Below are 72089 nucleotides of genomic sequence, written 5' to 3' on the forward strand. Positions count from 1 at the left end.
TTGCTAGTTCAGCTCCTGTTTTGCCTTTGGATAACTCCAGCATGTATCACATTTCAAAGTTCCCCATTTGATGCAAGTGTTTTTCTTCTTTTTGTGAATTCGTATGACACTTCTACTGTACAAGTCTTTGTTAGTAATTTGGGCACACTACTCAAGACCTCTCAAAATTACAGTATTCTTTGTCTTTGTCACCATTAAGGTAGCAAATGTGAAACTAAGAAAAAGACTGAAAATGCGACCACCACACTGTGCACACTGCGCTCTCAGCAAGAGGAGCCGAGGATAGTACAAACATTTACACAGGAACACGTCATGTACATATTACTAATGTGTAAAAGATGTGAAAATAATGTGAGTTGTATCTGAAGGAAATATTTTTCAAAACATTACTTCACTGACAACTGATCCACACCTGGATGTTGTGTTGAGAACTTCTGACTTAAAGACAACCTGACATGAATTACTTTGTGTATAATCTGGAAAAAATAAACTGTACAATTGTGTCATCTTTCATTATAAATATTTGACATCAAATATGTTACACCACCACCATGGCTTGGCATAAACATAGCACTACCAGAATGAGAAATATGGCTGGTGAATGTTAATCAAACGCCTTCATTTTTATAATATTTTCCCCCCTATTATTTCAAACTTCAAACATGTTAATGGAAATCAGTCTGTAGAATTATTGGTGCTTTCAGTCATGAGATATCAATAATAAACAATCCTCAAAACCAGTGCATGGGATAGACAGCACACTGACTACACTGCCAAAAGCTGTTAACTACATCATGGTCATCAGAGGCTTTAAATCTCAATGATGGCTCTAAAACAATTAAAAACTCTTTTAGTCTTTAAAAATGTTCCCTTTGGAGACTTTAATGGCACAAAGGATAGATCGCAGGTCCTAAAAATTATATACTGTGCTTTCTAAATAAACTTCAGGCACATTAAAGCAGCAAACTAATTAAATCATATCCTTTCATTGGGGTTAACCCACATCGAAGGGAACTGCTCTTAACTCAAGCCACTTGTGTGCCTTTTATTGGTCGTTCCCGGCAACCAAAAACATGTTCTCTCAAGCAATATCCATGCACTGTAGGATAAAAACTCTTTTGGACAGACTGATTTTTTGGGTTGAATTTCCTGAAACTATACAAACTAAATGTGTTCAACTATGCATTATCTTGCCCTAAGAATCAGAGTGTTTCCCAATGTTTAAATATAACTAGGCTAACAGGAATTATAAAAATGCAATATCTGTGTTTGTCCTAGTGGCTGACACTTTCAAAAGGCTAAATGTATGTGTTTTCTATATAATTTTCTAAAAATAATCAATTACATGGTGAAACTGGAATAACTGACTTCCCAGTCTTTTTTCCATTGTATTTCACTCTACCTGGCCCAACCTTTGTCTGATCACCTCACCTCACACCAGTTTTTACAGACAGTGCTCAGTCTTCCTCAAACAACTGTGTCGATTTGGAGGACCAACATGGAACAAAAATATCTTAATATTCAGCTGAACTACAGATAGTATGCATTATGTTATGACAGCTCTTCAATGGTGGTTTGTGCAACTATGAAAACTGTTTGTGTGTGTGTGTGTGTGTGTGTGTGTGTGTGTGTGTGTGTGTGTGTGTGTTAGTGTGTTGAGTCACTCCATCGCTCTATGGGACATTAAGCATCATGAAACATAAAGTTGGGTGTATGGGAGGGTAAAAGATGCAGTATAATACTGTGAGCTAAATTGGTCTTTCTAAAAACACTTGCGGGCAAACAACCATAGTGTGAAAATACACACTTTCTGTATGCATCCCCAAGCTTATCCCAGTACAAACATCAGGTCATTCCTTAAAGAAGGCCTATGTAAATTGCACATTGTAATACATCCATTACTATGATGTAATCCTAAAATCTGAAAAAGGTTTTAAAATGACCTGCATCTTTCTGATGTTTTACGTTTTTTTATGTTGTGTTTCCCCTCAGTAAATTCAAACTAAAACAGAAAAGTTACAAGCGGAGCCAATCAACAAAACCTGTTAAAGAACCACCAATGAAATTCATTGGTGCAATGGTGCATCAACTGTGCATGAACTTTCAGGCAAAACAGCAACAGACAGCCAGCAGGCTAATGTAGCTAATTGTAGTTGTAGTTATATGTTCATTTGTTTTATTTTGTTGAATAGATCCACTGTTCTTATGCAGCAATGGAGCATATGTCACAAGATAGCAGATAACCTGAAAATCAGGATACAAAGAAAGGTTACAAATACCACATGCAGTATTCACAAATGCATAAGATATACAGTACCTCAGACTGAAAATCACCAAATGATTAGTCTGCTTGAGCCTGCCTGTTGTATGCAAAAAAATATTGCAGCACTGGCATTGTTGTTTCTGTTTTCCTACAAGACAGTTGGTGGTACTGATAATGCTATCTGGCTGCTTTGTTATGAGTTAGCCATACATGCTAGCAACATCCATGATGAGAGTGGTCAGTTTCAATGAAAGGCCTGAAAAATAAACAAAACTCCCTCTTACATCTGACCTTGTAGCTGAGTGGGCTTACAGAAGCTTGGTCGGTGTCCTGTTCCCTGTTCTTACTTAAGCAGATTCCTAGCAAGTCACCCCTTGTATTCTCTGAAGTTTAACAACTCACACATCTTACCACAGTGGTAGTCACACCACTCAAACTTGCCACATAGGTGTAGCCCCAGGTACTTTACAGTGAAGCTTCTAGATCCTGTGGAACAGTGGAGCATTGGACCCCAGATGTCCACCATTAACACCCCTATCTCACTAATGTGGGACCGTGGCTGTTTTTGACTGGCCATGGTCCACCACCACGACCACCAACAACACCACACCACTGTGCCCCTCTTGCTCTCTCTCCCCAGTTCACCAGACCAACTTGTCCACACAACAATGACTCAGGGTTGGCTCTCATGACTGTGGTGGTCAGTGTGACAATAAGGAACTCTCTCTCTCTCTCTCTCTCTCTCTCTCTCTCTCTCTCTCTCTCTCTCTCTCTCTCTCTCTCTGCTTCAGCTGTAAGGCTTTGGTCCTGAAGGTTGTCCTGACAACATGACTCAGGGTTGGTTTGTTTTGAAGACCATGGTGGTCAGTGTGACATAGAACTGAAGTTAGGGGATTGGCTACATGCTCTGTCTGATCTTCTGTTTGTGTGTGTTTGTCACTGGAAGCAATGCTTCAGCTGTGAGATGTTGGGTCCTGACGTTGCTGTGCCTCCTTAGCCCAAGCCCAGTGCTGTCTGTGGAGGGAGAGAGACCTGCTCTAATCTGGGTGGCAGGAAACAAAGGGCTTCGTTAATGCAGAGACTTGCCGGGGCCTTTGATGTGTTGCCAAGCCATTCACTCCTCTCTCTCTCTCCCTCTCTCTCCCTGTCTCTCTCTCCCTGCCCCCTCTCCCCCCTCTCTCATATTCTCATTCGCTTTTTCACAGTCTTGCTTTCTTTCACACAGACATGCAAGCACGTTTATAAATAGCAGAATAGAGAAAAAATGCAATCGCTGTTTCCTTTACCTTCTAGCCAAACTGTGTTCACACGATTCTAAGGAAAGTTTGAAAGTATTTGTAAAAAGTATGTCATTTCCTCAATGGAAAATACTGTTTATCTGCGTTGTCTTTTGTGAGTGGAAACCATATTATACCTTTGTATAGCTGTGTGCAATATTGCTCAATTCTGTTACAATCTGCTACACTGCAGTTCACACCACACACAGAAGACACTCCTGGTCCCTTCTTCATAATCTACAATGTGTTTGTTTTTCATCTGAAACCTTTCTCTCACAAATCGGTTGGCTGGTTGGTTGTAGTTCTTAGTCTCTTGCAAATAAACATTTGCAGTGCTTTAGCACCGGGGTGACACTCGCACAGCTGCATATGATTAAAATGCCATTAAGCCTTCAAAGTCCCATCTGATTCGGTTTTAATTTCATTAGCAAAGGGTGCCTCCACCAACAGCCTTCAAAACTTATATTCCATTACAAGCACCTTCAAATTGAAACCTTATTGCATGTGAGGCCTTGTATGATTATCATCATGATTTGCTTATTAATCTACTGCCACGTAAACCCTACAACACTGATTTATTGAGCTTGAAAGATGAAAAGAAGAACATTGTGTGAACTGGATCTAAAACAATAATCTATGCATTTTATGACATAAAATACTGCCTCATTATTTAGACTTTTCATCCTTATGCTACGTGACCAAGTAGCTCTCTCGGTGTAACTCTGTGTGCGCTCCGTCTCTGCTCCGTCTGCTGGTGTCGGCCCTAAAGGATGAGCACACTGGGTCATTAATGCAAAATGAATGTGATGTGTAATACTCTTAAGCAACAAACACTGACTAACAAATCATAAATTATCCCCAAATAATCCCGATGGTAACGATGAGCAGCAACATCAAAGTTGGCATGAGCGATCACAGATGACATTTTTTTGGTCTGGGTTTTAGATTAGGAACTGTTAAAAAAAAAAAAAAAAAAAAAAAAACAACCGACTGGTCTTTTCGGGGACTCCATTGAGTCTGATGTTACTGTTATTAAAATGATGTGTTCACAGTGGTGCCTTTGTAGTGGCGAGCGTGCGGGCGGAGTTTTGAGTCCATGGATAACAGCGGCTTGTGGGATCAGTTTTTCCGCTGGTTAGGGAGTGATGTGGCGAGGAGAAGGATGTGGATTCTCATGATGGATCATTGTTTGGAGTATGTGCGTATCCATGTTAGAGAGAGCACAGCACGAGGGTTGCCTGTGTGCACCCCTGCGTTCTTATGTGTGGGGGTGAATGTTCTAGGTATAGTACCCTTGGATGATGAATATATAACTAATAAATATAACCGACCTGTAAAAATATCTTTCTGTAGGTGAAATGATGTCAAATCCACAGGCAAAGGACTGCATGCAATTAACACTCACCAAGGGTCTATTTTTAAAGCTATTCAGCCCCTTTGATACGGAATGGAAATATAATTTTATAGGATTAATAACATCACTAAATATATGTTATAGTGATATGACATGTTAAGTAATTCATCATGCCTATATATACACTACTCTAATCTGTGATCACAAAGACTATTTAGATATTCTCAAATGGTTTGAACAAGATTGCAGAGTACAAAACACAGTACTTGGAAGTAATAAGCAATGTTGTGGAACTGAATGTTTGATTATAAATATAACATGCAAAAATGTAAATGGTTTAATATTAAGATGTTTGGGGTATATTTATGGCATATCAATGATCCATATGTAATATATGAGAAGCTCTCATAAACAGTAGTCTAAACACATGTACATAAAATCCTTTTATACAGATGATGAGCCAGCTCACAGTCCACAGCATGGTCATTACTTATGGATTACATGTGTTGCTGAATTTGGTCATCTGTTGTTACAGCATTGTTAGAATGTAATAACTGTTGTAGTAGGATACTACAAGGTCAGACCAACAGACATGGAACAAACTCCAGAAAAAACACACCAGATCAGTTAAACAGCTGCCTGTAGCTGTCTTGCTTACTCAGTAACACATGCTTACAAAAATCCTGGTTGTTTTTCTTTCACATTATCAACACATTATATATTTTTTATAAAACAATATATGATTTTATGATGACAAAGAAAAATAGGCAAGAAACCTCACAACAACAACAAACATAAAATGCAAGAAAAGCACTGCAAGTATATCTGAAAATGAAAGAGAATAAAGGTAATTGTGCCAATCACTGTATCATTTATTAACTGGGGATATGTAGGATCCTGAGTATAAAGAACAAAATCTCCTAAACAGTAATTTAAAAGTACATTTTCCTTTCAGATAGCAGAACTTGTTCACCTCCTTTTTTTCTTTTGGAGATGATGTGATATGTGACATATATCATGGCAACACAGGAGGTGAGTCATCACATGCACGTAAGAAAAGCCACAATATGGCAGATGATAAGAAACTGGGTCATCACATTTGCTTGCATCACAACTTAATCATCAAATGTCATGTATAATGTTTGACACATAACATAGCATAACATAAAATAACATAACATAACATACCTTAACATAATAATAATACTTAAGTTATAGTTATGCTCGACATGACCTATAAATTCGATCCATCCGGTTGTTGTCGTTGTAAAGTTTTGAAAGGATTTCCTGACAACCACGACAGCTGCAGAGGTTACACGAGTTCTAATGAGCGGTATTTAGGATAAGTGGAGTGGCAGTGCTAAACTGGATATTTATGGGCGCTATGCATTACAGCAAGCAGCCTGATCAAGGGCAGAAATAATGTACATTGCTCAAGCCGAGAGCAAAAGACTGACCCCTAGAGGAGCAGCAGGGGAGCATTCAGAAGGAGGCTAAACATCTTATACCCAAATAAGATCATTTCACTGGGTGGGTCACTGTATGGTGCATATGTGTTCTGGACTCTCATATGGCACGGCATTGTATGATATCTTATATCTTAAACAATCCAAGTATTAATCATGTTTATAGCAATTTCATATGCGCGATAGCAATGAATGTCAGTATCAAATCTCCCAGTTTCTGCAGAAGAATGTGATTGATTTCCTGAGCTGAACAGATAAGACTTTATCTGTATTGTTTGATTATTTGTAATGCATCTTTTCAGTAGCCTCAGCTTGAAAGAGCAGCATTATGTGAAAATGTAGAGGCATTATGAGAGAATTCATGTTTTTATCTATCTTTTGCAAATTATTTTATTCCATCTGGGACTTATTATCATGTGAAACTTTTTTTGAAAGTTGAGTTGAAATAGATACCCAGAGAATTTATGGCAATGTATGACATTTTACTGGTTAGAACAATAATGTGTCACACAGACACACACACACACACACACACACACACACACACACACACACACACACACACACACACACACACACACACACACACACACACACAGTGCCCAGTGACTTCAGCCATATGAAATGTATTGATGCCAGATGAATTATGCCTCAGAGAAAGCCCAACTTCACATGCTGAGATCAGTGAAGTCTCTCATATTACTGTTTACTTGGTTCCAAAAAGGTGTATATTACTTTCTGAGATGTCTTTATTTCTATCTTTCTTTTCTTCCTTCCAACAATCCTTCTTTCCATCTTTTTTCTCTCTCTCTCTCTTTCTTTCTTTCTTTCTTTCTTTCTTTTGCAACACCGATAAGTACTTTCATATATTTCCAGTTGTTCCAGTTTATATCCCAGTCGAGATGCTTAGTAATCATGTAATAGACCTTTTTTTAAATAAATTATTTTAGTGTCCATATGTTAGTAGAAGAAGTTATTTGGGACCCCTCCATACATATTTAGATATTTATCTATAAATTATGTAACTGGGGAGTATGGTGACCAGACCCTATAATAAAAGTCCTAGGATCTGACACACATCTGTTAGTGAGATTGCTTAAATCCTGATGTATTCCCTTCAATATATAAAGAAGTTGATTCCAGAACACCTTTTTTATTGTGTTCTATTATGCGATCAGTATAGGAAAACTCATTTTAAGAGCAGAAAGAACTTGTGTGTGGCTGCATTTAAGATTTTTTTTTTGGTGTCAAAGAGTCTCTACCTAAAACTCTCTGATGGGAGGACTCTGCGGAACCTTTTTGAGCCCTTTGTGTGCTCAGTCGAAGAACTCCTGATACTCAGCAGTGGTACTTCTGGCGTAGTAGGTCTCTATGAGACCACCACACATTGCTATGGGAGCTTCTCTACAAATCATACAAAAATGCTGTATTGAAATGCTGGGTGGTGGCCCATCCGCAACCAATTTAACAGAACATACATACAAGCATTTCTTACTGTAGCTTCTCAAAAAAAATTTTCAAGGCTTATGTCCAAAAAGAACATTCCCTTCTGCAGTGAATTTGCACTTTAGACAATCTGATGTAGTAAAATTAAACTTTGTGCAATAGTTCAGTCTTTATAAATAGGACTCAATACAGAAACATATCGATTAGAACTTTCAAAGGTCTTTCAAAGTTTATTACAATGGAAGCAACAGTATAACCCTATGGTATAACAATTGTATGGAGGAATGTTAAATAATTAATTATGATTATGATCAATAGAACTCGCTAAATGTAGTCATTTACTATGTATGTATGCTTTGTGTTCAATTACTGCTCATCCAGAATCTGATTTTCAGCAGTTTCCAGTTCTTTGTAAGCCTATATTTTATTTCATTGCAAAGTTAAGTTTTGTTGTAGATATTGAGACAAGAGAGAAAGTGATGCTGTGGTAAGTAACATACACTATTTCAGTCAATTGATATTTTGGAGCAGAACTGCATTAGACATGTAGACAAGTGCTCAATAGCATGTACAGTAATTGTTGCCCCAAGATTGTGAGGGGTCTTGTTGAAGTTGACTTGATTGTTCAGATTATACTACAATGGTATAATTAAACTATTCCAAATAAAATCTTCACACTCCTTGAGATGCTGAAGCAAAAGCTGAGCTGACTCTCAGGGCTTAACATCCTGCTTTGATGGGCTGGGGTTGTTTTCAAACGCTGATACCTCTTATCCTTAAGTCTATAAGAGAGGCGCTCAACGGTGACAAAAAAGCGCAATGTTGATTTTTGAAGAAAGTTTGCCATTTTTAGCAGCAGTTCATGAAACTGAGATATGTTTTCCTTTTCATGACATCTGAAACACGTGTGGTGGGGTAGGGAACTCAAACCAGTTTGTTTCATCTTGAAGATGTTGAGCTGATCTATTAATGTGGTAGATGTATTACTGTATAGCAGGATGTGGAGCTGTGCTTGTTTTGCAGTTGTGTCTGTGCCTGCGCGCATATTTCTTTTTTTTTATGGCTTCTGCAAGATGTTTATTTTCAGCTCAGCTTCTGCGTGTGTTTGCCGCAAAATTAATATCATGCAAAAATTCAAAACTTAATCAAAGCAAATGTTGAAAACATCTAATGAATTTCTGAAATATGTCAAAAGCTGGGTTTCTGAGCAAACCCATTGTGTAACAAAAGAGCAATTTATTGGCTTGTGTTGTGCATGTGTTTGTATTTGTATTTGCGTATTTGATTGTGTTTGTGACTGTTTTTTTTGCGTATTTGACTGTGTTTGTAAATCCATGTGTGTGTGTGTGTGTGTGTGTGTGTGTGTGTGTGTGTGTGTGTCTAAGTGTGCTTGTCTACATTGGCTTGTATATCCTGACTGTGGGAAAAATGTATTTCAACTGACTACTTCTCACAATATATCATCCTGTTGTGGATCAATCATGGGAACAAACATTCTCCAAAGCCACATAATTCACAGCGTTGACACCATGAGAGTGTCTTACACAAACCAATCAGGCTGTCTTTAAGGGATAATATGATTACAGGCTTACTATTGCAATGTTGACCAGATGCCTACCGCACATGTTTCAAACGTGTGATTTTCCTTGATTTCTAAAACCAACACATGCACAAAAAAACAATTAATTTGCAGTGTTAAAGCTCTCATTGGCAATGCTGATAAGATGTTTCGGTCAGGTTTGGTGGCAATGGTGCCGTAATGTGAGAGTGGTGACATCACTGGGAATGTGAAATGTCTGGATGTGGTACCGATATTTCTGTCTCTTTGTGTTGTGTTTGTCACCATTGCTGCTCCACCGCCCATTCACACAAGGGAGATGTTTCTCATCAGAGAGCAGGGCAGAGGGAAAACCAAAGGGGAAAAAGGTCCAACAATGAAAACAGGAACAGTGTGGAGAGAGTAACAGTAAAGCTTCTTTAAAGCTGTTAAAGAACTACTGCATTGAGTATGCAAATTTAGTATGCAGTTTCCTACTTTTCTGATGCAACTATCAAACCGCATTTTAGAATTAAGAATGATATTTCTGTTGGGATACTGTGCATTTTTTATTTGCTTTTAGAGGAAATCTTTCTTGGTAAAATTCTAAAGATGTCTACACAGGTTTCTGAGAGAGAGCTCAGAAGTGGACCAACCGCAAGCAAGCAAGTCTTTGAGCCTGCACTGAGGGGAAAAAAAGCTCACACCGCTTTGTCAAAAAAAGAAAAAGAAAAAAAAAACAGGAGTCTGCCTTTTCCTCATTACATGGAAAATGCAAGTTTGTAGAATACACCAGCCTTGATGTCAGAGGCTCTCTTCCCTTATTTGATGTATCAAAAAGTATGGGGGCTGAGACACTCAAGCGGGTGCGGTGTGTGAGTGTGTCTGTGTGTGTGTGTGTGTGTGTGTGTGTGTGTGTGTGTGTGTGTGTGTGTGTGTGTGTGTGTGCGTGTGTGCGTGTGTGTTTGTGTGTGTGTGTGTGTGTGTGTGTTTGTGTGTGTGTGTGTGTGTGTATTTATGTGTGTGTGTATACTTGTGTGTCTGTGTGTGTGTGTGTGTGTGTGTGTGTGTGTTTGTGTGTGTGTGTGTGTGTGTGTGTGTGTGTGTGTGTGTGTGTGTCTGTGTGTCTACGTCACAGATGTGTACATGCCTGGCATGTTAGCTTCCTGCCAGCATCTCAGTTGAGCAACGGTGAGGTGCAAGCTGCAGGTCTGCGTGTACACTTTCCACTGTGTACAGCGGTACAAACAGGGCTGTTGAACCAAGGCTTTAGGTGCATGTCACTATCTTTCTGACATCCACTCACATCTAACACTCAACAGACAGACACATGGCTATACAATGCCAATGAAAAGATAATGAAAACAACAATAATCTGTCTCCTGCATGGAGAGCATGATAGTGACTGCTGAATACATACACAAATATCATGAATTACTGTGTAGTCTAAAGATTTTCACCTTATGCTCATAGACAATGGCAAAACTGTGAGGGGAATAACCTATACAAAAATATCACCAAAGGTGAACTTTCGCTTTGCCTTGACTGTCTGGTCCTGTCCTGTGGACAAGAGTCTGTGGTTTCCGAAGAACAAGAACCAAGATGTCGAAGCCCCTTTCAAATACTTTGAAGTTCAGCAACTCCGGGAGGAAATATGCCTTATTTGTTGACTCTGTGATCACATATTCTATACACATGTGGATAGGGAATGCAGCCAGCCGTTGGTTTTCTCATAAAGTACCCAGACAAGTAGCCCAAGACAGGGAAATGAGTCAAACAGTAATCAGCAATAAGTGGCTTCCGCGCCACTCACATTTGCTGAGGAAACCGAAACCTTTATTAATGGCCATTTACGAGGAAAGGAAGTACCTGTTAATTACTACTAAGAAATTGAGACATTGGAGACATCTTAGGCAACAGTTATTTGTGCTGTGATTACGACACATTTTACGCTTTCTTTAACCACAGTGCACCTCTACACAATGCAGAGCTGGCACTCCTGCGTTTGTGTTTCTGTATCAGCAGTAGTGATCTTTTCCCTCCTGAAGTCACTGAAGAAAGATGCTGTATACACAGAACCTTCAGCCCATAGAGTGCGATAAGATCTAAGACCCCCTCTCACAAAAATGAAACAAACCGTCAGTAAAGGACAGCCTCAGTCTGTATGAGGCTGACTTGAGAACCCTTTGACCACAGAAGTGGTTGACATTTATCCTACCTTCCGGTATTTGTCAAACGTCAAGTGCAGGAAACTTTTTTTTTTTTCAAATATTTCAACAACAGCGAGGTGTCAGTCTTGATGGAAACCTCACCTGTTTCTCTCACAAATAAAGAAACTATTTTTAAATGCAGTGACCTTTAACAGTGTTAAAGCACATTTGTGAAAATGTTTAAATATTTTTGTGTAATGTCTACATAATCTTACTTCACCATAGTCTGTTATTCATGTGTTTGTAGCACAACATTAGAGGAGAGATTTCACTGAAACATCAGGATCTAATTTCAAACTCACAACAATACAGAAATAAACACCTCAATAAACATTTGTAAATATTGTGTGTAGATAAAATATGGTAGTAATTTAATATCTGTAATTTTATACGACAAGCAAAATATTAAATATTGGATGGATTATTCACACAAACAAACACACATACATACATACAAACACACACACACACACACACACACACACACACACACACACACACACACACACACACACACACACACACACACACACACACACACACACACACACAGAGAGAGACTGAACAGCAGCAGCAGGCTCCAAGTCATTTACTCATGAGACCAAAAAGAATAAGTGGGTTTTTAGTCCTTGTTTGAATCTCGGTTGATGCATAAGATGACATAGTGTTTTACTTATCTGCATGTAGCAAACCATGCATCTGGCTCTAATTTTTGTGCTTACTTTGTAGACGTGGCTCCGGCTTCATTAGCATTTTGTGTTTTGTTTGTCTTCTTTGGGAACGTGATTGGCAGCTCATGATGGCTGTTTGAAGTATGTGCTGGTTGCCTTTGAAGCTTTGGAGGATCTATGACTTTATATGTGAATGCAACAGACTTGGAGAATGACACATTTGAATCGCTGAGAGGGATCCCAAAACAAATGTTCCTGAATATCTATTATGATTAGAATCAATTCAGTGGTATTAGAAATAATAGAGAGGAACAATATCTTTAAAATGCACTGACATCAGCTAAACAACATAGGTTTATTTATAGTCAATATTTATATACTGATAAAATAGAATCCCCCTTTCCTTCAAAACGACATGATAAAATGGATTAGAAAAAAATAAATCAAAGTAGAACATTAAGGAACAATCTAGACCCCGATGAGCATGCTGCGGAGGTAAGGTGCTATGTTTTGATGCATAAATGAAATATTTTCTGTAATTCTCATTTAATATGTGACACTTCATATGAATTTCAGTTGGACTAGGAACAATTTGGCCACATAATCATGCATAAAAAAAACATACAGAATTCTGCAATAATGTTTGTGGATTAGATGCACACAGACAGTATAATTAAATAATTAAAATGATCAAATCAGAAACAAAGCAGAATGAAACGTTGTTATCCATGAATTCAATGAATAATTCCTACTTGTGTAATTATCCTGTTTTGACAGACAAAAATAATGAGGTGTGATTTTTCGGCTCAGTTCTTGTTAGTATCAGAGGAACCACCATACTGCCACCTACTGGTAGCCTATGAGGATCAAAGGCATGTTTCACCTGCATTCCCTGCATTCACATTGCATTGGCATAAACCATAGCACGTCTCGCATCTTATCTAGGTAAGTAATCAATAGTTACATCCAAAGTGCTTCACAATAAAAGAAAAGACAGAGCCATAGTGCTTCACAATAAAAGAAAACACAGAGTTTAAGAGATGATTCCAATTTCCAACACTAACTGATACCTCCAGAGAAAAATAACCCCCAAACAAAACGTACCTCCAGACAGAGACTCCAGACAGTACACTTTCCCTGTCTCATTTTCTACAGGTGTATAGTGCAAGCATATCTGCGACAGGGCTAAAGCTTTAGGTCTTAGGGTTTCTGTAAAACACAGTTTCTAAGACCTGTTACAATATGCCCTTCAATTAGTCTTTTCAATCATCACCATCATGCACAGATCACATTCTTTCTTTGTTTTTGCCTCATTTCTTCTTGCCATTCTTTACATTGTAGAACAATACTGAAGGTCACTTGGAAAGGAATTAAAAGCAAACTAGTGCAAACAAAGATACATGTTTTAGATTCTTCAAGTTCCAAGTAAACACTTTTATGGAGTTAAACAGTTATATTAATATTTTTAGCTTGTGAAAAGTGTTCACATGTGTAAAAAATGTTTCGCAGTTGTGTAAAATAATTTGTACATGTGCAAAGGCATTTTGTACTTATATTGAAATATTTTGTGCATGTGTGAAAAACATTGTGCACACAAGACGTATTGCACATGTGTAAATATGTTTTATAGCTGTAGAAAACGTTTGTGCTTGTGTGAGAAAGTTTTGTACATGTTAATGTAATTTGCAAATGCAGCAAACATTCTCCCTTCCTGCTTTCCTGTGCAACACTGAAGTTACAAGCTTACAACACTGAAGATACAAGACTCAAGTTAGGGGTGTGAATGTTTCCCCTTTTTAACGGCCTTTCTGAAGAGCCAATCAGTACATAGTTTACTGACTCACCAGGCAGACAATCAGCGCAGTGCTCGCTGCCCATCAGCATCATGGTTGAAGCATTACCCAGGTCGAAGGAACACAGGAAGAAATGCCACCTATAATCAAGATCTTTTTACAAGCTCAAGATTTGAATAGCCCTGATTTAACTTCATAGGCATTCTGCTTTAATGGCAGCTTTGCACACTTTTGATACTCACTCCACTAGCTCAAGCAGACACCTGGAATGGTTCTCCAAAGGTCTCGGCGGAGTTCACATGTTGAGCACTTGTTGGTTGCTTTTCTTTCACTCCTGATAAAACATTGTAAAACATTTCATTTGACTGCCTCATGATGTGCAAAGCCATCATAAAGGTAATAAACTGTGCCTTTGAAGAATGTCAAATATGAAACTTTTATTTTCTGTTGAGTCATATTTGAAGTCTTTGGTATTGTTCTACAATAGGAAATCGAAGTGTGTCCAAACATTTAAACTTCGCCTAATACAGTAGATTATGATGTTATTAACTTCGATTCATACGTTCATATTTGAATAACAATTACCTGGTTGCTCATGCCATGCATGATACAATTATGTAATAGTTATTCTGCATTGTTTTAATAAAAACAATAAAGATATCCACAATAATTTCCTGCTGTCCTCTTAGCACCTGTGATGTATTTTACATTCAGTCAGTGTTATTTCTGACCTTGCCCTATATTTTAAAAATAGTGTATTGATGTTTAGATGTACAATGCTTTAATGTTCTGTGACTATATGTCACTCAACATGTAACAACTTACTTGGATATGTTGAAATAAGTATGATTAATGAATAAATTATTTCTTTGGTGTGGGCAAGTTCGTCAAGGACTGTTGTTGTCTGACTTGAATCCTTTGTCACCCTCCCACCTCTCCCACAGCTCTCTCTTGTGTCTTCTTGTTATCTGTCTAGAGAGCCTATGTTCTCTGAAGGTGAGAGTGTAAAAATATTACTTAATTTTGGCCCTGCTATTCAAAGAATCCATCATTACTGCCCTCTAATGGACATTTCCTTTAAAATGTTATTACATGTAATCTGTGGGAGCGCCCCACCTAGTGGCAATACTGATGACATAAAAATACAAACATGAACATAATAGCTGCAAACCTTTGATAAATTCATATCTAATTTAATATCAGTTGGAGTTGTGTTTTAAAGATGCAGACTGCAGGATTGTTTTTCTGTTTCCCCAAGAAACAGTTTTCATGAATTTCCACCGGAGATTAAATGACAAAAAAACATGGCAGACCCATATCTCTGTGTTTGAAAATTGATTTCTTTAGATGTTCATCTCAGGGTCATGTGTTTAGGATCCAGTCATGCTTTTATCAAAATTCTGTCTCAACTTTTCAGCGCAGTGAAAAAAGACTCCTAGTGTTAGATTACAGGACACAAAACTGCAGAGCTAGACCTTGCATAGTTGATATCTGATAACAAGGCACAAAAGATGTGTAGGACAGAAAATGTTATCAACTCTGCTTTGTTGGGTAGTTTATTCATTATCATTACATTCCATCATGTATTTGTCTTTCCCTTCAAGCTGAAGGGTGCGTGGTGTGGTGACAAACTGATCTTCTCATGTCTCAACCATCCTACATGCAAATGAGCATGGATCAAAATGTGAGCACTTACACTTATTGTTTGTTATTGTTACAATTATTAACATTATTATTTCTTCTCTATCCTGGGACCCCCTCTTATTTTCCTTATATGCTTCCCCTCAGCTCAATCTTCAGAAAATATAACATTTCCTACCACTGTTATGCCGACAACACCCAGTTTTATTTACCAGTTTCACCCAACTGTTCTAGCTATTTGTAATCTGGTCAATGTTGAATGGCTAGCAATTTCCTTGTGTTGAATGAGATCAAAACAGAGGTAATCATCAATGGTCCCTCTAGCTTAGCCACGCGGTAAACTCTTCTCTTGGTCCCCTTTCTGCTTATTTGCACATGTATGAGGTTAAAAATCGTGGTGTTTTTATGGACAGTTCTTTGAATTTCAACAAACAAGTGAGTAAGAGGCAGCTTTAAACATCTTAGAAATATTGCAAAAGTAGGGGAGACCGGGGCTGGTTGTCTCACGGGTTGGTTGTCACATTGCTTATTCCAGGCACACTAGGTGATGCTGTGGTAAAATTTTGATATCAAACTGTTACCCTTTGATAGTTTACTCATTTGCACTAGGAATTTTGCTGAGCAGACAGACAGCATTGAGGTGAGGAGACTATTTTAAAATTTTATGGGTCAGAGTAAATTTTCATGTTTGTGTTGTTTTTGTATTGAGAGCTTGTAGGATATTAGCATTTCAAAAACAAAACACTCATTAAAAAGCCAAAGGTAGTAGCTTTATTTTGAGTAATATTTTAGCTATCAAGTTAAAGCCATGTGTCAGCTAGGTTAACATCTTTGTCAAGAGGTCAGTTGGGGATGGTTGTCACATAGCTCGTGGGGTTGGTTGTCACATGTGTTTGTTGTCACTGTGACACAGTTGTCACTGTGTTTGCAACTTTGTTTGCAACTTACATGATAATAAGGAGGTTTTAGCACTGAAAATGATTTCATTTTATTTCTCAACACAGTAGACAATTCAAGTAACTGATCACCTCCTTTAATCCCATTGTTTAAATGTAAGGGGCATTGATGATAACTATCATAGGGGTGGTATTTATATTAAAACGTATTTGCAGTTTCTAGCTTAAAAAACTAAAAAGTTACACATCATTTTTTAAGATCCCATTTTATCACTGAAATCCCATTAAAACTCTATAGGGACAACCAACCCCATACCCTGTGACAACCAACCCCGTGATGTTGTGTCAGATTGTGTCAGAGTGTCTTTGATGGTTAATTGCTCCCTGTTACAATACATTCTAAAAGTAAAAATGATACACATTTAAAGCCAAGACCCCAAGCTTTCATTTCATGTAGGAATTACTGCTGAAAGAGTTTTTGAAGATGAGCAATTCATGCATGAGTAAAAATTGTGACAACCAACCCCGGTCTCCCCTAACGTCATTTTTAACCCCCAAAGACCTGGACACCATAATCCATGCTTTTATTACTTCTTGGCTAAATTACTGCAATGCACTTTATTTGGGACTGTCCCATTCAACACTCTCAAAATTACAAATGGTCCAAAATGCAGCTGGTAGGCTTTTAACTGGAATAAAGAAATGTCAACACATCACTCTAGTCCTTGCCCAGCTGCACTGCCAGTGAAATTGTGCAGTGTTGTAAGTTTATTTAAAAAATATATTATTTGTTTTTAAAGCTCTAAATGGTTTAGCCTCTCAGTACATTTCCGATCTGCTCTCACCTTACTCTGCCCCCTGGTCACTTAGGTCATCTTCACTAACTCTCTCTACCATTTTCACGCCTGAAATCCGAAGGTGACCATACTTTTTCTGTTGCTGCCTAGTCTCCTGTTGCACATCAGAGCTTGTCCCCCTAAATCAATACCCACAGTAGCTGACAGTCTATCACACCTCTCCCCTTTTGTTAAACCCTCTGCAAAAAGCCTTGGGGTTATCTTTGAGCCCGACTTGTGTTTTAAAAAGCAGATTAATGCTGTCATAAAAAATAGCTACTATCAGCTGAGAGTGATCACCCGGCTCAAGCCCTCGCTGTCCTTTAAAGATTTTGAAACAGTTATCCATGCATTTATTACATCTCGGCTGGATTACTGTAACGCACTTTACTTTGGCCTCCCCCAGAACCAGCTTGCCCGCCTGCAGTTGGTGCAGAATGCTGCTGCCCGGCTTTTAACAGGAACCAAGAGGCAGGAACACATCACCCCTGACCTCTCCTCTCTGCACTGGCTCCCTATTTGCTTTAGAATCAAGTTTAAAATGCTCCTTCTAGTTTTTAAGTCCCTCCATGGCCAGGCCCCTATATACATCTCAGACATGCTACAGCATTGCTCTGCATCCAGGCCCCTCAGGTCTACTGACAAAGATCTTCTCCATGTTGGCCGGTCCCGCCTGAAGCAAAAAGGGGATCGTGCTTTTGAAATTGCAGCTCCACACCTATGGAACGGTTTACCTCCCGATATCAGATCTGCTCCCACGACTGCTGCTTTTAAATCTAGACTTTAAACCTACCTATATATACAGTGGCCTTTGCCTCTTAGATCTTCATTTCTTTTATCTTGCTTTTATGGTACTTTATGTATACTATACTCACTTTATGTATCTTATTAATCAATGCTGTCAGTGTTGCAACTGTACACTGCGTGCAGATGTTTTTCTTTTTTGTCTATTGGAATGCCAGTGTTGCAACTGTACACTGCATGCTTTATTTATTTATCTATTTTTTCTAGCTAGTCACTGTACAGCACTTTGGTCAGTTTTGCACTGCTTTAAATGTGCTTTATAAATAAAAATTACTTACTTACTTACTATTGTTTCAAATTTAAAGACTCACCTTTTTCTCTTGCTTTTAGTTCAGTCTGAGGTTTTATTTGAAGTTTCATTTATTCTATTTCTTTTTACTTTTAACTTATTGTCTTTTATGCATTTTTTACCTTTGGATTTTATCCAACTGTTTTATTTCTTTCTTAACCTGATTTTGACTTTTACCTTAAATTATTTATTTCTAGGCCTTTATGTTTTTATTTTCCTATCCTACTTATTACTATTTTATTTATACCTTACATGTATCCACTCTGTTTTTGTTACATTGCTTCCTTTCCCTTGCTCTGGTCCCCCTGCTTTCAAATATTAACTCCTTGTTCCTCAAATGTTTGATCTATGTTATTATTGTCATGTCTAACCTCACACATTGTGAAGCACATTAGGTCAACTCTGTTGTTTTTAAATGTGCTATACAAATAGAACGACATGACTTGACTATTATTTTTTTATTTTTTTATTATTCTTTATATCTCCTGAAACTCAAACGATCTGAGACTGAACCACACCATGACAACCCTCAACAGTTTAAAAGACGTTTGCTCTTATAGTAGGCCTAGAGGATACCTGTTCGCAAATGCAAATGGGAATAATTTGTGATATTATGAAAAGAGCCTATTTGCATACTGCCCTACAAAGCCAAAAGGCAGTAACTGCATTTTTGGGATATTAAAGACTTCCTTTATCATGTGGATAAATATCTATACTCAATGTGACTGTTTTTTCGAAAAAATAGAGGGTTGTGTTCACAGTAACTCCCAAAACCATACTGCCCTACAAAGGCAAAAGGCAGTAACTGACCAGAGTGTCAAACTGAGAAAAATGACTTCAAAGTTTTTTGTTTTGTCTACACAAATGTATTATAGAGCAATACAAATCTGGTGACTTGTTGCCCTGATGAAGAAATGTGTGTATATAAAAAATATTGTGCTTAAAGTTGACCTTTAACCCTTATTTGTCAGATACTGTACTCTGCCTTTGTATTATGTACTAAAAATAAGGAGTCGTGCAAAGGCAAAAGGCATTAACTGGGGCATTGAGGAGACAAAGAAAGACATTGTAAAAAACATTGTCCTCTTATGCCCCCCAATAGAAAGGCTTTTTGGCTCTCACGTCTTGTGGAGGAGTGACAGCATAATTCAAATCAAGTTTATTGCATCCAAAACAATAGAAATTACATTGCTTATGTTATGCGCACCGTCATAAGAAACCTCAATTTTAAGAATGGGTCACTTGTTTTTATCTCCATACATGAATTTTAAAGCATCCATTTATTTGCTATCTTTGCGTTCTCTTTCAAATAAATTATTGTTTTTAATTATCAGAGATAGTTGTTGTATTTATTCATACTGTACACTCTTGTGTCATCTATCTGCAGTCACCCTGCTGGTTTTGCTGCACACAAAATTTAAGTTCTTTAATCTAAGTGTTGACTCCAACTGAATGCACTCCCAACATTGGATAGCAACAACTAAATGTCTAAGTAACTGTGTGTCATTTAAAACAAATGCCTTGATTTAGACTTTAATGAAGGTGTTCAGTTAATGATCTATATGATGGTAAGCAAATATTGATTATATGTCAGTTACTGCCTTTTGCCTTTGCACGACTCCTTATTTTTTAATACATAATACAAAGGCAGAGTACAGTATCTGACAAATAAGGGTCAAAGGTCAACTTTGAGCACAAGATTTTTTTTATTTCCTCATCAGGGCAACAAGTCACCAGATTTTCATTGCTCTACCTAATACATTTGTGTAGACCTGTGTTTTTCAACCACTGTGCCAGGGCACACTAGTGTGCCGTGAGAGATCATCAGGTGTGCCGCAGAAAATTACCCAAATGTCACTCACTGGTCCAGAAAAGCAACTGTTGCATCAAAGAATTTATAACCACATGCTCTCATTGATTGTATGATTGCACTATTTGTGGTATGCAGGCATTGTACAACGGGGGCCCCATATCCAGTATTCACAGAATCATCACATATCCAGTTCATAACAACAATTAAATTAGATATAGTCACCTACAAATGAAACAAAGGGCGCTTGTTTTATTGAGCAGGTCTTGCATAGAAGCCATAATAAGGCCATATCTGTGTATTATTTGAAATTTTAGGCTATGGTATGTTTATTTTTTCTTCACACAGGATGTTAGTGTGCCGTGGGACATTTTAAGTGTCAAAAGTGTGCCGTGGCACAAAAAAGGTCGAAAAACACTGGTGTAGACAAATCAAACAACTTTAAAGTCATTTTTCTCAGTTTGACACTCTGATCAGTTACTGCCTTTTGGCGTTGTAGGGCTGCATAGCACTTTATCTCTCCACTCCCACAGTGCACAGCCCATCACATGTAACCTTGCAACCTAGACAAGATAAGGCTACTTTATGGGAAATTTGGAGAGTTTTTTATTTTATTTTTTTTAAGCCTGGTGTAGTCAGTAATCTTATATATTGTGTTTTCTCGGATTTTGTCAATTTATCTGTTGTATCCTACGATTCAGGCAAATATGCCGACCCTGCTATGACGCTCTGTTCTCATTTCAGCAGATGGGCGTGACGTAGGGTGCGTTTCAAGCGCTTGCGTGACTGTGAGTATGTGACGCACCTCCTCCTACTCCTCCCTTTGTCCACTGTGCAGCAGAATCTTGTTCAGGAGAGCTTCATAAGGAGTTTACAATTCAGAGGTACGTTGAAATTTAATACAAAGAGTTGCGATGCTGTTCTCCTTTAAGACTTTTCTTTCTCCGTGTCAGCCGTGAATCGGTCAAACACTTAAATCTCGTGCTGTCACGCATGCATTCAGTTGCAGTTTGCCTAAGCAGCAAAAGATGCTGATGGACATGGTGCAGCACTGCAGTGAGATATCCTCGCTCCATCAGTTAGCCACACGAGTGAGGCCTGGTTTGTTAGCAAGCTAGCTAATGCCAAATGCTCACATTCAACGAGGACTCCATAGATGCAGCTGCATACATATATAAAATGTCACGACATTAAATTGTTTAAAAACAGAACAGCAGGGAAGCTTTATCGGTGAACTCTGGGAGTCATTTTAGTGTTGGTCACAATAGCTACATAGCTAGCAAGATAGCCCACAGTTATTTGCAAAACTTCAAATAAATGTTTCATCAATTCCAACGTAGCTAGCAACAACGGATTTGATTAATGTAGCTGAATATCAAGACAAAATTGTCACAAGTGTATTTGTTCGGAAATGGACAAGAACACCGGGTGCGAGATGCGAAAAGCCCCCTTATGTTTCCGCATTGGCTGTACATGCAGGTAGTCACGTCAGTCAGGTCAGGGACTATGCTAGCTAGATAGCTAGAATTCCTAGAACGTTAGCTGTCGAGCTAAAGCGAGCATTAGTTAACGTGATGTTGATGCAGCCACTCCCTAACAGTGATGATGGTGCCTGAGTCAGGCAATACATTCGTAAAAGCCAACACGTCAGTGTATTATATTGTATCTCTTTTGCGAACACATTTGTCTCACTCATCCTTTATTAGCAGTCACATTGACTGAAAAAAGGGAGCCTTCTAGTCACAAAACATAACCAACAAGTCCTTCTCGTCCGACTTGTTAAAGATCCTCCTCCGTACTTTTAGTGAAAGCACGCGGAATGTTTCTGTGTTGAAATAGGCCACACCTTTACAACCTTCATATATTCCGCTCCCTGTAATCCTTTGGTCAACAATGCCCTTGACTGTAGTGACATGTGAATAAGTCATGCTGTGATCCAAGATGGCAAAGCACCATCACCATTAAGCACTGTAATTCATTTACTTCCTAAACTTGCCTTTACTTAGGTCATAAAAATGAAAGTACCATCAGTACAAGGGCATTGATGACCTTGCATGTTCTATGCCATGTGACAATTTAATTCCAACCAGTCATTTTATGGCAAACCAAGGACATTATGTCTGATCATGTAGCCTATTCTCCATGTCACACAGGGCTTGGTCTCAATCTCCATGGGGGACCTTGTTAATTCCTGCCCCATTTAACCATGTGGTAGTGGTGTCTGCTAGTCCCTCACTATAGATTGTGCTAATGACTGTAGTGAAGACAATATATCTGGTAGCAGCCAGCCAGTGCAGTTGGAGGAAGACAGTGTAATTTGATCTTGAACAGCCATATATGGGAAACATTATAAAAACTTTGGCTTGTAAAATTGCTTTGAAACTTATTTCTGTCCATGTTTATATGCTCTTCATTTGAACAAACGTCATCATAAGGTCTTCATATCTCTCTTCACACCAACACTTGATAGTGTAGCTTCCCAGCGTTTTTGCTGCAGTCTTACCGACAACAGTTTGACTAATGACAATGTCCGATTCCCCATCACAGATCATGGCTGTACCCCCAACATACGTCGACCTTGGCAAACCAGCCAGGGATGTCTTCACCAAGGGTTATGGTAAGAATCAAACTGATTGATTACATTAATCTATTTCAAGACATTGCTGTTTGTTTACTATGATAACTTCTGATGAGCTGAAAATGTATTGGCATTAAATAGCATATCCCAGCTCTTTAGGATTTCCTGGGGCACGTTGACCCCAAAGGCCAAGCCTGAGCTGTGGGAATTCCAAATCAATAGTCAGTGAATGGAGCTGGACCGCTGTCATTGTCCTCAGCTCGTCCCTCAGTTGGGCTTTAAGCTTCCTGGGGGAGGGGTGTGTGTGTTCATGTAGTACTGTGTGTGTGTGTGTGTGTGTGTGTGTGTGTGTGTGTGTGTATTTGGATGATGTAATCTTGGTATTGGAATCTCTCCAGATTTGTGTGATTATTTGCTTAGTGTCTCTATTTCTAGTTCAGTTGTGGCAAAGTGGAATTCATACCTGTCGTTCTGATTATTATTTACTGATTGTTTGACAGTTGATTATTGACCGTTAGATTACACCTTAAATATTAAGCATGAATCTTGAAAACAGGTCAAATAATAATAATAATCAATGAATAGCTGTGAAAAGGGAGAAGCATGAACAACGTTTGAAGAGTTTTTAAAAGAGTTTTAAGTAGCAGTAAACTGTCAAATCTATGGTCTCAACTCATTACAATGTACTGTCCTAGGTTTTGGCCTGATCAAGCTGGACTTGAAAACAAAGTCAGAAAATGGATTAGTAAGTTAAGATTTCTGTTCTAAGATTTTTGGTTGTGAATCATGGTGGGAGGGATGGAGGGTGCTGCACAGATGTGACTGATGTTAAATAGGATTTACATTTCACAGATAAGTTGTTTCACTGCAGTGTACATTAAACTTCATCTCACCCTTGCTGTAAACCAGTTTTTGAATGGTAACCAATCACGGTTCGGTAACAACCTGATCAGCAATTATTAGTTTGATTTGATTGAGATGAATCAGCAATAGAGGTACAATTACTGTGTTGCTATCACTATATGTTAAGCACAGTTTTTAAGGTTTCCCCCAAAATGCAGAATGCACCTCCTAAAACAAATAAACTGAGAGCAGAATATGTAAATATAAAATGCCATTATACAACTACACAAAGTCTCTTAGAATCAAAGCAAATTTACTACCGTCACTACTAGTCAGCAGTTTTTGAAATAATAATGAAGATGCCCAGTATTGGGTGTATAGTGTAAAGACACCTGAAGACATTGACTAATGCCCAGTTTATCATTTTATCACTGTGCAGTAAGGATGCTGTGTCCTGTTCACTCCTCCACGCTTTACATTGCTGTAGTATTCTTACTGTAGTGCTCTGACTGACATGACTTGGCCATTTGCAGGAATTCACCAGCACAGGCTCTGCCAACACAGAGACCAGCAAAGTGGCGGGCACCCTGGAGACCAAGTACAAATGGTCGGAGCACGGTCTGACCTTCACCGAGAAGTGGAATACCGACAACACCCTGGGCACTGAGATCACACTGGAGGACCAGGTGAGGCGCCATCTTTGTTACGCTTTCAACTCTAGCTGCTTTGTGTCCTGTCTGCACGTCTGGGCAAAGAAAGAGCAAAGTTCCATGAATATATATATTTTTTCTTTGTCTTCTTAGCTGGCTAAAGGTCTGAAGTTGACATTTGATTCATCTTTCTCGCCAAACACTGGGTAAGTCAAGCAAAGTTTCTCTTGTAATACTATGGATGCACCCCTATGCAATGCCTTAACAAAAGATCCCACCTCATATGATTGAATCTTTCACAATAGGGCCGTGCAATTTATCAAACGAATCTACTAATGGTCAAGTATGACTTGGCAATGATTATGGAAACAACATAACCAAAATAAAATGATTAATCCGTTTTGCAACAATGCTTTCATTTTGTCTTGAGTTTTAAATCCAGCACATTTCTTTGCTTTACAATGCTATCTGTGGTATACATTATCTTTTTTTAATTGTTTCTTTTTCATTGTTTTTTAGTTGAATTAAATTGTATTCAGTTTAATTAGTTCAGTTTAATCTACTGTTAACATTTGCAAATGGCAGAAAATGGGCAATGTTTCCAATATCATTGAGTAATCGTGTTGTTAAATAGTTTTGATCTCAATATTGACTAAAATTATTATAATTATGATTTTTGCCATAATCGAGGAGCCCTACTTCATCAACATCTGTTTGATTCAGTTCGTCTAGATTTTAAATAACCTGGAACGTTTTAGGAACAGTGCCTATTTCAGTAAGTACACATATCATGGGTCTAAAATTCTCTGTCTGTATTTCAGCAAGAAGAGTGGAAAGATCAAGACTGGCTATAAACGAGAGCACATCAATCTGGGCTGTGATGTGGATTATGACATCAATGGCACCGCCGTCCATGGGGGTGCGGTCGTGGGGTACGAGGGATGGTTGGCCGGCTACCAGATGACCTTCGAAGCTGGCAAGAACAGGGTCACCCAGAGCAACTTTGCTGTCGGTTACAAGACTGATGAGTTCCAGCTGCACACCAATGTGTAAGTATACTCGCAGGCCTGTACTTTTGGCAGGTCTGTTGAACTATAGATAGTTGTTGAAAACATCTGAACGGTACAAATAAATGCCTCATTAGATTTTGGCTCCTGTAAGTGTGCCAATTTTCTAATGTCCTGTCCTGGAAAAGTATGGGGGTAAGGAGAGGAAAGGAAATGAATGAAGCCGGAATTCCAGTTAGGATGTTAATGCAAACAAGATGATTTCATTCAGGTCGCAATCAGTAAACAATTGTCTATCTATATCATAACCACTGACTAAACATATTAAATAAAAGGACTGATAAAGTCAAGTACTGATAAGATTGGCTGTCCTCCACACACTTGCACAACTGTTGCAGCAGTTCATTAAGAATAGAAGTACAGTACCCTCCAGAATTATTGGCACCTTTGGTAATGTTGGCTAAAAACAGGCATAATAAAAAATTATCTTTAATGATTCATTGTACTCTCACAATGAAAACAACAAGGAAAAATCCACCCTTGAAGGGAAGAAAATTTATTCAGAGAAAAAAGAAAATCTGATAAAGAAATAAAATATTTTTTAACGAAAACACGTTGCTCACAATTATTGGTGCCAATAATTCTGGAGGCTACTGTATATTTCAATAGAAGGAGTTGTTTTGATGGTGATGGAGACAAGCTACAATTAATGTTTGGTATCTTTAACATCCTTACAATGCTTCAAAGGTTCAGTATACCTGTACAAACAAAAATGAACGATCTTATTTGCAACAATGTATGTAATGAAATATTTGAGATTGTTGGTGAATATTTGAGTCTGCTAGTGAAGACTGCTAGTGCTACTACACTGTTTGTAGTGCTCAGGAGAGGTCATTAATGACAACGTAAACAGTGTCCTTTGCTGTCCGTCTGGGCGGTGTGTGATAGTAGTTATTTATGTCGTCATTTATTTCGGGGTGATGGGATTTGTCAAGGGCTTTGTTGGCGAGAAGAGAATAAGCTACTGTTGTTTATTCCTGCCCGTGTTGTATGGCTGCCCATTTCTTTTGCAAGATCAGTTAAGATGCCTTTAATGTCTTCAGCCTCCTTAATCTCTTGCAAATCCAACTTGCACATTACTTTTTATTCTACCAGGATGACTTTGCCCAGATATCCAGCACACATTGAGTTGAACAATGTAATTTCATACGGCCTAGGTGAACCGTCTGTTTCACTTGGAATTGTATCTTTTTTCCCTGACTCATTTTTTATCTCTTTCAGAAATGACGGCACTGAATTTGGTGGATCTATTTACCAGAAGGTGAATGATCAGCTCGAGACAGCCGTCAATCTGGCCTGGACTGCCGGAAATAGCAACACACGCTTTGGCATCGCCGCCAAGTATCAGATCGATTCCGACGCCTCATTCTCGGTATGAGCAGCACAGTGCCACCACTCTCACTGTCTGAGAAAGTCCTTTAACACAGCGGGCAAGTTTCCCATGCTTGGATTAAGCCTAGCCCTAGAGTAAACACCTTTATTTTTTAATGGCTCTTTCAGTCTTGGACTAGGCTTAATCAGTGTATGGAAAACAGGCCTAGAGTGACTGCCTGATGATGTTTTTTTTTTTATATATAGCATCACAATGCAATTCTTTTAACTTTAAAATAATGGCTTCTATCTCATTCTAATGCTACACTGACTTATGATACGGTGAAGGAAATCTGACTTTGCCCATGCGTGCCGGGAATGCTTGATATTGCACTATGTAACGTTTTTGATCGGGTAGGATCATTACCCTTATAGTCGGTTTTTGACTAACTGGGTATACAGTCTTAGCGCTCATTGGAGTTGAATGTTGACGCCAAGGGGCATATAAATGAATTCTTCTCTGATAAATGAATGTGCTCTGTTAAGAACTTGAGTTTGATTTGTATTCATTTGTTCTGAGAGTTAGGGTAAAAGATCACAATGAATGCTTCACAAGTTCTGAATTGTTTTTTTTTTTCTAGGCCAAAGTGAACAATTCTAGCCTTGTTGGTCTTGGATATACCCAAACTCTTAAGCCAGGTAAGAACGCTAAATGAGAAAGTAAACATGTAACTATGTAAGAGATCCTGCATGTGGTTATTTTTCATTATTCACTGTTGTGGGATTGTCAATCTGCTGCATTCTCTCTGCTACCTGCTAATGTATTATTTTTATTTAAATTTTTTTGCTGTAGGGATCAAGCTTACCCTGTCGGCTCTTTTGGATGGAAAGAACATCAACGCTGGCGGCCACAAGCTTGGTCTGGGTCTGGAGTTTGAGGCATAGAGAGCCATCTCAAAGCTCTGAATATTTCGTTGAATCTACCCTCACAACCTTGTGTTTCTCTTAGATGTGCTACGGATGAGTTGAGGTGTTACAATGTCAAATCATCCAACAGTTGATTCTTCACTGTTGGATTTCAGATGATAGGTTATACTGGACTTCAAGACCCAAGTTTATGAAAAGGGAAACATTGCATATTTAAGAACTTTGAAAGGTAGGCCTCACAAGAACATTTAAGTAAAGTAGTTATTGTAATGTTTCAGAATGAAAATGCATATTTCTTTTGCTATCATCAAACATTTAACTTATTGACCGTTAAGTACCAGAACAATCTGGGCAAATTATTTCAGTCAGATTTCAAACCACAATTTCAGCTTTTCTGGGAGAAAACATGTCCACAAGGTTGGACCGATATAGTTTGTCAAAGAGACACTGACCTTGGTTGAACAGCATTCCTTTACCACTGAAATATTCCTGGTATGGGAATATTTATATTGACAAACAAAACCTTCGAGATAGAAGGGAGCAGTCTGTTTACAGATCATACTGGATGGGTTAGTTGTCCTTCACTTATGCAGAAGCAGTAGGCCTATGAGGCACTGAACCTTGGTGTTTGTCAGTTAGTGTTTTGTCTCACTCGTCTTTGTGAATCGGATGTGAACTGATTTTCTTTTGTTATTCTTATACCATAATCATGTTACCGATATTCTTGTGTACTTTAACCTGCCTGTAACACTGAAGGCAAGACTCTCGCAACTCTCTTGTCCCTGAACAGTAAAGGAAGACACCTATGCTAAACACTAGTCAATCCCAAATGCCATTGGGCTGAAATGAATACATTTGAAATGAAAATTTAGTCTTCCAGTTTTGAAGTAGGATCAGAACACTTATGTACTTGACATTCTTGTTGCCCCCTAAAAGAAGTAAAGTATTTGAACCTAAACTCTGCTTAAGTCTCAGTAAATATTTATTTGTATGATAAGATAGAAAGTGATGTTCTTAGACTATTCTTAATGCGTATTTGAGAGTATATAGATAGTAAGATGCAGTTTATTAGCAATTTGTGAAGGTTAGGCAAACTTGGAAGTATGTTATGAATCCCTGATCTATGTGATTTCTTAGTTGGACCAGTGATTTCAAAGTTAATGCAAAGTCTACGCCCCTTGCGATGCTAGGATTGGAAACGTTTCCCAATTGTTAGAGGCCAGACTTCCTTTCACAAAGTGAAAGGAAGTAGTGAGTGGTTAAAGCAGGCTACAAAGTTTTCATATCCTTTCAAATTGACGACATTTTGTTAAGCTTTAGAGCTGACAACTTTTCAAAAAACCTTGGAGTGAGATTTGGTGGGGCCAACCAAAATTTTGCCGCATACACAGCTGTTTGTTTGGCTCATTCAGCATCATTACTGTACAGCAAAAAAATTATACCATTTCATACCATCAGTGGTTCTCAGTGTTGGGATGAGGGTCCTATAGTTAATTTAACATTAAGGTACCAAAGAGATCTACTAGGACCACTGAAATTCTAAAGAATGAGAACCACTAATTTCCATACATTGTAATCCTTACCAAACAAAATAAGTAGAAAAGTTTAAATGCATGAATCTGGTGCAGTTTCAAACACAATTCAGAGGTTAGACTTGCTTCTTTTTTTAAATCTTTCTATTTGTGCTGTAGCCTAAGCCATAGTTATGATTATACTGCAATAAGTTCCCTTCCCAACCACAAAGCATATTTGCTGAGTTTCACTTCATATGGTAAAAAAGTGTACATTGCAGCACTCCATGAAATTATGCAGAAGTGGTCAATGGTGTTGTTCAGCTAGTTAAGCTAAGATAATTATACATGCTATAACTTACTTTCTTCATATTATTGCATTAATGTCACTAGGAAGCATGCTAATAGAAATATATAATAATATCTGTAAGTGGGATTGTGACCATGATGGTGGGATACTCTGGCTAAGCAATTTACAAAAATGTATACTGACATAAATAGTTTACTATCAGAATACATCAGAATTTAGGCCCAAAGTTGGAGACCATTTTTAGTTAAGTTAACCTAATATTATAATAGTTCATACTAATAGTTTCGAATTTTTGTGAGAAATAAAATGGGGTCTTTGTGATTATGCTTAGCCTACCAGAGGAAAACAGGCAGGTATGCCACGTCATAACTTTTAGAGTAGACAGACACAAGTGTTCTTGTGTTTACCAGCGTTATGGCTCTAGAAGCTATGCGTGTAATTTATTAACATGGCCCACCCCCTATCCGCCTCCGAAAAGAAAACCTCACAGCAGTCGTGTTGCAGTGGAGTTTGCCCTCACACAACATTCGTTCCCTTCAAGATGGCCACTTCACGGAAGATGGGACGAAAATTAGTGCTTCTTGGAGTTTACATAGGGTTTATCATGCTACAATGTCATATCCTTACTTGTAGCTCTGTGCCCGTCGACAACACAGAAGGTATGCTCTTCTTTCAGGGATTTTATTAAACTGTCAGTCTCTTGCATATGGCCTGAAGCCTTAGCTAACGTCAACGTTAGCTAATATTAGCGGCTTGTTCCTTCTGGCGTAATTTAGGTTTAGAGTTGAGGACTTGTTCGGGTTGTATGACGGATGAAACTATCTACGTTAGAGAAGACTGCTTTTGTTAGTTTGCCCGTTTGTTACTGATAATGACCGAAATAAATGTAGCAACTGACCGGTTAGAATATAACGTTAGTAACGTTAACGTTATGGCTAAGATCATTGACAGTTGCTGTCGTCAGAACACACCGTAGAAGCTAACGTTAACCCTAACTTTAGTTTCGTAAACGTCTGTAATTGGATTTTGTATTTTTTGCCCGTGGTGGATTCATAATGTTGTAGCGCGAGCGTGGTACCTTCTGTATATACAACTTCTACATAACAGTCAAGCTGAGCATGTTATCAAGTGACCACAAACCTGCTACAAACCCACGGCAGCGTTTGCTAACTTGGCTAGCTAACGTTAGCTAGCAGCTATGAAGTTTATCATACCCCGGTCTGAGTAGCATGCCAGCAATGACTTCAACTATGCCAAATGTAGTTGTTGGAAATTCTGTCGTAATTATGTGGTCAAGCAACGTTGACATTAGGGTGTGTGTATATATAGCAACACTGCTCAAGTGTGATTAGATGGTGAGCCATTCAAGTTTGACAAGTTACTAGAGTTGGATGACCCCTGACAACGCGTTACTGTCAGAAGTAATTCACTCTTAACCGGGGGGACATTCCAGGATTGGGAAACAGATGTGCTCGCCAGCCGTAACTTTAAATTAGTTAACTGTTATTCAACCTAATAGTCTAATTACCTAGAACAGATTTCGCAAAATAAATTGAAGCACGACAAGGCTACGTTCATTTCATGGCCCTCTCGCACCGTTTTCATAGTAGCCTTAGACTACACTTTGTGGCAATCTTTGGCCTTGTCTGTCTGTAGTCTTGTCTGTAAGACTTTTCTTGTTCTTTGCTGTTTTGTAATTCATGTTAAATGATCCCTCTGAGACGAGGAAACTTTAACAGCATCTTACATACTTGTAAATACTCTTTAAATATATACTTTGGTAAATGCCATGCGAAATTCAAAAACTATAGTGCCACATTTAAATATGAGACTGGTCATCAAAACTTTGGAAGGAGGAAGGAAATAGCCCTAGTTCATTGCATCATGTGGATTTTCAGGATCATAATTCCCTTGTTGCACTTGCACCCCACCCTCACATTGGTTATGGTTATGGGATTTGGCAGAGGATTTTTGTCCAACGCGACCTACAAATAAAACAATACGATAGTTAAAATAACAGTGAACAGTTTCAAAAAGTTGGTAAGGAGAGTAGCAATAATAAACAATAATGTCAATGCAATCAATAGCCCAATGGAAATAAACAAAGAAAATAAACAAATAATATAATATACAAACCATAACTTATAAGAAACGCTTAATTAACTAAGTGCATGCTGAACAGATATGCCTTTAGAACCCCCATGGCTTGCTTTGTTGAAACTTTCACTCAGTATTGCTGGGAGTGGCTTTATGACTACAATTAGATTAGATTTTTTTTTTTTTAAATGGACATCAATGCATCTTTGGAAAGCCAGATATTTGGCTGATAGAAGGTCAACATGCTCTATGTTTTGACCGAAGGACGTCTGTCTATCATTATTACACTTTTATTCGTCCCGTGTTTCAATCGTCCAGGCTCTCCCCTACTCTTGAATGCCTTTAAGCTATCCACACTGTACGGGGAGGGGTTATGAAGGTAGATGTATATATCGTGGAAAGCCAATTGGGGCAAGCCTGGGGCAGATAATAAGGGACAAAAGAAATCTGGGGGTAACAAATAAGGATCGGAGCCTAAAATTGAAATTTTCTCCACATACCTCTCTCTCTCTCAAATTTAAATGTGCAGTGTGAGCGGCCATACTGGGCGAGATTGGTCGTAAATATGGCGGCGTTCTATATGGCGGCGTTCTATTTGATAGTGACGTAGGACGGTGGCCCCTATGAATAAAGTTGATAACAGCGAAGCCATGACGTAGCGTTGTCAAGGCAGCAATTTCACAATTTCTTTCTACACCTGCCAGGGAATCCGTGTTATGTGGCTAAGCTGCTGCCTAGCAGGTAAAACACGTTTAAATGGCTATAGCCTACATTTAAAACAATTTATTAACTAGAAATGATGCCATATGTCTACATTCAATGCTATTTAAGCCACTTCGAAAGTTTGTTTAGATCCAGTGATTCTGCCGTCATGGAAACGGAACGTCACACTTCGGTACTTCAGATCACAATTTTAGGGTTTCTCCAGCATCTAATAGCCACCTTACACCAAACAACTTTGACAAGATTTGGGAAAGATTCTTGAAAGATTGTAGTTTTTTAACTAATGCCCCCCATTCAAGCTTTACTCAAAAAACTCCAATCTTTGATGAATCTTTCCCAAATCTTGCCAAAGTTGTTTGGTGTAAGGAGGCCATTAGACAAAGAAAATCTAGTTATGTGTAACCTTAGGGCAGTGGTAGTGTAATGGTTAAGCAACTGGGCTAGCTTGCAGTAGCCTGTAGCCAGAAAATGTGTAGGTTCAATTCCCGGCTTCTACCGTTGTCCCTTGAGCAAGGCACTTAACCCTAAGTTGTTCTGGCGACGATGTAATGTAATGTTATTGACATATGTAAGGGGCCGTCTACACAACGCCGGTTTTTGTGAAACCGGTGAGGTTTTGTTATCGGTTACACCTTGCGTGTACACAACGCCGGCAGTTTAGGAGACTGTAACCGATAGTTTTTGAAATCGGCTAACTTTAGTCATGTAGACGCCTGTAGGTGCGAAGCCAGCAATTTTATGACGACAGCCCCACCTCTCAACTCAGCCACGGCACTTGACCTGACATGCTGCTTGTCAAAACAAACCAAACCATTTATTTATCATATTAAAATGTTTTTTTCTTTCCCCTGTCATGATTTATGTGCACAATGTAGCCTATCAGCCTTTTGTGGCTAAGTTCGAAGCACACGTTAGCCTAACTTAGTTAAACATTATCTTACTGCATGTTAATCTTTTCTCCAGTGGTGCTCAGACCTAATGCAATGCGTAGGCTAAGCATTTGAAATTTCACATAGCAGTCACATACCTTGAAAATGAACTTTATTATTTTAACAGTTGAATTGAAAACTGAATTGTCTGTAGTCTCCTTATTTCATGTGACTGCTTAACAAACTGTTTCTACAATGTTTTCTTCTATGCGATTCACGCAAATTAAACGTGAAGCCTCTGCTGAAACGTCTGGCATATGCACTACAGCACATTTGGCTGGTTACACCTCTGTGTGTGCACGCGATTTATTTCTTTACCGGTTTCGTTAAAGGTGTGAAAGCGGTAAGAGAAAATTCACCCGGCGGTTTCGTGTAGACGTACCCTAAGTCACTTTGGATTAAAAGTGTTTGCTAGATTAATAAATGTATCATAGCTCTTTGTTCAGTTTACTGACAGTCTGTCTTTTGTTTGTAGGCAGCAGATCTACCACTGCAAATGTGTCATCATCAAATCAGAGTGATGAGACAAAACAGAACGATTCCTCAAATGGCCAGTCGGGTGTAGTGTCTCCTCCTGAAAGTGCTAGCCAGGCCCAGTCACCTTCTGTTGGCTCGACCCCAGCAAAGCCAGAGTCAGACTCGACCCCAGCAAAGCCAGAGTCAGACTCGACCCCAGCAAAGCCAAAGAATGTGTCTTCAGAGACTCCAGATGCTACGCCTAAAGGGTCTAATGACAGTAGTGTTCCAGGCGCCCAGCCACAGTCCACAGCGCCTTCAGCCACCGACACCACAACCGTGAGTCCTGACAAAACCACCACCGCTACCAAAATTAACGGCAGTGCCACCAGCACTAAGGCTGCACCTCCATCCAAATCCTCTGCATCTCCCACCGTGCCCAACATCACTGACGTGAACGTCCCACCGAAGCGCACAAACATCCCACAGTCTAAAGCCACCAGCAGCCCACGACTGGAGGCGGCGGAGGATGAAGACGACGAGGAAGAGGACTACAAAGGGGAGTACGTAGATGACGCCACGCCGGACACCCGCGGCGGTGTAGAGGACAATGGAACGGATGAGGAAATTACTGTGGGGGATGATGATGACCAAGACAATGATATAACCAACCTGGACGCTGATGATGATGATGATGGTGATGAATACGATAAAATGATGCCAAAGCTACCAACCATCCCAAAGAAGTTTGGTGAGCAGGATGCCACCATTTACACAAACCCGGATGAGGACACGCATTTCTTTGTTCACCTGGTCATAATTGCCTTCTTGGTGGCCATTGTGTACATTACCTATCATAACAAGCGAAAGGTAAGCGCCTTCATAAAGACTACACCACATTTAGGTTGTGCACTGAATATGTTGAGTTATGTTAAAAATAAGATTCAGAGGTCAAAAGGGCAAAACTAACGATGGGAAAGTTTTAATCCTAGAGGATTTGCATAATAAGCTTTAGCTTTCTTACATTTAAGCAATAAGCCCCGAGAGGCCATAGGTTACTTAAAACAGCTAATGGGCTAATTATTCTTCCGCCAAAAAATATATTTCCTCAATCAGAATACAACGGCATTGAACGCGATACAGCCAATTATAAACAAGGACTGGAACTATCCGTTTTAGAATATGTTTTTTGTAAACATTGTACACTCCACAATCTGGTTTATTTGTCACATCAGAGTTCCATTTAAAAAGCACAGCGTGTGACTGCTGATGGTTGTTGTGTCGGGGTCTGATTATTGTACTTTTTTTTTATCTCTCTGGCCTCGATTAGATATTCCTGCTTGCCTCGAGCCGTCGCTGGAAGGACGGCCTGTGCTCTCGCGGTGGCGTCGAGTATCGGCGACTCGACCAGAACGTCAATGAAGCCATGCCCTCGCTGAAGATGACCAATGATTACATCTTTTAGAGCCTGTGGCCTTCAGAGGAGAAAGACACGTCAGGTTTAGAGAGTTTTGGTGGTAGGGTTTTTTTCTCTCTCCCTTTCTGTTTTCACTATTACAGTGGAGTCCCAGGGTTTCACATTGTTTGCTCGTCCACACGATCATTTTTTGGGGGTTTGTTTTTTCTTTTGGAGAAACTATCTCTTTCTGGCTCTTTTTGGAACATGTTTCATCCCTGCTGTCTTAAAGGTTTTATTGCACAATTGATTGTTTGGTGGGTAATTGGCCACCATGTGTGGCCATAATGTTGTAGATTATTAAAAAGATTAAGATTATTAAGATTATATTTTCACACAAGTGGAATGAGGCACAAAGAGTGCAGTCACTACTATACATGTGAAATGTAGACTCGGGATATCCCCCCTGAAGTTTGGAGCTGAGATGTTGCTTTGCTGTTAGAGACAGCACCAAATGCAATATTATTATTACTTATTATTATCATTTTTTTGTTGGGAGATGGGAAAAGAAATATCAAAGTAATATCACTTCACCAATAGGAAGTGTTTCTTTTTTTCTTTTGACGATTTAGCATCTCCACAATATCAGTGCATCAGGCCGTATCGGAGACTTGCTCATATTTTTGCGATGCGTTTTAACACCTGTCCCTTTTTTATATTTGAATTTGAGTTATGACTTCAGTGAAGTCTCTTGAAATGAGGATGTTGCGACTGTTTGCAGTTGTTGAGATGAAAGGTGTCTGTTTTCTTTGCGGTCTTGTGGGCTTTGATCCTTTCACATGAGTATTGTTGTCGTATGTGGCCATATTATTCTCAAAGAATGCTGTATTACTTCAGGAGAGATTGAATTTCGACTCACAACAGAAAGTGCAAAAGTAGGTAAGCAACTTCACAGGCCCTCTGCCACGTCACCACATTTCTGAGGGCCTACAATATCAATCCTATTGTCAATACCACATAGGTGGTATTTATACCTTTGTTGAGCATTAATGTGTACTAGTGTTGGTAAAATGTCGAAGAGAATGGTCCTGGAGTCATAAAATGGTGTAAAGAATGGTAAACATATTCTTAACCAATTTCTGTAACAGTAATCCGGTGTGGGAAAAATGACCACAACAGGCATGATTTGTTACTTTGTGCCTATGCTGAATTTAGCTGTAGGCTTTATTCACCCTTTTTTTTTAATTAAAGCACAACTGTAAATATATTTTGTTTGTCTTATTCACTGATGTTTTATAGACAAAATGGTGTACACTCTCCACTGAACGACCTGATTGATTGCGAAAGGGTTCACCTTATATTCCCTTTGGGATAAAGCTGGAAATGGAGACATGGGGAACTGAGAGTTCACACACCCATGGGCTCTGTTCGAAATGGTAAAAAATGTTGCCTTTTATAAGATCTCTAACGGGAGCGAGGCAGCAAGGGCTGTTCGAAACCATCATTCTTAAAAGATGCCTTCATTCCAAAGTCATAAGACGGCTCTCTATCACGGCAGTGAGGCAGCAAGGCAATGCCTTCGTTTCAAAACGGACCAATTGTTATAAATGCACTGTGTGTAATTATGCCCACTCAGTCATGCTGTAGAGCTGAATCTGAAAAAAATAATAATATATACATACATATACAGCAGTCTATGAGCTGAATGAGCTTCTTTTGAGCCTTGGGGCAAGACATGACAACACACTAGACAGGATTTTCTCAGCCCTAAAATGACATTAGACTCCTGAATAAGAAATAAGAAAGGGAAGACACTACAGCTATATCAGGTGGAAGGTGGAGCCCATGGCAAAGGCTGTAGTGCTCAAATAACACCCTTTCAACACCAACATGTTGCATTTATATTGCGCTTTATCAAGGTACCCAAAGCTCTTTACAGTGAAGGCGAAACCTCACTGACCATCACCAATGTGTAGCATCCACCAGGGTGGTGCACGGCAGCCATTTGTGTCAGACCACTCACCACACATGTAGAGAGTAAAGAAATGACTAAATGAGCCAATTATGAAACAATTTCAGATTCAAATGAGTCCTTTCCCTTCTAGGGGGGTAAATCTGTGAGTCTTCATGATGATTCGATACAATATCGATTTCTTAAGCCAATGATTAGATTATTTTCGATACTTCAGAATTCACGATACGATTCGATACGATTCAATACGCAATATTTTTACATGATATCTATGAAGTTTCAAATAAATCAACAAAAGTTCGGAATGTAGGAGCAGGTATCTAAAGCCTTCGTTATACAGCCTCATGTCTGCATATAAAAAAAATAAACCCACCCGCAGCTTAGGAGTAGGTAGTGCACTTACATCGGAGCCATAGACAGAAAAAGAAAGGTCAGAGCTGATGCTGAAAATAGATAGGCAAACAAACAGGCGGCAAAATAAACACATTCATTAATTAATTAATTAATACTCTTGCGGACGAATCGATGCATTGAATCGCCGGCTGCATAATCGATGCATCGATACGAATTGATTAATATTTACACCCCTTCTATGCTCCTTAAGCAATGTGTTAATTGGCTGGAATTGTTCATGTGTAGGTTTGGGGTTTGTTTCACATTTACAGAGCAAGTCTTCTTGGTAACACGTAAAGCAGCACTACCAAACAGCAACTTAATAAGGCTATTTTACAAGTGATAAGACCTGCTCAGAGTGCGGCAGAAGTGCCATTCGAAGTATTAAGAGTTTATGTGGCATCAAAATTATTTTGCAAATGTTATTTTAGGGTAAAAAAAGCTCTAGGGGGCCTTTAAATTCAGCATCCATAAACACACCCAAAGTACTTGGATAATGGCTCATAATGATTGGTGTAAATCTATAAGCATTCAGGAATAGTTACGACTGCACTTAAATTGTAATTTTGCAGTGTAAGCCCTTGTATTTTGAACCATCTCATGGTTCCAATGATGACACCAATGATGATATTGCAGAGGTAAAATAAGCTTTTTTATGCATTGTGATATTTCACATTGTATGGTTTAATACAATAACGTTGAAATAAGAGGCTTTGTCAGGTCTTCATAACCTTCTATTAATGTGTAATGCTTTATAGATCATATGAGATGCGATCTGGGAAAACCCTTCACATGGTGCGATTATACCAATTTATGATTCTGATACCATTCTAGCAACATCCAAGATTTTCAGAGGATGGTATCCAGGATTTGGCTAGGGTACAGTGTCCAGAATGTTGCCAGGATGGTATCAGAATCTTAAGTTGGTGAAATTTCAGCAGAGAGGGTTGAAATGGAGCCAAAAATCAAACATTTTTGAGTGCACCATGCAGGGTTTTCCTAGATCACATCACATATAGGCTCATAGAAAGTGTTACTGTTTTTTGAGTTTTTTCTAGCTCTTGCAGGATGTTAACATTTACACAAACCCGGATAAGGACATGTGTCCAATGCGGCCATTGTGTACACACGTAACAAGTGAAAACTAGGACGGGGATGGGGCCTAAGTTAGTGCCTTCACTAAAACGTTTAACAGACACGACACTCCCAGGGAGTGTACTGAATATTTGGAGTAATGTGAAAAGTAAGACTAAGATGTCATATTGGCATAACGAATCAGGTGAAAGTCATAGTTTGAGTATTTGCATATTTGGGTGTGGCTCAGTCCAAACCACAATGTTTGACGAAGCCAGGATTGTGTTCTTTTCTTTTCAAGCAAACAGATTCAAATTGGACAGCTAGGGAACCGTGTGAGGAGCAATATGCTGAATTAAACAAACATGTATTGGCTTTGGAGCACACATCAGGAGCCAAGGCTGAGGAGCATAACATTAGCTTTTTTCTTTCTTTTGTTTTCTGTGCATACACACTGAAAGGACAGCAATCGAGTTTATAAAACGCATGGGTACCTTGAAAGGTGCTACATAAAGTAAGTTATTATATAAGTTTTATTATTATGTTATCAGTATAATAGTTGGATTTGAAGTTTATTGGATTAGACTTGCAGAGTGCAACCTTTGGGGTGTACTAAAGAGTGAAAGTACTCCATGGATGCATTACACATTTTTTGCATGTTGTTGATTCTTTCCCTGCTATGTAAATAATAGCTTTCATAACATGCCGGCATTATAGATTTTTAGAGGAGACATTTTTGTCATTTTTATTTTTAGAGGTGGTATTTTACTTTTATTTTTCTTTGGACTAAACTTTTCAGGACTGTATAAATGTACAACTTGGAAAATTAATTTGTTTTAAGAATGTTCTTTACTTTATACATCCACTGGATGGCAGTGGAGCTATGCACAGCAGATGAGGGCATACAGAGACCACAGCAGTGTGGAAATAATGTGACAGAGGAGATAGCAGGACCCATGTACAGAGATGTAGAAGAGATGTAAAGGAGCGGCTCCACAAGTGAGACTATCATCACCATCAGACCAGGGCAGGTAAGACATAATAATTTACACAGACATTTAGCCGTACCTACAGATGTTCCCCAAAAGAATAATCCTCTGCTGCTCCCATACTGGAGTTATGATTCCTCCTTTTTGAAGAGTTAAGATAATTGCATTCCAGTAGGACAGTCTCTTAACGGCCTGAGGCCAGAAACTATTCCAGCGAGTGGTCAGCTTCTACAGATTTGACCAGTGTTGTTAGTGTTTAGTTTTCACACAGTGGTTGTTTTAACACTGATTCATAGAACAGTTGTATCAATGTCTAATGCTTTTTTGTGTGAATATGTATACTATGTCCTTAGAAAGCTGTGTATGAAGCCTGTAGGCTACAATGTGATGTGCCAACCATTATAAAAAACACTTTGTCAAGAGGAGGGGAAGAGGGAAGAGAACTTATGAAGATGTGGTTATTTTTATGATTTTATGGCGCTTAAGGAGACTTTGGTTTCTAACTTCTGCAGTCACCCACTTCTGGCAGCCTTTGAATTTGTTGCCAGCCTCATTTTCCTCATAAGCAGTTCTTACAAAATAGACTATGTTTGTTTTGTAGTGAGTTTTTGCCCTTTTTTAACCTCAACATGTCTTCTTCACATAATTAGCTTATGTTATGCTTTTCTATTAATTCCTCTCTCTGTCTCTCCTTCCTGATCACACTCCCACACACGTGTACATAATTGCTCTAGCTGTCCACTTGTCAAAGCTTCATCACATCTCTCTCAGTGCTTACCGTGGCGACCATGTTGGCACATTTACATTTCTGTTTTCAGCCACACCCTGCACCCCCACCCACCACGGCTGCACACGCGCGCACCACCATGAATCACAGAAGCTAATAGAATATTAGATTACTGGCGACGGCGTGAGGCTTGACCGGCGAGGGAATAAAACACGGAGCCATCTCTGCGGCGGCTCTACAGAGATAAGAACCAAATTAGGATTCAGCGCACCTCCTCACTCCGGCGCGGCTTGGCTAATGGAGCTCTTTAAAGAATCGCTGCTCGGCATTTGGGATGGAGTGCGAGGGCACGCCGTGCGTAAAATAAAGAACAATGTAGAAAGGGAGGGTCAGAGGTAACGTGCGGGAAAGTCCGGCAGAGGAAGAGAGAGAGAAAAAGAAAAAAGTAATACAATTCTTTGTGAGAGGCGCCTGCGATGTGTCACTGGGTGCCAAGCCTATGTGCATATTCAGCTGGAGAGAGGGCCCACGTAACCTAACCACGCGCTGCATGGAGTTTTAAAGCAGTATTTCTATGGCAGACTGTCACTCGCTGACCTTTCCATCCACATCCAATGTGACAACGAATACCATCGCCTGAGTAAGCAAAAAATCTGCTCATGTCAGGTCAAACACAATGGTCTCAAATTATTACCCCTATTAATATGATGTACGGCATGTGACAGCTTGGAAAGTCTGATATATTGGAGTAAGCTGAGCTCACAGGGATTTTAAAAATGTATTTCAAAGTAGTGTGCTCTGGGAAAGAACTGTTTTTTAAAGGGCACAATCACCTTGCCATGGACTAAGTACACTCCGGCGATTTGGTGACATTCTTTTATCCTTTCTCCCTTTGTGTAAAATCATTTAATTCACTGTCACCTATAAACTTGTGTATTTACATCACTAAAGTGGTAAACCATGTTGTTTGAATAATGAATTGATACATAACAAATCTTCGGCGTTGGAATTACATGCAGTTCAGAGAACGTCTCACGCAGTGTAGGCCTACATAATCACAGGGATGGTATGGTTTGCAGGCTTCAGAAAATAGATTTGTTTATGCCCTGAGCTGTATTTAAATATACAGTGCGTTACAGTGAACACAGTTGGGGCCTGCTTCCTAGACCGTTACCTGACCAGCTGTCAGTTCATCACCAAATATCTCTGCCGGTATGAGGAAAAGCCCTTTGTAAAATGACCATTTTAATCCCCATTTTGACCATGACAGTCTCCATTCAAGCGACAATGTCACATGCACAGCGAAGACAAGGCTTGCACTTAGGCGAAGGATGCAGTCATGTTGCAAATCATTATAATTTAGTCACACACCATGAGCAGCTATTGACAGTGCAAATGTACCAATCTACCAGTATCCTCAAATCTTCGTCCAACTCTGAGACATGTAACTATAGTAACTGACTGCAGGCACAAGTCCTCATCTGTTGCTGCTGTGTTTATTCTCCCTGTGCTTGGAGCAAATCCAGGGTTGTGCTGAGAGAGGCTGTGAAGATTTACAATGTACTACCAAATCCTTAAGCCCACTATTGTTCTGATTTTACTGAGTTTTTAATTTGTTTTTCTGAGGAAGGGGTGTGTGTGTGTCTGTGTGTGTTTGTCTGTGTCTGTGTGTGTGTGTGTGATCACATCACACTACATAGCCCAGTGAATACAGCTGTCAGTGTGCCCTTTGCCCATTGCCCTTTGAGGAGAAGGATAAACATATTTGTTTTCAAACAAGATCCTCTGTTCTCTGCATCAGCCAAATGTGGCTGGACTCTAGCCCACTGGAACAACACGAGTTTCCATTATCCCCTTGTGTGTGTGTGTGTGCCTCTTGAAGACCCCTCTCTGTGATGTCCTTACATTTAGTAGATTCATTAACTAATTGTCCAATCCATCCATCCATGAATCGGTTCTTCTGAAGAGATATTCCACAGCTGGTGGTACCCTGATTAAACTGAGCTTGATAGTAATTTAGAACTTCAGTAGCATGTTGGTCAGTGCTATATTAATTGCACTGGTCCTATTAAGTTAAAAGGTAGTGAGCACTATTAATATTTTTGCCCATTTTCTTGTTTGCTTCCTGATTTGATTTAGGTCCTGGAAGTTTAGCCTACATTAAAATTTGCTATCAAATTTTTTGATATTCTGCATGCCAATCTTTGGTCTTTAGATCAGTATCATCAGCCCTTGTTAAATTGTAATTATAACAATAAGTGCAATGTGATCAAATATCAGCATGTAACATAACTTACACTTTCAGAATTAATCCCAGTTCTAACCCTAATGTTATGTATTTAATCTGTAATGGAATGTCAGTATACAATTACTTTTGTAACACTATTATATACATGGTTGCATTGAACTCAATGAAGTTCCAATGTAATTATATTGTAACAAGGGCAATATGGCTGACACAGATACCCTCCTTTAGGAATATATTGCTGATGGTCCTTTATCACCTTCCTCCAAACAAACAGGAACACCACATTTGTCGGGATTTGACCTTACAAAGTACTGCAGGACTTTTGGGACGACAAGCCTACATGGGACAGCGCTATAATCTCAGCACTCCTGTTCCACTAATGTTTTTCTAAATGAGGTGCGTAGAAGATGGAGGCCCTGCTGGAGACCTGGGAATGGATGAGCAGTCGGAGGATGTCTCCTCTCCTCCGCAATTCCCAAACCGGGGCAGGAGCGTGCCGATTGGATGGTGTGTGGGGCGGGCGCTGCGCTGCGCTGTGCTGGGCTGGGCTGCCATCAGGAGAGGGCTCACCAGGGGGCAGTGTTTTGTCTTAGAGAGGGTGACAGGTCATAGCACGGAATCCTTTTTTGCATTGCCTTAAATAATGACTTCATTCAAGAGCCACAATGGAACCGTAGGGATGGAGGAAACAGATTTAGGTCAGTTGGGGAGACACAGGTGGAAGGGGTGACTGAATGGGTGGGTGGGCACGTTGTTTGGGGTGACGAATGTAATGTTAATTGCGGGCAGTGAAAAGACTATGTCTGTGGAGAGGGACAAAAAGGGATTTTTGAAACATCACACGTCGAGTCAAAATCAATTTTGATGAAGAAAAGAAACTCCAGTGTTGTGGTACAAAGCATTCCTTCTTGAAGACCAGAAGTGGATGTCTGTCCCCCTTAGTTGCTTTGAAGGCATCTGAGGAGAATTGAAATTAGTCTCACCAAGCTTCTCTGTCATGGTTCTTTTGTGCCAGTTTATTGATTGCACCTGAAAAATACATCAGTGCTCAGTACATGTTCTGATGCTTTACTAAACAAGTTGCACCAGACTAGAGAATAAAAAACAGGATGCATGCATACTGTACATTTGCAACAGGTTGCAACCACCTGGCACTGGAAGTCTCTTATTATGACCGCCGCGCAGCGAAGCGGCGGTCATATAGGTTTAGTCAGATTTTTTTTTTTTCTTTTTTTTTTTTTTTCTTTTTCGCATGTCCAAATTTCTGTCAATGATTCCCAGGACACTGAAAGACCGGGGTAGACGAAACTTGGTGGGCATGTAACCCCATATGGATAGCATGGAACCATCGTTTTTCGTTTTGATCTGTAGCCCCCCCGCTGGACTGCACCCCCCGAAAGGAGGGTAGGGCAGACACAGTTTTCTGTGAATATCTCGAGAACCGTAGGGCCTAGGAGGTCCACCTTTTTTTTGTATGTTGATCTCAAGGGGCCATGTCAACCCATCCCATTACCACTTATTTCATGTATAGCGCCACCTAGTTAAACACAAAAAAGTAAAAATGAGGTGTTTTCATCACAATATCTCTGGCTGACATGGTCAAAACTGCACGAAATTGAAAGTGTAGGATCATTATGACACCCTCCGAATGCATGCCAAGTTTTGTGTACTTTCGTTCATGGGGGGCCTTACAATAAAACAATTTATGTGTACATTTAGTGACGTACACCAACAAGGATTCCCGGGACACTGAAAGACCGGGGTACACAAAACTTGGTGGGCATGTACCTCCACATGGATAGCATGGAACTGTCATTTTTCGTTTTGATCTGTAGCCCCCCCGCTGGACTGGACCCCCCGAAAGGAGGGTAGGCCAGACACAGTTCTCTGTGAATATCTTGAGAACTGTAGGGCCTAGGATGACCATTTTTTCCGTATATTTGCCTCCAGGGGTCATGTTAGCCCAGTTCATGTGCACACATGTGCACAAACAGATACACACACACACAAACATTCACAGTAATCATGACACATACTCACACAGTAGACATATGTACGCTTCCATGCACAGGCACATACGCAGGCACGCACACACACACACACACACACTCACACACACACACACACACACACACATAACATAAACATAACACAAACAATCAAGAATTTCTCATAATTATGAACAGGCAAGATGGAGGTGGGGTTGTATAAAATGAATTTTACATGTGAAATCTATGAACTAATCATGTTTTGGTACTTGTTGTCTAGCAGATACCAGTGAGAATTGAGTGTGGATAATGCAATTTAGTGAGACAGTTAGAATCATATAGGCCTTTCAGCGTGATTTCTTTTTGTGGAAAAAATGTGCTGGACTGGGCGGCGGTCATATTTTGTACCGCTCTGCGGTACATCTAGTTCTGTCTGTTGAAGTTGATATCAAATACTGCACAGTTGTGTAATCCGCCTCTACTTTATGCATAGCCTGCAGTATATCAATCTTTAGAATTTTCAGTTTTGATGGAAGTGTTTCAGCTTTTTTTCCATTCATTATATTTTCATAGTTGTCATTGAAGACCAGAATCAGTTTTTATTTTTAGAGATAGTGAATGATGTTCTTCGTCCTTGTAGTGTTCAGAAATATGTTAAGATACATTTTACAATTAGATCGTTTTGAGAGAACACAAATGACTGAATGAACTACTGTTTGAAAAAAGCTGTTGAATGCACAATTACAATTCACTATCTGCAAAGCAAAGAGAAACCCTGCAGCCACTGGCTGAATGTTGCAGTTAAAGAACCAAGGTGAATCATGTTTCTGTGGCTATTGGAAAAGCAATAGCCATTAAAAATGATCACAATCAGTGCAATGACCTCCTATGTTTATGAGTTTAAATGGCTATTAAAGTAATTGGATAACATTTCACAATTCCTTTTCTTTTAAGAAACGAAGGACCTTTCCTCCTAATAACAACAGAAGACTATAGATAACTTTTTATAGCACGCCACTGCTTACCTCAACTTGGGCTAGCTGCCATGTCAATTTAAGCATATAACAGCCACTCACTGTCTACCAGAAGTAACAACGACACTTAGAATGATGCCATAAAACATGCTATTAGTTGGAGTGTTGATGGGATTGGTATATATATGTGTGTGATAGGAACCCCCCACACCCTCACCCCGCCCGTTCAGCTGATCTGCTGCTGAGTGTGGGCAGTACACCAGGACCTTTACTCTGCCCAATTGAAGTATAAATTAGGAACCAGCCAGAGAAAACATATTCGGTTACACTTTACTTGACAGTATTGACATAAGAGTGACATGACACTGTCATGAATGTGTCATAAACAAGTCATAAACGTTTATGACCTAACGCTTCTGTCATTAAGTGACATTCGGTTTTTGTCATAACAAGTTAGGTTTAGGGCTAGGATTAGGGTTAGAGGTTAGGATTAGGGTTAGGGTTCATGTGTCATGACAGTGTCATATGTTCATGACAGTGTCATGTCACTCTTTTGTCGATACTATCAAGTAAAGTGTTACCACATATTCAAATGTGTGTATGGCAGGGGCTTTCAAATGTGTCCCTGGGACCACCGCTTTGACTAAGAGGCAGCCTGAGGAGCACTTGTGTGGGGTGTGAGGTTACAAATCGTGATTTCCACAGTGAAACGACATTATTGAATGCATAGTCTGGGACCACCTGTAATGTCTTGATGGACCACTGGTTGAAAACCTGTGGCAAAGAGAACAAAAAGCTGTGACCACAGTGAAGTGAAATGTTCGCTGAGCATCTTTAGAAATGGCAGCTTATCATCTTGGCCACTCCCCACTGCCCTTTTCCAGAGAGCCATTTTCCTTGGCACAGAAACAAAACACACTCATATTCTGTATTCTGCGTTTGAGCTGCTCGAGGAGAAGCAGGAGGTGGCTCGAGACCCAGACGGATACTCAGACTGTCCTCCTACACAACGCCAGGGTACCAGCAGCTGTCGCTAAGCCTCTCTTCCAACTCACAGGTACGAAAACTGAATTCAAGCAGACCAGAGAGACAACACATAGACAATGGCAATGCTGCCCCCCCCCCCCTCAATACCCAGAAACACACAGTACACACACACACACACACACACATGCACACACAGCACAAGCTGTCCTTTATGGCCATTCCAGTGCTTTTATTTACCCAGTTACCAGTTGTCCTATAAGTGAAAGTAGGTTGCAAGTGAAGCATGGGCAGCACTACAGGTGTTGTGATGGTGGGAGACCATCTGCTGAAGGGATTGGGGCAGCGTGCCACGCAGACCTGTGCAGGAGGAGGAGACAGCAGGGTGACATATCCCGCTGATGTGTAAATGATAGGAAAATGAGAGCGCCATGGCGACAACAGAATAGCACCTTGGCACCCCAACCTGTCAGTACTTTGCCGACACACAGAGAGAGAGAGAGTGAAACAAAGAGAGAAAAAGATGGTAGGATAAAAGAGTGTGTGTGTGTGTGTGTGTGTGTGTGTGTGTGTGTGTGTCATGATCAGGGTGTTTTTTAATCCAAACACATCCAAACTCACAACTCACACATAACACATACACACCTATCAAAGACAAAAGAATGGACATTAATTCATGGGAGACTGTTGTGTATGAATGCACCTCAGAGCGAACGTTGAGTTTCTTGCAGAATTTCCCTGACACATAGGACAGTCTACAGTATATGACAAGAGTGATGGTCCTCCATGAGTGAGTGTGTATTCACACACGTGTGTGTGTGTGTGTGTGTGATGATGCAGCTCTAATGAGACAGCAGAGAAACCTCATTGCTCACGAAACAGCTGCTTCACGTCAGGCGTCGATGCCGAGATAAGAGCCGATGTCGGCATCATCCTCTCATCTCCTCCCTTCCTCCCTCTCTCCCCATCATCCCTACCCCAACGCTCCCACGACTTGCTCCTTACTCTCGTTATCTCCTAAGTGAGGTGAGATCCGACTGATTAAATCATAACTGCTGATGGCTGACAGCCGTGCGTCTGCCTCTCTCTTTCATGTGAGCTGAGGTTCCCGTCTGTGGCGCCGGTGACTTAAGAGTGGTGGCCCAGCGGATGCCCGATCTGAGATTGTGGTTCAGGGTTGCACCATTTAGTGCACGCTGATTCCATAATTATGACCGCCGCGCAGCGAAGCGGCGGTCATATAGGTTTAGTCAGATTTTTTTTTTTTTTTTTTTTTTTTGCATGTCCAAATTTCCGTCAAGAATTCCCGGGACACTGAAAGACCGGGGTACACAAAACTTGGTGGGCATGTAACCCCACATGGATAGCATGGAACCATTGTTTTTCGTTTTGATCTGCAGCCCCCCCGCTGGACTGGACCCCCCGAAAGGAGGGTAGGGCAGACACAGTTTTCTGTGAATATCTCGAGAACCGTAGGGTTTAGGAGGACCATTTTTTTTGTATGTTGATCTCAAGGGGCCATGTCAACCCATTCCATAACCACTCATTTCATGTATAGCGCCACCTAGTTAAACACAAAAAAGTAAAAATGAGGTGTTGTAATCGCAGGTATCTGTGACCTAACATAGTCAAAACTGCACGAAATTGGAAGTGTAGGATCATTATGGCACCCTCTAAATGCACACCAAGTTTCGTGGAATTCCGTTCATGGGGGGCCACACAATAAATTAATTTATGTTACTATACACCAACTGGCCTGTAGGTGGCCGGAGACAGTTTTCTGTGAATATCTCGAGAACCGTAGGTCCTAGGAGGTCCACCTTTTTTTGTATGTTGGTCTTAAGGGGGCATGTCAACCCATCCCATTACCAATTATTTCATGTATAGCGCCACCTAGTTAAAAATTAAAAAGCAAAAAATTAGGTGTTTTCATCACAATATCTCTGGCTGACATGGTCAAAACTGCACGAAATTGAAAGTGTAGGATCATTATGACACCTTCCGAATGCATGCCAAGTTTTGTGAACTTTCGTTCATGGGGGGCCTTACAATAAAATTATTTATGTGTACATTTAGTGACCGTACACCAACAAGGATTGCTGGGAAACTGAAAGACCGGGGTACACGAAACTTGGTGGGCATGTAACCCCACATAGATAGCATGGAAGTGTCGTTTTTTGTTTTGATCTGTAGCCCCCCCGCTGGACTGGACCCCCCGAAATGAGGGTAGGGCAGACACAGTTTTCTGTGAATATCTTGAGAACCGTAGGGCCTAGGATGACCAATTTTTTCTGTATGTTTGCCTCCAGGGGTCATGTTAACCCATTCCATGTGCATACATGTGCATAAACAGATACACACGCACACAGATACATTCACAGTAATCATACGCATGCACAAACACACATACGCAGACAAACACACAAGCACGCACACACACACACACACACCCACACACATAAACATAAACGTGTGCACGCACACAATTCAAGAATTTCTCAGAATTGAAATGAACAGGCAAGATGGGGGTGGGGTTGTATTAAATGAATTTTACATGTGAAATCTATGAACTAATCATGTTTTGGTACTTGTTGTCTAGCAGATACCAGTGAGAATTGAGTGTGCAGTTTAGTGAGACAGTTAGAATCATATAGGCCTTTCAGCGTGATTTATTTTTGTGGAAAAAATGTGCTGGACTGGGCGGCGGTCATATTTTGTACCGCTCTGCGGTACATCTAGTTTTAGATGTTTTTTGGGGCTTTGTACACACCCTGTATTCTAGGGACATGGAAAAGACAAGACAAAGACAAGACAAAGGTGCCACTGGATGCAGGGGAGCCTGTATGCAGTCTTAAAGGAGAAGTCCATGATTATATTTCCATAGACTTTTTGTCAAATTCAGCAAATTGTTCATCACGGTCCTCTAGGCGTCCATTTTGTATGCGTCCAGTATTTGCACAGTCTTAGCTCCTTAAATGGGAAACATGCATAATGGCCTGGACAATGCCAGCCAATCAACACGTTGCCTCAGGTACATGGATGACAGGGGTGCAATTTGACTTGCTATTGAGCTCGAATATATCAGCAAACTTCCACCAGAATCACAGACTGCACCTTTAAAGCCTCTCCTCGAGATCACAGTCATCCCTGCAAGCACAGATAATAGACCTCAGAAGGTTGCCTTCAAAAAAAGCTGCCATCGTTTCCCATATAAGGAGATCTGGGAATTTTCATCTGGGAAAATAACATGGGGATTTTGAATAATCAGACCTGTTAAATGCTTGAGGTGATGAAGTCTGAAATGCAGACATATTGCTCTACACACTTTTGTCATCTGACTTCGAGTAGGTTTTGTGATCTTTGGTACTGCAATCTTTGCTAGCTTTGTGATATTTTTGCTACATCGGAGCCAACTTGCAGTGCAACTTGCAATAAGTAGTTAGCTTCTGTTAGCTCCGATGGTTAGTACCCGGATGTCCTTATATATGGGCAAAGATGGTAGCTTTGGGGCTTTTTTGTAGGCGATTTTCAGAGGTTTATATTCCTCAATGCTCAGGCGTATAGATTTCCTGTCGCATTGTGTGAGACTGGGCTGTTTTCCGACGGCTCACCCTGTGACCATGTCTTTTGTAAATATGGCTTTCAGACAGAGCATCTCTCCCTTGCAGCCGTGGGGGGAAAGTGAGGGGAGTGGATATTTGTTGTCTTTGTGCTTGGATTCTTCACTCGTTGGGGAGGCTGGCTGAGAGGGTAGGAGGTCCACAGGAATGATTTCTCCATGCTGCTGAGTTGCATTTACCCATTAATCTCCATGGAGACAGCGGAGCCGTGTTCTGCCCCTCGCTGATATTTATGAACAGGTGATTTCTACGGCAGCAGCTGCTTCTGATCGCCCCATTCGGTCCACCGGCATATATGAATCTAAATGCAAATTATGAAATTGTGCTGTTGTGTTAAAGTATAATCAACACCAAACTCACACACACACACACACACACACACACAGTTGTACATGTAACCATTTCCGAAAGAGCGGAACCTTCCCTCCAGTTGTTCCCTGTGAACATTATCAGTGGGATTCAGATAAAGCGGAAAAGACAAAAATTTAAATCCTTGGCTCGAGCAAACTTTTGGAAAAGACATTCGGCTGGGAATCTGACACGAGATTAAATTAATCTTTAACGTGGTGAGACCACAGTATGATTTCAGTGTAAATAGCATTAAAAAAGTACTGCTGTTCGGCCTGGACCTGCATGTTCAGTACATAATTATAACCCCTGATGTTAGCCTATGTTCAATGCAGCCCAATGAAAATGTAAATGATCACCGAATGCCTTTCCAAGGACACCTGACTGATTTAATCAAGGACTTATCCAAACTAAAGCACATGTCTGGAACAGTGAGGGCAGAGCTAAAATGGCTGCCAGAATGTCAGAGACCACATTCAATCAAGAGTCTTTGCACAGGCTAACCTTCTCATTTACCCCTGACGAAATGCCTTTGACCACAAACTTGTGCAAAACCTTGAGCTGCGGAGTGCTGGGTTCCTGTGGGATAGAGGGGGTTCTGGCCACGTCCATCTGTTTGTTCCCCGTAGCCGTGGATACGCGGAGTCCTTTTCCTTCACTGCAGTTCAATGGCACACCTGTTCCAGGCTCAACCTGTAGTTTGAGACGGCTCCTTATTTATTTGTCTCCCTCAAAGTCATGGGGCTGCCAGCGCCAAAGTGTTCTGTGAAAAGCCCAAATGTCTTTGAATTATGTAGCAACTTAGTGCTTGACAAAAAGTGGAGGCACATACACGTGCCTGAACCACACACACACCCACACACACACACAAACACACACACACACACACACACACACACACACACACACACAATCTGTAACACACACTGAATCAGATGGGCTCTTGATGATAGCAGGTACATTCAACCGTCTCATTTAGGCACCAATTGGTGTCAAGTCAGATGGAATGTGAGAGAACCTGGGGTATTCCCACTCCTTCTGAAGGGACTTGACAGCGGCGACTGCTACATGAAAAGGCAATTGAAGGCAGGAGGAAATTACAGCACTTTGATAGCAGACAGGAAATATTGGGTCTCAGCACTTCAGCATTCCGTTTTTTTCTTCTTCTTTTTCCTTCTTTTTCTTTCTTTCTTTCTTTCTTTCTTTATTTCTCTCCCATCCCTCTGCAACACTGGTTCCTGTGGGATCCTTGATGTTCGCTCGTATGAAATATTGAGCGTACATGCATATTTCACCGCACCCCTGAAAACAAGAGAGAAGGGGGTAGAGATAATAAACACTGCTATGGCACTCTTTTTTTAATGGCTGAGAATTAATCTCTTCCCTTCCCCCTGACCTCTCGAGTGATTTAAATCTGACCAGCGCTAAACTGTATTGGTATAAAAGTGCATGGTTGGAGAAGGGATGCGGGGAAGGGGATGGGATTTGTGCCAGATCAGAAAGAGAGGGGTGGGGGAGGTAAGGGGTATTTCTGTCAGGCGTATCTGAGACTACTTTATAGCATCTCCAGCCGGACTTGGGCCTTTGCCATGCGCGTCTAAACACTTCTCAGTAAACCTGATGGTAAATTATTAAAAAAAAAAAAACTTTAAGTGAGACCAATTGAAGATTTAACCCAAATATGGGGTGAAAATGAAAGATAAAGGAACAGCTTACATGCAGCTTCTTGGAGGGTTGGCGTGAGACTGGAGTTTAACAAGCACATCTATATTCATAAAAAAAGCTTTAAAGATTTAAAGCTATGAATAATAAGTCAGTGAATTATAATGAGGGCCCCACTTGTCACACTTTTTAAAAAGGAAGCAACTGTGTGCTGCTGACCCTACCACAGAGAGTAACATGTTCTAACTAATTAAATTAATCATCCTTCTTTCCAGGATAGACATGGATCAACAGATACACAATGAATATTCAGTCTGCTCATCTGGGAAGAATCACCGCCAAAAGCTCCAGTTGTTTTGAGAGCGAGATAATTTTTGCAGCTCAGTGCACAGACTACACCTTTGAAACATGAGCACTAAGATAAACGTATCTAACATACTCTGTAAAGGCAAGAGGTTCTAGAAGCTTCTGTCCATGTGAATGGCATGAGGTTCTAGAAGCTTCTGCTCATGTGAATGACTCGAGTGTGCTGGCATTGTGGATATTGGCTCCTGTGAAGGTCAAGGGGGAGTCACGCTCTCAGTCTGCTGTGTTTTGGGCCAGACGATTGCTATTCAATGTCACTCACTCGTGGCCGCTCAGCAGGCTTGTCCTTAGCTGCGGTATGCGGTGGCTTTGCTGATCTTGCCCAAACGCACGGCCCTCAGTGACAGGGAGAGGCCCTGGTTAATGCTGACCATCACAATCGGACCTCAGCAGCGGTTGTATTTTTAACATTCCCTTTCCCCCAGCATCACATCCATTGACTTTTTAAGCTGACCTGCACAAGTGCCACATCTCAAGTCAAGTATTATTCCAATGTGGTGTACACACATCCATTTGCAATTTAATGTATACCACATAATTACACTACAGTGCTGTTATGTTGTAACTTTGTTAAGATGTGATTGAGAACCGGGGCCCCGTCCTTGTTTTTATGAATGTGCCGATGGCAGCCCTTAAAGGCCTGTCTTGATGCTGCCTCTGTTTACTGCGCTGTTGCACCGCGGGCCTCCCAGGGTGCCTGAGCCCGCGCAGGGCTGCTGTCTGCCACTTGGCCACCAATCATGAGGGGAAATAGCTCTGCAGCTCCGCAGTTGTGCTGGGATTGCGACAGTGTGACTGGGCCTCCTTGACAGATGCGTTTGTTTCCTGTTTCTCTTTGTTTCTCTCTCTCTCTCTCTCTGTCTCTCTCTCTCATGTGCATGTCCTCCAGGAAAGATTTGCTCAGCTTAGATCACAGGCTTGCTAAATAAAGTCCTGAAGGACCACCCGGTTGCAGCAGACATACTACCTAGCACGGTTTGTAGATGGGAGACATCTGTTTTGTTTTTGTTTTGTTTGAGTTCTCAGAACAATTACAATGCTCATATTGAATGAGGAACAACAGCACCTGAGTATTCAAAAGCAATGTATAACAAGTAATACAGACACAATCTGAAGCACTATATATTGCAAACATAATGGCAATAAAACTTCATGTCATGGGCATATTTCCACCTATGCATGCAATATCTTCCTCTAGAAGACAATATCTCACCCATTATTTCTTAAAACATATCATGACAATTTCCAATTGCAATAAATACATGCATTGTCTTGCCAAAGCTTCTCAGCAACATTACACTAGGTAATTCCATTTATTTAGGGGCAAGTTTCTACATGCACAAGGAATACAAAAGCTATAACAACCTTCCCCTAATAGAGGTGAAATGACTGATCCCAAAAGCACTGTGTTCTTTTGGTATTCATTGGTTTGCGAGCCCTCCCCCATACATCAAAGCATGTGTGCTCGATTGTCTGTGCAAAGTTTACGTGTAGGTGAGCTAAGTGCCATCACTGAGAGATACTGTACCCCCTTTCATGCTGACTTCCTGTCAAAGAAGGAAATGATGAAAGGAGTAAATGCTGGAGATGAATGTGCAATTGGGCTAAAAATACAGAACCTCCTGACAAACTAACACTTTCATCTTGCCATTGTTTCTTTTGGTCCGTGTGCAACACACTCATACTAACATGGGGTCTTAGGCAAGGATAAAGTGCTCTGTGATGATTGTGTCAACAAAAGATCACGCTAAAATGTTCCATATTAAATATCCAACCATAGAGCCATGTCAGTGAGAAGACATTTGTTGGAATATCAGCATAGTATATGACTTTGGTAGCCCACTAGCCTGACATTTAAATGGTGGTCAATTGACAGGCAAGTGTATAATACAATGAACAGATTTATAACTATTTCAAAGCCTTCCAATTATGGAGTGGTGATGCCTAGAATCCATAACAGCTCATCAAAACTCAGTATTCAGTAAAGCCAGGGTAATTGATATGTTCTCATCCTGAAGTAATTACAGGCATTCCTTTGTATCATCATCTCCCCAGACTCACCTCAGTCCAATGAGTCTGGTCCTGAGTGACTTTAAAGAATATCGTCATCATGTGACCATATTGTTTGTGACTCACACACCACAACAAGACATGGCGGGTCTCCACCCCCTCCAGAGAAGCCAGCGATGTTGCCAAAACATGCCAACACACGTGTGTACGGGAGCCGCACTACAGGAACCTAGTCGACTGTTCCAAATTAGTTGTGCATTTATTTGACATATGTCTGCTCCAACAGGAGGCGGGCACACAATGGCATGCAAATCCACTTCTCCCCAATCCTGCCTTGGCTGAATCAGTAAAGTGAGCAGGAGCCACAGGAGGAGATCCCCCTTCTCTAGGCACAGGGCTGAATATTCATCGTCGGCATTTGCATACAGCCTGCAGATGGTGGCAACAGATGCTCGTTATAGCAAGTGTCAATTTTCAAGAATTTGCTTTTGTGACAAAACAAATAAAGTGATACGGGCAATGGCACTGATCCACTCTCACGACAGCTCTGAAGGGCCCTTATAGACATGCAAACAGAGGAGAGACAGAGAGAGAGACAGAGAGAGAAAGAAAGAGATAGACAGATAGACAGAGAGAGAAAGAGAGACAGGATAGGGTGTAGATTCAAAGATAGTCATGAAAGCAGAGCCACGTATAAAAAGAATAATATACAGAATGAATTGAACAGGAGGGTCATTGAATTGAACAGGGGGGTATATGATATGAAAGACACTACTGAGATTAAATGAGCTGTATGTGATGGTGGGAGAGTCTGCTTGTGTTAAAGTGCAGCTATGGAAACAAATTGAAGGCTCTGCTTTTCATCCCCTAGACGACTGAGCCTCCAATCCAAGAAAGAGAACAATGAAGCCAGACACATTTAGAAGTTGCATTTTTAATTAAACACCATGTGTACCACCCCTGTGGTGGAAAGTCAGCTGATTTAATTAGTTTTTAATGTTTTTGTGCTGTTTATCTTCTGAGTGTGAGATTTTTTAGTCTCAGCTTTGAAGGTGTGAACGTTTCTTAATGTATCCCAATACAATATACAGAGGTCTAGTGAACAATGTGCATTTAGTTCTTTATAGGTCTTGAGAACAGGCTTTGCATTAGTGACATCACGATGAATGGATTTATCAAAAAACGAGAGAAAATATCAACTGATATAGGTTATGCACTGTATTGGGGGGTCTGACAGCCATAAATATATTGAAGCAATAAGCCCCGAGAGGCCGTAGGTTACGCTGATTCTACAACAGCTAAGGGGTGCTTAGGCACGACGTGCTAGCAGAGTGCCTAAACCCCCCCCCCCACCTTAGCTGTTGTAGAATCAGCATAACCTACGGACTCGAGTGGCTTATTGCTTTTCTGAAACTGTTACTATAAATACCTGGCAAAGTTTCATAAAGTAAAGGCAAAGCAACGAGAAATGTAACGATTTATTCAAAGATAATCATTCTTCCGCCAATAAATATCCTCTATCTGAATGGTTGCCAAGCAACGTCGAGACGCAGCTACTTTAACTTTTGTATCAAGTTATGGTAGCGCAGTAATATAGAACGGAATGCGGTCAAGGTGTATGTTTGTGCTGGATTTTACAACGGCATCGAACGCGATTCAGCCAATCACAATCAAGGACCAGAACTATCAGTTTTAGAAATATATTTTCTTTGAGAGGCATATAACCTTCCAGTGCTCGCTGCTGGAGTTATTGCATGCCCCCCCCCCCCCCATTCTCCCTAATGGGAATTTCTGATGCTGACCCCAATTGCCATTGTGTTATACCTTTAAAAGACACAGTATTGTTAATTTTTAGTAACAATTCTCTGAACCTTATGCAGTCTTTGCAACAGCGGTGCATTTACTGGGCGAGAGGCCGCAGGGTTATTAAAGGCAATTACTTGCACCAGGAGTGGGAGTGGTCACAGACAGACTCACTGCCCTTCAAACTCTCCCTCAGACAACCTCACAACACATCAACATTCACACACAGGCCCATCCAGACACTCAGTAGCTCTCTTTTTTTTATTTTTTTAAATATTTTTTGGGGCTTTTTATGCCTTTAATTGGATAGGACAGTGGAGATTGACAGGAAGTGAGTGGGAGAGAGAGTCAGGGTGGGATCCGGAAAGGACCACGGGGCGGGAATTGAACCCGGGTCGCCGGCGTACGGTGCAGGTGCCCCAGCCAGTTGCGCCACGGCTGGGGCCCTCAGTAGCTCTCTACCAGATCATTTCTAATGAGGAGACACAGCACTCAAAGAATCCGCCAAAGAAATACATGGGGTTAGTTCGTAACGCCAATATGGCTGTAATCTCTACACATACCCCTTCCTGTATGCCGCCCCATTCACTTGAATAGGAAAATAGCTTACCGATAACTGCCCAAAGTGCGTTGCAACCGGGGGGACTTGCCTAAAAGAACTATGTCTCTACCGTGCTTCCAGAGCTCTGGCCTGGTTGGACGTTTAGGAGCGCCTGATCCCATGTTATGGCCAAAATTGCGATGGACTGTTCAGGAACACAATGTTGTTCATTGCCAGGAGAGTCACCAATGCCCATGATTTATTTATTTTTTTTCCGTTTTTTGTAAATTGTTTTGTGAATTGTCTGTTTAGCTTTTTTTGTTAATATTTTATTATTATTTGTTATTTATGTAAAATAAGTGTGCTGGGATACAGTGCGCTGGCAAGTCACGCCGCTCCGTCCAGTACCTGGATTTTTATTTTGTACTTTTTATTTGTTTATTTGTCCATTTATCCCCAAGACATTCTTTCCTGATCAATGTTGAAGATGAGTACATCTAATCGTGGAGGTTTCATTTGGTGGCTTGCATCCTTATCATGTTTTCAGTCTATATAGATATGAGCCTGGAGCCTGGGTTGCAACACACACATTTATTGAGTTATGAAAAATCTCAATTCAGATTTGTCTGCGAGCCACATGCAGTCAACACAAGATCCCTATCTGGCTCAGCAGCCTTTCCAACCCCTCCACTATATTAGACTGGCTCCACATTAATATATTTTAATTATGTCACAGATTAGTGAACACAATCAATTCATGTCTGTGTTCACAGACGGAGCCAAGCACTCGCCTTTGGCGCTATAGATGCAATCCACCAGAGAAAACAAAGGAACTCTCTAGAAAGAAAACAAAAACTTTATTCTTTTTTTTGTTTTATATGTGATGAAGCAGATAGAATGTTTGCTTCAACAAATATGCTTTTGGAGATTAACACTATATCACATAATGTAGGAAGATTGTGTGAGCCCTGTCACTTGATATCTTTTGTTAAAAACCATGTGAAAACACATACCGTACAGACAATCAAGGCATGTTATTCAGTAGAGAATCACTCTCTTTGTTAGCATTCTAGAATTTATTACCACCTGAAACAATTTAATTTAAAAGTATGAATATCTCCAGTGATGTGTTAATTAGTTATATCTAACAAACAGGTATTTAATTAATACACTATACACCAGAGATTAGAAGACATGCTTGAACCATGTGAGAGATGTGACCAACTTTGATTCATTTACTTGCAACACACTGGAACTACAGTAACATAATGCTTTAGATGCCTATGAGAATGTGCAGTTTGTTATATTTATTTCACCACCTTCCCAGGCTGTTATGCATAGAAACAAAACAACACTACACTGTTAGTAAGCATGTAATTACTCAACTCAAGAGCCTGCCTCTTATTGAGGACATGATATCACTGTATGTGCCACCATAATTTGATTATGGTTGTCAGTAAAAGCAGAGGGAAGCCAGTATACTATTCTGCAGACAGCAGCCGTGGCCTACTGGTTAGCACTTCGGACTTGTAAGTGGAGGGTTGCCGGTTTGAAACCCCGACCAGTAGGCACGGCTGAAGTGCCCTTGAGCAAGGCACTTAACCCCTCACTGCTCCCCGAGCGCCGCTGTTGATGCAGGCAGCTCACTGCACCGGGATTAGTGTGTGCTTCACCTCAATGTGTGATCACTGTGTGCTGAGTGGTTTCACTGGTTTCACTAATTCACGGATAAATGCAGAGGCCAAATTTTCCTCACAGGATCAAAAGAGTATATATACTATACTATACTATACTATACTATACTATAGATCAACAGAGAAGCACTAAGGGAAAACCTCATACAACATCTGCTGAAACCACCAGCTCCACACTTCCTGGTGAAACAAATTTCAGCCTACATTTCCTCTCTGTGAGTATTGACAGGACATAATGTGGTGTATATTACTAAAGGCCTACACATATTCAGTGTTGGGAGTAACGGCGTTTAAGTATAACGGCGTTACTAACGGCGTTAATTTTTCAATAACGGAGTAATCTAATTAATTACTTTTTACAACGTTACAACGCCGTTAACGTTACTGGACGTTAAATGCGGTGCGTTACTTACTTTGCATTGATTGAATAAACTGTGTAATCCGAACGCACCCCTGGCTCACAGCTAGTGAGGAGGTGGGTTAATAACGACGTAAGCGATTAGGATTGGCTAAGGCAGAGTCATGTTTCATGATAGCCAATCAGAGCCAGTGTTTTTACACACTTGCCAGCACACGCGCCACACACACGCAACAGCTAAAGTAGAGATTCGATCAAAGATTGTTAAGGCGGAGCAAGATACTTCGTCGTAGTTCATGTCTATGGGCGCGAAATGGGGATCGAATCCTGTCTGCATAAAGAGGCGTGTTGATGACGTATTGATGAGCGTACGTTCAGACATTCTCTGGTACGTTGCAACCCGCCAACAGCAGCGGCATAAATAACCGGCGCACACCTGATATAAAGTCGATTTTCTCCAGACTGGAATGCTCAAAAATGCTAAAAATGTACCTGAAATGTTCACAAGGGTTTGAGGATCATGAAAACGTGCCCGAAATTCACATTCCTAACTCTATAGAACTAAGACCTTAGCATATGTGGTAAAATTCTGAGCTATGCCCATAGACTTCAATGGAGCAGTCGCTGCCTCTGCTCTGCATAAAGGGGGATTTTTGACCCCCCCTCGTGCGATCCAGGTTCCCGGAAGTGGCTCCTGATGAAGTATCTTGCTCCGCCTTAACAATCTTTGATTCGATGAAACAGCGGAGGTCAGGAGCAATCCGATGTCGATGTACAATTTCCCCTTGGGGATCAATAAAGTATCTATCTATCTATATCTATCTAATAAATATCGAAAGTTATGTAGCCTACAAACACCTGTCTGTTCTACTAATTTCAACTGGCTTTTCAAAACTGCTCAAAAAATCCAAATTGTTTGACATATAGCAACTTTTTTTTTAACAGTAACGCAAATAGTTACTTTCCCTGGTAACGAGTTACTCTTATCATAGAGTAATTCAGTTACTAACTCAGTTACTTTTTGGAAAAAGTAGTGAGTAACTATAACTAATTACTTTTTTAAAGTAACGTTCCCAACACTGCACATATTTGCCCATGTGTAGGCCATTATGTAACTGTTTCTAAAAGATCCACTTGGAATAGAAAAAAATATTCTCTTTACATGTTGGCAATTAAAGGAGAATTCCTGCAATTCTTCAAATAGATCTCTGTTTCTCGAGATCACCGAGTACTGTTGGTATGAAAACAAACAAACAAACAAAAACAACAATCGGTTCTACGTAGCTCGAGTTGCTGCAGCCAACAGCTACAGTTGCCAGGCAGCTACAGTGCTACACTCTGGGGCATGGACATTGGGGCTCATGGACAACAAAATGCTGCATTCAATGCTGTTCTTAATCTAAATGCAGTTTTCTTTCGAAAGTCCGCATTACTTCAAGCTTGTAACCTTTTCATGAGGAAAAGTACTTCCTCCCAATGAAGCCTCTGGAGGAAGCTGCCTAGAGAGAGAGGGGAGCGTGCTGTATAATTTGGTAGCACTCGAACACAAGCTATGCAGTGGTACAGTTCAAAGGAAAGAATCTAAAATTAATGATTAAGTTGAATCTATCCATTTCATAAAGTTCTATTAAAGTAGTGATGTGATAAAATAGTGATTTTTTTTGTGTGTGTTGTCTTTCCATTTAAAACATTCCTCTCAGTTGGAATGGGGCTGTTTAATTTATGAACAGAAATAATCGGTTCTCTCAGGGAGCCAAGGCAAGGCATTGTAGTAGCAATCAAAGGATGATGCAGAAGTCTAGAGACTGAACAATACTTTTTGGTAATCAGTAAAATGAAATGAAATCGTTCTGCTCTCTTTTTATTTGACATAATCATTTGAAAGGTCTTAAGATACGAGTGTTTAGCTAACAGATGGATATAGTCCAAATAAAGTAATGATTATAAGTCCTATTGTCTGGGCACTTCTCAACACTTCCATTAGTGTTAGTGTTAGAAAGTTTGAACTGTCTCTGCAAATGCATTTCAGTACGAATGTATTAAAAAAAACATCTCTGGTAAACCAACTGTGGTATTAACTTACATAACATCTCATAATTACTGCCCCACATAGCATATCCCATTGGGAGTATTCCCACACACAGTATTGGTGCAATATCAGAATAGCAGAACACGCAGCAGCACTAACATTGCCCAATTTCAACAACAATTAACAAGATGTTTACCCACCTGCAGTGTAGTTAGCTGCAGCTGGTGCCATGAAGAGAGCATAGATGTTTTAAAGTTGAAAAGGAAAAAGCTGACTAAAGTGACAGCATCTGCTTATTTGGGTATATGGCTCTGTGTAAACATATGGTCCCTGCACTATAGCTGACACATTTCAAAACAACAAACAAACAAACAAACAAACATACACACACAGCGCCCCAACCACATAATCAGAGCTGGGGGATACCGGCGTGACATACCAAATTCACAATTGTTTTGGTTCAAGCTAAATTGCGTGGAAATAAAATACACATTCTGGATTTACTTTGTAATACAGTATCCCCAGATCTATGAATTATTTTACATCGACTTCTACATCTTCTATATCCCCACTCTAGGCCTGTATTTTTGGCTCCCTGTTGCTTCACAGCTAATGGCATGATGATAATCTATCCCCGACCGACCTCCTCCTGCGTTGACCAAATGACTGATGTAATGGGATTAATCACCTAATGAGAATGGGGGCGGGGGCGGGGGGGGAGGGGGGGTAGGCTTGGCTCCAGCCTTCCCTAACAGTCACGCATTAGCCAGCACCAAACCTACACCACAAAACAGAACAAGTTCTGTTCAACAACACAAAAACTAACAATTGTTATGTGCATTTATTTAACTGAGAGCAATTTGTGTTTATGGACTTTTGCAGTAGCGCTCACTTGGAGAGACGTGTTTAGAGTCCTTGTGTAAAATCCTTCTTGATCTGATATTGATGAGAATTAATCCCATATTAACACTTTGTCTCTTTACTGCTTCTTTGCTTTATTGACTGCCAAATAATTGCACACCAGTGACGAACAAATCCCTAGTTGCAGGCTCAGTGTAGCTTATTAATATACGCCTTACTCAACCGAAACAAAATTAAAAATAATTGTGCTTTTAATGAGGTGATGCCTGGCAGGCATTTGGCTGCTTGTGCTCAAACAACAGAGGGACAAACCCCAGTGACCCCAATCCATTTCAACTCAGCCATAAAACTGTAAGAAGGTAATCAAATCAGCTCTGTACACAGTCAAGTGACTGTTTGCTCACTTCAGACCAATCAAGGCCTACTGTATGGAGCGCAGACCCGAGGTCAGATTTTCTCTTACGCCCCCACATGGACTCCATCCCCAAATACTCAAGTTGAAACAGTGGACAGAGATTTAATCATTTTCCGGATTAGTTTATTGTACTCTGATAGCTGATCCACATCCACCCACAGGCATTCACGACTCTAATTACTCAATTGATTGGTGCAGTGGCTGAAGTAACCATGAGTCTGTCTGAAGTATCTGGCATTTGTCTGTGGGAAGGTAAGAGTATCATGGCCTTTTGCAGGTGAGGCTGCATTTGATCATGAACAAAAGGAGACCGCACACTCTAGCAGCTTATGACAATAATTTAATTAAAAAAAAAGTTTCGGCCAAAAGTTTTTATTTTTTATTTTATTTAATTTTATTTTTATTAAATTATTGGCAAAGGAGCTGCTAGAGTGTGTGGTCTCTTTTTGTTCATAATATTACGTATCCTGTGACCAGCACCTCAAAAAACTCCTACTATCGGTGTGCGTTTGCTTTTTTTACTCAAAAGATAGCAATTGAAACGTCATCAGGGTCTGTTTTTCCCATTCTCACTTATTTGAGCCCCAAAAGCCAGACGTTAACATATGAGTACTGCCTCTAATGATTTGGATATAGTGTTTGTACCACTAGACTTCATGGGATCAGCACAGCACAGTTCCTAGTCAATCAGACTACAAACAAACTTCAATAATGAATGCATCTAAAAAACAGTTTGAGCAGAAACATACTGTAGATGCAAGTGATTGAAGAACTTAAGATCTCAATATCTCATTTTTTCATGATTCTTACATCAGCAATCCGTTTTTCTTCTCCTTGCATAAAAGCAGTGAAAAAACAATGCCTTGAAAGAAATATGTTTATGTTTTGCCACATGTACAACCAGAGGTGAAGACAGCAGGTAAACTGATAAATTGCTCCAGGATACTAACTTTAATACTGCCATAATGAAATCCTACGCAGAACATGTTAACCTAAAAATGTATAAATGAACCATTTATTTTCACTAAAAGAGTTATTTATAAATTATGCAGTAACTGAAACCATTAACAATTTATTGCTAGGCAAACACAGCCCATCAAACTAAATTTAATGATGGATTATTTAACAACTATGAAAACATTAATACATTTATAAATGAAACCAACTTACTTCAATATATCCATGTCATTACCTAGTTATAACTAATGTTCACTGTAGCCTATTAATGACTTACTGAGAGAACATGATTTTAACTACCAACACACCCACCCAGTTATATCACACCTCACATAATAAATCTCACATGAACACACCTCAACTAATGAGCCCCTTTGACCACAAACATGTAATGAGACCTCATGATTTATTTGTATAGTGCCTCGTGTGATTGGAACAGATTACTTGCAGCATCTTTATGTAAATATTCTAACTCGGCCTACACTACACTACACTAACTATGTGTTCCACAATACGTGTTCCATGCCACTGAACAATGAGTGCATAATCGTCTCGTTTCATAGCAGGCCTACTGAACTCTAAAATGAGTCACGACAAATAGCTCTTAGTGGAAGACAGAGGCCTCCAGTCTCGGCAGGACTTGCCTGCTCATTGTCTGTTAAACTATAAAACACTAATGTGGGTCCCCCAACAGCTCTGTGAACCTTGAGTCGGAACTGAAGAGAATGGAGTAAGTAATTTAATGTAATGGACAGAAAGAAATGGTTCCTCATTTAACTTTATTGCTAAACCTTGAGAGAAGAGAAAAAGACACTTTATTAAGTTTCTGTTTTAATAGGCCCATCTATCTGAATCAGATATTGGCCTTAATGGTGGCACACCATTATTTATATTTGATAAAGAGTGTTTAAAAGTCCCACTGCTGTCATCAGCTCTTGATCCTGGCATTTTCAGTGAGCATTCCATGCAGGATTCTCAGCAGGATTGGCATATTAAAGTATAATAATCTGATTTTTGAACCCATTTTTTTGATGTGATTGCCGCTAAGAATGTGTAAAAGAGGGGAAAAAATATGGTGTGCTACTTGAATTTAAGATGCTGTGGCCAGGCAAGCAGAGAGGACTGCAAGTCAAGACTCAAGAGAGTCAGTTGTCATTTGAATTTAGGAGACATGATCAGCGGGCGTCTGCTAGCCTTCAGCATGGCTTTGAATCTTCACCTTTATGGGCCAAGGTGGGCACACTGTCCTGCCAGAGAGATGAGATCTAGCTTAAGGACAAGTCGCCCCTCTATATGTCCTCTCTAACTTATTCACATAGTCCCACTTTTATTTCCTGGGCAACGAATGTTAAAATTTAATGATATCCTGATTTTATTTCTGAAAGGCTAGATGGAGAAAGGGAGGCTATTTGGGGCAGTGCCTGATACAACCCAAAGTCATGTTTGTTCCACGATTTTCCATTTAGAGAAATTTATATTGCGAGGACATGGCGGCCCGTTCCTGTGTGTGCCTTCTGAGGGGCAGCTGCTATGATGTTGAGCCTGAGTGATAACGCCGTCTGAGGATGCTACGCAGAGGCAGAGCACAAATGCAGAGAGACACTCAGTCATGACAAAACAAATGACTAAACTGAAAATAATTGCAAAAGAAAAAATATAAGTGCAAGAATGACGTTCAAAGATACTTTGAGATATTGTCGGAATATATCAGTTGATAAGCTAAGCTAACTCTTAACATCTATCACTTGCACCTGTGCTATTGTTATTGTTAACAAAGCTCGGCTTGTTTACGTAGACTGACTGTTAACTAGGTTTAGATGTAGCTGAGCAGTTTTAGACAAACACTTGGCAAATAACCTTTTAATAAAATTATGCATCAGATTGTCAGATATTAAATGTGACAGATTAGGGATACCATCCTTGAATAAAGTAACTTCATAACAGTATTTTAATATTATGCAATTCCCATTTTTAGTCTATGAGCATTAAAACGAAACATATGTTTTGTTATAGTTAAGACAAAACATAAAATGAACACAAACACCTACCAAGCACAGACACCTCCCTCTAGTCTGAGAAAAACCTTTCTGGTGCACCACGGCACCACACATTTATCCACATAAAGGAAATTAGTTGTTGCCATAGATACTGAAGTTTGTATCCACTTGCCTTCCACTCAAAAGTGTTTCATAATCAACAATATGACAGATTTTATTAAATGGCTTATATGAGTAAAAACTTCCCTTCCCTCACAAATCCTGCATCAGCTGCAGGGGTATGGGGGACACTAAGTCTTAAGTCCTCCTGAACATATCCATCCATTCTCCCTTGCATTCATTTTGTTCACTACTATTTTTTTATTACTATTACCACTGCTTTATTATTTTTTTAATTATTTTTATTATTCTCTATTTTATATTGATGTCTTCTTTATTTATTTAGTATTCTGTATTATATTATGATTTGTTATTTTGTTATCATTCATATTTAATCATTTGTAAAACACTTTGGTACAACCCTGCGTAAAATGTGCTGTATAAATAAATTGACTTGACTTGACATTCTCCCCTTGCGTTCGGGTGCAGACACCATGGGTGAACTCTAGTAGTCTTGGACAACAAATTAATGCCACAATTGTAGTGAGGAGTGTAAGTCTTACATTTACTTAAAACCGCTGCTAAGTAGCCTAATGATATTGCTTTGGCAGCTTTGAGGAATTTACAAGAGTTTGGGGATTAAGAGTCAGCCAGTCAGGGGATGTCTAGGTACGGAGAGTAAAAGTTTTTTGGGCAGCCGACATCGTGAATTCTGTGTGAAACAGAACCCAGTGTAAAATATGTTGTCAATTGTGCATTGCTGATGTATTATATAGTATACTATTAATTAGGCTTGGTGGTTGTTCACCAAGAGCCAAGAAAACTAGATGTACCGCAGAGCGGTACAAAATATGACCGCCGCCCAGTCCAGCACATTTTTCCAGAAAAATAAGTCACGCTTGTCAAATTGTGTTCATTTCCTACTCTGTTCCTTTTTTGTGTGTTTGTAATTGAGCGTGTGCAGAGTGTGTAGTTGTTTTTGTGTATATGTGTTTTGTGTGTGTTTTTGTGTGTGTGAGTGTGTGTGCATTTGTTTGTGTATGTAGGTGTGTTTGTATGTGTGGGTGCATGTGTGTGTGTGTGTGTTTATGTGTTTGTGTGCGTGTTTGTGCGTGTGCATGTATGTGTGTGTGCATGTGTAGTGTGTGTGTGTGTGTTTTTGTGTGTGTATGTGTGTGTGTGTGCGCATGTGTGTGTGTCTTTATGTATGTGTACATAAATAAAGCAAACAGGGAACCACCTACTCTTTGCGATAAGTGCCATGGGATCTTTAACAACCATGGTGAGTCAGGACCTCAATTTAACATTCATGCAAAGGAAAACATCTGCTGCAGTACAGTGTCCCTGTCACTGCAATAGGACATTGGGATTGATATTTGTTTGGTGGCTTTTGGCCACAGGGAAGAGTGCCACCTACTGGCCAGCCACAAACACCACTTCCAGCAGGAACCTACTCTTCCAAGGAGGTTTCTTATCCAAGTACTAACTAAGCCTGCTTAGCTTCAGTAATTCAGCAAAGTCAGGGTATCTGCTGGTCTGGCTGATGGCTAAAAACAAAAGGTGAAAGGCATATAGGATTCTAACTGTCTCACTGAATTGCATTATGCACACTCAATTCTCACTGATATCTGCTAGACAACAAGTACCAAAACATGATTAGTTCATAGATTTCACATGTAAAATACATTTTATACAACCCCACCCCCATCTTGCCTGTTCATAATTCTGAGAAATTCTTGAATTGTGTGCATGTGTGCGTGTACGTGTTTATGTTTGTGTTTGTGTGTGTGTGTGTGTGCGTGCATGCGTACATATGTCTACTGTGTGTGTATGTGTCATACGTATGATTACTGTGAATGTATGTGTGTGTGTGTGTGTGAATATCTGTTTATGCACATGTGTGCATATGGAATGGGTTAACATGACCCCTGGAGGCCAGCATACGCAAAAAATTGGTCTTTCTCAAGATATTGGAATTTTTCAAGATATTCACAGAAAACTCTGTTGGTGTACGGTCACTAAATGTACACATAAATTAATTTATTGTATAGCCCCCCCATCAACGAAAGTCCACGAAACTGGGCATGCATTCGGAGGGTGTCATAATGATCCTACACTTTCAATTTCATGCAGTTTTGACCATGTCAGCCAGAGATATTGTGATTACAACATCTAATTTTTTGCTTTTTAATTTTTAACTAGGTGGCGCTATACATTAATTGAGTGGTAATGGGATGGGTTGAAATGGCCCCTTAAGACCAACATATAAAAAAAGGTGGTCCTCCTAGGCCCTACGGTTCTCGAGATATTCACAGAAAACTGTGTCTGGTCACCTACAGGCCAGTTGGTGTACAGTAACATAAATTAATTTATTGTATGGCCCCCCCATGAACGGAATTCCACGAAACTTGGTGTGCATTCAGAGGGTGTCATAATGATCCTACACTTCCAATTACGTGCAGTTTTGACCAAAGATTCTAGAGCTCTGTTTTAGAATCTTTGGTTTTGACCATGTTAGGTCACAGATACCTGCGATTACAACACCTCTTTTTTACTTTTTTGCTTTTTAACTTGGTGGCGCTATACATGAAATGAGTGGTTATGGCCCCTTAAAGGAGAATTCCGGTGTGATATTGACCTAAAGTGTGTTGAAACATGATACAGAGTGTGAACGTATGTCTCATAGCTCACCACGGCTTGTCCCCTGCACTCAGAAATCTGGCGCTAGTTAGCCAATGCTACCAACACAGTGTTTCGTTGTGGTACCTCGGGCATCGGCCTAGCCATGCAAATAAATCACTGTTTTACACCATTTACGAGGCTCAAAGTAGCTCCATACTTCATTAGTAGACTTCCAAGGGCCTTGACATTTAAAACAAGACATGGAGAACTTTGAAAAAGTACTGGTAGTTTATTTACAAGACGATTTATACAGACAGTACCTTAAGGAATTTTACCGTTCGACGCAATCTTGAATTTTAGTCACGATAAGTCGAGCGACGAGTACGAACGAACAGGTATGATAAGGGATCAGATTCCAAAAATAATTCAGTGGAAATGCATGGATTGAGTTGCTTCCAGTAGCAGCAACTGGAATCAATGCATTTTCACGGAATTATTTTTGGAATCTGATCCCTTATCATACTTGTTCGTTCGTACTCGTCGCTCGACTTATCGTGACTAAATTCAAGATGGCGTCGAACGGTAAAATTCCTTAAGGTACTGTCTGTATAAATCGTCTTGTAAATAAACTACCAGTGCTTTTTCAAAGTTCTCTATGTCTCGTTTTAAATGTCAAGACCCTCGGAAGTCTACCAATTAGAAATCTACCAGTTAGAATCATATATGCCTTTCACCTTTTGTTTTTCGCCAGCAGCCAGACCAGCAGATACCCTGACTTTGCTGAATTACTAAAGCTAAGCAGGCTTAGTTAGTACTTGGATAAGAAACCTCCTTGGAAGAGTAGGTTCCTGCTGGAAGTGGTGTTGGTGGCTGGCCAGTAGCTGGCACTCTTCCCTGTGACCAAAAGCCACCAAACAAATATCAATCCCAATGTCCTATTGCAGTGACAGGGACAAGTTTTCCTTTGCATGAATGTTAAATTGAGGTCCTGACTCACCATGGTTGTTAAAGATCCCATGGCACTTATCGCAAAGAGTAGGTGGTTCCCTGATTTGCTTTATTTATGTACACATACATAAAGACACACACACATGCACACACACACACACACAAAGACATGTAAACACACACACACTACACATGCATACACACATACATGCACACACACACGACACACACAAACACATAAACACACATACACACACACACCCTCACACACATGCACCCACACATACAAACACACCTACATACACAAACACAGGCACTCACACACACAAAAACACACACAAAACACATATACACAAAAACAACCACACACTCTGCACACACTCAATTACAAACACACAAAAAAGGAACAAAGTAGGAAAGGAACACAATTTGACAAGCATGACTTATTTTTGTGGAAAAAATGTGCTGGACTGGGCGGCGGTCATATTTTGTACCGCTCTGCAGTACATCTAGTTTCCTTTATTTACATTATTATACACCTTAATATACACACTGCAGTCATTTAAGTCAGAGGACTAAACATTCCACTAAATATTGCAGTTTGTTTGTATAAACATGTGACGAATAAATAACTTGGACTCTGTGAGCCACTGTGAGAAGTGCCTAACCAATAGCACATCTTTAGCACCTGTCCTCTGTACAACTGAAAGAAATGTTAACTAGGTGGTGTGTGTGGAGGAGTACTAGAAGTCTCCCTGGCGGTGGTGGTCAGCAAGTGTTGTGGAGAGGGTGTAGCAGTGAGAGAAATGAATCATCCCAAAACATGGCTCCTCTAGAGCATTTCTCCCTTGTCATTGTTAGGCAGTCTGCCTCCTCTGCCTTGTCTGAAACTGACTCCATGGTAAAAAAGGTTGTGAGAAGCACTTTATCATCCTACCGACTCAACGCCATCAGGGGTATTGGGCTCGGTGGCGTTGTCGTCGGTCACAAAGTGCAGTCCCTGCCGGGGAGAGGGAACAGATGATGGGCCGCTCTCCTCACCATTTACTGGTTGGCTGGGCACATGCGTCTCATCACGCAGGCAAATCCCTCACTGAGCGTGCAGATGGAGGACTGAGCTCACCTGGTCACAAGGGACACGTTGACTTGGACTTGTGTGATGTTTTTTTGCCTTCTTTTTTTGTTGTAGTTGGCTAGAGTTTGAAAACAAGTGAAACAATCCCTAAGCGCCTCATAAGTGCCCCCAGAGCATTGTTGGGGTTCTTGTCAGCTGGCGAGTTCAACTTCTGTTGGGTAATTTGAACAGAATTAGCAGCACACACACGCTGAGTTAAGCTGCTGCCACTGTCAAAAGAAATATGTCGCGGCATTTAAGGCTAATTTTGATATCTGATCATATGGCTTGTTTCAGATAGTGTGATGTATAGTTGAAAAATGCTGGACTCTGTTTCTCTTGAACAGGCAAAATAGGCAAAATATAAATGGCACACTTACACTTTACCACCGACTACAGAGTGAAATGAACAGATAGTGATTGTAAGTGTTTTTGCAATAAGTAACAGTAGATCTTCAATCCTCTCAAAAAAAGAAAGTTTTGCAGAGAAACTGCTAAATTACTGTAACTGAACTATTTTGGATATGAGGAAAATCAAGTGATGAGCAGAAGAAAGCATACAGCTTTATTTGAAAATGTTAATACTCCCCGAGAAGTTGCAACAGAAAGACACTGTAATGCAAAGGTTGAGGTCAACCCCATCTTCACAAATGCAACCTCTACTGTGAGGCAAAGGGTGCATATATATGTCTCAAAAAGGGTGGACTAATTATGTAGAAGATTTTCTGAAAGAGGAAGATCTTGTAGACCCTTTCACCTCCACTTAACAAAGATATAAATCAGTAAGTCTGAGATACACCAAAAGTCTATATTTACTGTTGTGCTATTCAATAACTATCATGCAGTATTGATTTCTTTCTTTATCCTCAAAGAAAGAATTCAATTAGTGGCACCAATGGCTATAGGATCCCTCTATACTGAAAACATCTTCTGGAGCAAAGTGCTCTACTATGCAGCACAGTGAACATACAGAGTATAAAGTAGGTCATTGTGTACATTTTTACATTTCCATAAAAACAGATAGAAATAGTGCCGTCTGATTCTGTCTATCAAGTGTCAACTCCAAACTTTTACATAAAATAAAAAAATGGATGTTAATTACATGGTAACAATACAATTATGAACATTATTTCAATAATGAACATTATAATTTTCTAGCAGTAACCCTAACCCTTACCAATGACATACTGTAATAGATTAATGTCAATGACATTCTAGCATATGTTTGGGGAGAAACCACTGAAAAATGTCCATAGGGTGTGTGAATATAACAATTATGTTTAAATGTGTACCCATATATTTTTTTTCCTACAGAAGACTATTCTGTAATTTATGATAATCCTTGGATTACAGTGTTTTTTGCTGCAAAACAATATCTTACTCCCACTAATCTATCTGTGCCTAATTATGGGAAACCTTAGTCACTCATTAGTTTCCATCTCCATATAATGGGCTGATATGGGCCATGTTTTCACACTGAAGACCACGGAAATTGGAATGTTTAAACAACATAAACATAAAGTTTTCCACAGAATTTCCTGCCATTCCATACACTGTCTGTCCCCTTTTTGAAAACTCAAAACTGGCCAAAGTTGGATCTCTCCTTTTTTACATGCTCAACATTCAGCTTTGACCTAGAATTTAAGCCATTTCGAAGCCCCTCGCTGACTTCCTGTCTTCTCTCTCCTCACTACAGAATATTGTCTTTGTGATTGAAATGTGAATATTTAATACATATGAATTATTCAACTGACTGTAAACAACTTCAGAACACATTTGTCCTCCATTCTTGGTTGTCGTATTCTTGTAGAGGACATTTCTTGCAGATTTACATCCAGGAAGATGTGAGGGTTTTAAATGGTATGGCAGGTGCGGGGTAAAGGACCTGGCAGAGCCTATACTACACAGCCAAATCAACAGTGTTAAGTTAACTCTTTAAAGGGGCCATGTGTAATGTCCGCCAAAAAATAAATTCATACTCCACATTCCATAAAAGATGGGGGCAGTATACCTCCAGAAAATGAGTTGGTCTACCCTAGAGTAACAACCGAGACACGTATATTGCCGTTTGGCTGGCGGTTATGTTGCCCACCGCCTCCCATGGCCGAAACTGGTATTATGACACCTGTCGGGCTGTGGCTAGTAATTTAGCATGCTAATTCAGGTTGATATCTCTGCAGCACTGTCATTTTTTTAATGACATCA

General features: G+C 40.1%; 3 protein-coding genes across 13 annotated transcripts in view; 2 read left to right on the top strand and 1 right to left on the bottom strand.

Moving 5' to 3' along the window:
* The window catches only part of tcf7 (transcription factor 7), a 41149-nt gene extending 40722 nt beyond the window's left edge, over positions 1 to 427 (bottom strand). For 5 of the 11 annotated variants that reach the window (XM_076275050.1, XM_076275047.1, XM_076275046.1 and 2 more), the window contains exon 1: positions 1 to 422. This exon is cut by the window's left edge and continues 1407 nt beyond it. The gene's annotated coding sequence lies outside the window, so the exon portion shown is untranslated. The other 6 variants (XM_076275053.1, XM_076275054.1, XM_076275051.1 and 3 more) reach the window with 4 other exon arrangements.
* A 20662-nt stretch (positions 428 to 21089) lies between these two features.
* Positions 21090 to 28632, top strand: vdac1 (voltage-dependent anion channel 1). Its single transcript, XM_076273831.1, has 9 exons — positions 21090 to 21177; positions 22841 to 22910; positions 23567 to 23616; positions 24248 to 24400; positions 24518 to 24570; positions 25186 to 25413; positions 26653 to 26803; positions 27384 to 27441; positions 27596 to 28632. The coding sequence occupies exons 2-9, from the start codon at positions 22844 to 22846 to the stop codon at positions 27685 to 27687; spliced, it is 852 nt and encodes a 283-aa protein (XP_076129946.1). The 5' UTR covers positions 21090 to 21177; positions 22841 to 22843; the 3' UTR covers positions 27688 to 28632.
* Positions 28633 to 29987: 1355 nt separating this feature from the next.
* cunh5orf15 (chromosome unknown C5orf15 homolog) lies at positions 29988 to 36358 on the top strand. Its single transcript, XM_076274025.1, has 3 exons — positions 29988 to 30149; positions 33715 to 34565; positions 35026 to 36358. The coding sequence occupies exons 1-3, from the start codon at positions 30032 to 30034 to the stop codon at positions 35158 to 35160; spliced, it is 1104 nt and encodes a 367-aa protein (XP_076130140.1). The 5' UTR covers positions 29988 to 30031; the 3' UTR covers positions 35161 to 36358.
* Positions 36359 to 72089: the final 35731 nt, after the last annotated feature.

The sequence above is a fragment of the Alosa pseudoharengus genome, unplaced genomic scaffold, assembly GCF_046254945.1.
Source record: "Alosa pseudoharengus isolate Yale_2024_CS ecotype anadromous, Long Island Sound unplaced genomic scaffold, YU_APseudo_1.1 YU_APseudo_1.1_scf_8, whole genome shotgun sequence".
Lineage (NCBI taxonomy): Eukaryota > Metazoa > Chordata > Actinopteri > Clupeiformes > Clupeidae > Alosa > Alosa pseudoharengus.

Excerpts from the sequence above, each read along its gene's own strand:
- vdac1 (XM_076273831.1), top strand. The coding sequence starts at position 22,844 with ATGGCTGTACCCCCAACATACGTCGACCTTGGCAAACCAGCCAGGGAT. Across the intron at positions 24,571-25,185 it reads TCTTTCTCGCCAAACACTGG|CAAGAAGAGTGGAAAGATCA; the intron begins GTAAGTCAAGCA and ends TCTGTATTTCAG. Across the intron at positions 25,414-26,652 it reads TTCCAGCTGCACACCAATGT|AAATGACGGCACTGAATTTG; the intron begins GTAAGTATACTC and ends TATCTCTTTCAG.
- cunh5orf15 (XM_076274025.1), top strand. The coding sequence starts at position 30,032 with ATGGCCACTTCACGGAAGATGGGACGAAAATTAGTGCTTCTTGGAGTT. Across the intron at positions 30,150-33,714 it reads GCCCGTCGACAACACAGAAG|GCAGCAGATCTACCACTGCA; the intron begins GTATGCTCTTCT and ends TTTTGTTTGTAG. Across the intron at positions 34,566-35,025 it reads CCTATCATAACAAGCGAAAG|ATATTCCTGCTTGCCTCGAG; the intron begins GTAAGCGCCTTC and ends GGCCTCGATTAG.